Source organism: Sceloporus occidentalis, unplaced genomic scaffold (assembly GCF_023333645.1).
Source record: "Sceloporus occidentalis isolate IW3139 unplaced genomic scaffold, rSceOcc1.0.p SCAF_3, whole genome shotgun sequence".
Taxonomy (NCBI): domain Eukaryota; kingdom Metazoa; phylum Chordata; class Lepidosauria; order Squamata; family Phrynosomatidae; genus Sceloporus; species Sceloporus occidentalis.
The window spans coordinates 142,487,566-142,559,654 of NW_028316983.1; the positions used below are offsets into that span (position 1 = coordinate 142,487,566).

Here is a 72,089-nt window from a genome sequence, read left to right on the forward strand (position 1 = left end):
CCAAAGTAGCCCAGTCCAGGCTTGGACCACCTCCTTCTGCGTAATCATTGGGCGTGAAGAGCTGGTCTGGAGGGAAAGGGGAGGGAATGAAGCCTCAGCAGTTGAGACGAAGGGGTTGAATAAAAGGGGGAACTTGGAGCTGGAAGCCTTCCGTCCGTACTGCAGAAATAACCCGGTTTGGCACCGCTTTAACTGCCACGGCTCCATGCTCTGGAATTCTGGGAATGGGAGTTGGTTGTGGCACCAGAGCATGGAGCCAAGGCACTTCAAGCGGTGTCGAACCGGGGTATTTCTCCAGTGCGGATGCAGCCCTGGGAAGACGAATAATAATAATTATTGTTATTATTGCATATTATTTTGCATTAATACTAATGCATACTTTATTATTATTATTATTATTACTATTATATAGTATGCATCACAATAATATAGTATGAATTATTATTATATAATATAGTGTGTATTACACTAATATAGTGTGCATTAATATTATTATTGTATATGCATTAATATGTTGTAATATAGGATGCATTATAATAATATAGGATGCATTGTTATTATATAATATAGGATGCATTACAATAATATAATACAGTATGCATTAATATTATTGTTAATGTATACTATAGTATGCATTACAATAATACAGTATGCACTGTTATTATTGTTGTGTAATACAGTATGCATTATAATATAATATAGGATGCATTACAATAATATAGTGTGTGCTATTATAATATAGTATGCATTAATATTATTATTGTATAATATAGTATGCATTAATATAATTGTTATGTAATACAGTATGCATTATTAAATAATATAGTATGCATTATTATTATTATATAATATGGTATTCATTATAAGATAATATAGGATGCATTATTATTATTATATACTATGTTATGCATTATAATATAATATAGGATGCATTACAATAATATAGTGTGTGCTATTATTATAATATAGTATTTCATATATTAGAAAGAATTTCATATTATAATATAGTATGCATTATTATTATTATTATTATGTAATATAGTGTGCATCATTAAATAATATAGTATGCATTTCAATAATATAGTGTGCATTATTATTATTATATATATGGTATGCATTATAAGATAATATATGCATTACGATAATATAGTATGCATTATTATTATTATTATTATTATATACTTTGTTATGCATTATAATATAGTATGCATTACAGTAATATTGTATGCATTAATAGCAATAGCAAGTACATTTCTATATCGCATATCAGTGCACTTAAGCACTCCCTAAGCCCTTTACAAAGTGTAAGCTAATTGCCCCCAACTATCTGGATACTCATTTTAGGGACTTTGGAAGGATGCAAGCCTGAGTGGAGCTTGAGCCCTTCTGCTGGTATTGAACTCACAACCTTATGGTTTGTGAGTGAGTGGCTGCAGTACAGGCATTTAACCACTGCACCACCAATGACCTTTATTATTTAATATAGTATGCATTACAATAATATAGTATGCAATAATAATAATAACAGTGCATTTTTTCCCTTTCAAATGTACTACGTTTGATTTGGTATCATCCATTCTGGAAGGCAGCCCGAAGAACAAACTGCAGAAATAATCCAGTTTGAGACCCATTCACTGCCCTGGCTCAATGCCAGGGAATCCTGGGGAGCTATCGTTTTGTGAGACATTTAGCCTCCTCTGTCAGAGAGCTCTGGGAACATGGTCAACTACAATTCCCAGGATTCCCTAGCACTGGAGCCAGAGCAGTGAAAGCGGTCTCGAACTGGATTGTTTCTGCAGTATGTGTTTTGAACCACACAGAGAAAGTGACTCCTCTCCAAACCCTCTCCCATAAAATCAATGCGGCTTTAAAAAATTCACGACTGGCTCAGTATTTTCAACGGTGGATTACCAAGAGGAGTAATTTTCCTCCACTACTATTTCTTTCTTTTTACCAATTTTATGGCTGTGTGCCTTCAAGTCAAGAGTTATGGCGACCCTTTGACCAACAGCACATGCTTCATGAAAGAGTAAATAACCAGATCTTCCCTTTTTAAAGACGATTCACACGAAATTTCTCCTGTTTGGAGTCAGACAGTTTCCCCTCTCTCCAACCCCTTTCTTTTTTATATCGATTGACTCTCCAGGTCTTGGTCATCTCCCCCAAATCCAGCCCAGTTCATCATTTTAAAATACATCAATAAAAGGAGTTGATCTCACCAAATCCTCTGGAGGAGCTGCAGAAATGAATCCTATTTAACATGAGCTGCATCTGCACTGCAGCAATAATCCGGTTTGACACCACTTTCCCTGCTATGAGATTGTTGGAATTTGTGGTGGTCCCAGAGCTCCCTTACAGAGAAGGCTGCAAGTATCTCACAAACTGCCAATCCCAGAATTCCATAGCATTGAGCCTTGGCAGCTAAAGTGGTGTCAATCTGGGTTATGTTTCCAGTGTGGATGCATCCATGAGAAACTGAGTGTCTTTATAAAAGGGGGAAAGCTAGAGATGTCCTGACATGTCCTCACCATCTTTCAGCATTGTTGAAGATGGCTGAAGATTGTTGTTTGCACACAGCAAAAGATTTACAGAAATTGTGGGGTTTTATTTCTGCACAGGAACATCCAAAGGTAAAGACATTACCAGGGAAATCCCATTTATTTAAAGGCTCATTTCTTATTATCTCTAATGCAAAATAAAGTTGGGGGGTTTCTGCCTGCGTAACTGATGCTCTCTGCTCTCTGCTCCTCCCTACAGAAAAGGAACAGCTGGAAAAGGAACTGCAAGTCCCAGCATCCTTTCCCCCCTTTCCATGATTTCATTTAATCCAGAGATTGCTTGCTGTCCCCTTTCGAGGGTGACCCCAGATTTCAAAGAGGTGCTCAGGTTTCTCTCTTAAGCCAAGGTAAGAGACACAGTATGGAGTAGTAGTTTGGGGTTTGGATGAAGGCTTTCTGAAGAATACACAGATTAACATGGGGATCACTCCTCTCTACCCAGGATCACACAGTATGTATACACTTGTCCCTCCATATTCGCTAAGGTTAGTTGCATCCAAAACCTCTGTGAATATGGGAAAAAACACAAATAACAAAAACACCATGTTTTTTTTACCTGAGAGGACACCTCTCTAGGAATCTCTAGGTCCTCCAGACACTGACCATAGAACTGCGCTGGAGGGGCCACAGATGCGTCTCTCCAGGAATCTCTAGGTCTTTCAGTGTGACTTTTAGTTAAAGTTGACCATAGAGTTGCACTGGAGGACCTAGATATTCCTAGAGAGAACATATCAAATCCATGAATAATCAAATCTGCAAATATCAAAGCCGTAAATATGCAGGGATGAGTGTGTGTGTATATGTATGTATGTATGTATCTATCTAGATACACCCAACTCTTCCATGCCAGCATTCTCTGAAAATGCCAGCCACAGACGCTGGTGAAACATCAGGAATAAACTTTTCCAGAACACAGCCATATAGTCCGAAAAACCCACAAAAAAGCTCTCTGAAGACTATTATTATTATTATTATTATTATTATTATTATTATTATTAATTTCATTTTCTTACATCCCACCTTTCTCCCACCATAGGGATTCAAAAGTGGCTAACAGACCTTAGGCAAGCCACACACTCTCAGCCTCAGAGGATGGCAATGCCAAACCCTCTCTGAACAAACCTTGCCAAGAAAACCCCATGATAGGTTCTCCTTAGGGTTGCCACTTGAAGGCACACAACAACAACAACAAAGGTGGGACTGCGATTTGAAACACTCCTGGTTTTGATTCGGTCCTGCCACCTTGCACCAAATACTCCAGTTTGACAGCCCTGGAATTACCCAGGTTCCATGCTAGGAAATTTTGGGAAGGGTAGTTGATTGTGGCACCAGAGCCACAACCAACTACCATCCCCAGAATTTCCTAGCATGGAGCCAGGGCAGTTCAAAGTGCTGTCAAACTGGATCATTTGGTGCAGTGTGGATTCAGCCTTTGTGGGATGGAAGGGGGGGGGGATAATCATTTTGTGATCTTTTCCTTGAAGTTTTGCAAGCCAGCTCTCTCCTCCTCTTCTTCCACCTCTTTCTCCTCTTCCTGCTTGTCCCCTCCTCTGCCTCTTCTCCTCTTCCTCTCCTCCTCCCCTCCCCACCTCTTCCTCTTTTCCTCTTCCTCTCCTCATCTTCCTCCTCTTCCTCCCCTTTCCTCTTCTCCTCCTCCTCTTCCTCCTCCCCCTCCTCTTCTCCTCTTCCTTCTTCATCTCCTCCCCTCCCCTCCTCTTTCTCTTTTCCTCTTCTCCTCCTCCTCTTCCTCCTCATCCTCTCCTCCTCCTTCCCCTCCTCTTCCTCTTCTCCTCTTCCTCCTCTCCTCTTCCTCCTCTTCCTTTTCCTCCTCCTCCTCCTCCTCTGCATCATCAGATCACATCAGATCAAAGTAATAAGAGGAGAGAAGGGGGAGAAACGGGGCCAGTAGGAAGGCTCCAGGCGCCCTAGCGCGGGTCCTGCCCCCTTTTCGGATCTCCGTCCTCCTCCAGGCGACCAACCCACAGAGGAAGACCCACGTCTCTCCCTCCCCACCTCCTCCATCTGGGGAGGGGGAGCGTGGGGCGGGTCTGGGGGCTGTCTGGCTGTCCTTTCCCTCCAAGCCACCCATCTCTGGGCTCCTGGGTCTTGTCTCTTCCCGGCAAGGGTCTCCTTCAGACCTCCTCCGCACCTGGGCTGCTGAAGAAGGAGAGCCCCCGGTTAGCTTCGCAGGTAGGCGAGCAGCATTCGGTTTCCCTTCCTTTTCCACTCCGCTGGGGACCATTCTTCTTTCTCTTAGTGTTGATAATGATGATGAGGAGGATATTAGTAGGAGTAGTCTTCGGAGACAAGAGTGGTTTGAGATAGCTCTGGAGACTAGGGTCCGATCCCCAGGTCAGCCATTATTAAAACCACTGGGGGAGACACTCTCTCAGCCTCAGAGGAAGGCAAGGGCAACGCTCCTCTGAACAAACCTTGCCAAGAAAACCCCATGATAGCTTCACCTTAGGGTCGCCATAAGTCGGAAACGACGCAACAAAGGTCTGCAAAGGGGTTTTGCAGCACATTTGAGACTAAGGTGAATGATAACCCTTTGCACATCACCATCATCATCATCATCTTAATAGTAGTAGTAGTAGTGAGCCAGTGTGCGGTGTAGAAGTCAAAATGACTTGGAGGCACACAGCAACAGCGGCAACAACATAGTGCCCGTTAATAGCAATATTCTTCTTATTTTGCTACTAGTAGTCTAATATTTGAAAACCAGAGAGCGGTGAGGTCCAGAGGTAAGGGTTAGAAATCCATGCCAGTTTGTCACGGAAAGAAAGCTCCATATCCCCTCCGCTTCTTTATTTTACCCAAGGCAGGGTTAATGATGGTTGGCCATCTGTCAAAGGGGATGCTTTGACTGAGAGTTCCTGCATGGCAGAAGGGGGCTGGACTGGATCAGGGCCCTTGCGGTCTCTTCCAACTCTGATTTTATGATTCTATAGTGATTTTAATCAATATCCTGGCTTAGAAACCTCCCTTTCCTGTTTATATCACCGATCTCTCCACTACAATCCCCACCATCCCTTTCTTTACTCAGGAAGGAGGAACTGGAGGGGTGGTTTTTTGGGGGGGGGGTTGAATAGTAAAGGAATAGGCTGAATAGGAAAAGAGGCTGCCGGGATCTTTCCCGGAGCTCTTTAGCTCTCAAGAGCAACAGCATCAACACTAATAAGCTCAGTGAACAATACATTCGGTATCTTGGGGTCCTCCAAGTCGAGGGGGGCCCCGAAGATGGAGGGCTGCTTTGTCTGGACCAAGCCGCCGGAGCCCAGAAAGGCCGGTTTCGTTTGCCTGCCGGCTGGATTTTACCTCTAGACTGGACCCTAACCAGTGCTGTCCTTGTGCTGCGATGGGGGGCTTGCCTAGTGGTTTGAGAGTGGGGCTCTAGAAACCAGAGCCAGAATCCCAGCTCAGCCATGAAACTCAATGGGCCACCTTAGCCAAGTCACACTCTCTCATCCTCAGAGGATGGCAATGGCAAACCTCCGCTGAACAAATCTGGCCAAGAAAACCCAACGATAGGGCCGCCCTCCGTCGGAAAGGACTTGAAAGCACACAACAAAAGCAACGGAGGGAGTTCCTCCACTCTGCTCCAAAGCATCCCCAGGGCCAGCTGACAAGGAGGGAGAAACAAAGACACACAGACGGACACACTCCCCCTGTACCTCAGTCTCTCTCTCTCTCTCTCTGTGCCTCCCTTCCTATTTGTATGGGGAGAGAGCTTGTTGCACCTTTGAGACTCACTGAAAGAAAGAAATCGGTAGCATCAACTTCCCTAGACTTCAGTCTGCTTCCTCAGATGCCTTTTGAGGAAGCAGACTGAAGTCTAGGGAAGCTCATGCTGCCAACGTCTTTCTTTCAGTGAATCTCAAAGATCTCTCCCCATACTGAGCCTACAGACTAACACAGCTAGGTCTTTTTGAATCCCTATTACTTCGCATTGCTTGGAGAGAGATGAATGACTTCATGTGTTGCCTTCCAGTCGTTTCCGACTTAGGGCGACCCTAAGGACTTTTCTTGGCAAGATTTCTTGGCTGTCCTCTGAAGCTGAGAGAGTGTGACTCGCCCAAGTTCTTCCAGTGGGTTTCCATGACTTACTTTTCGATTAAGGTTGCGGTTTCCCCCATTTTGTCAGGGTCTTTGGGGGCTCCCCGCTCTTTTTCTGACCCGTGGCTGTTTTCCCCAAAGCGGCCCAATGGATTTGGGGGGGGGGGGGGGAACCGGGAAGGCGACATTCAAGAGTGACCCTTTGGTCGCCTCCTCCGTCGGAGGACTTGCCCTGGGATTTCCATTCTTTTTTCCCGTTTTAACCTCTCTCTGTGTAGGATCCATAAAAAGGTCGTTACCAGAACGTTACTGTTCTTTCCATAAGGTTTATAGAGTGAGCTGAATAATAATAATAATAATAATAATAATAGGAGGAGGAGGAGACTTGGTGCTGCTAGTGATGGGGATTTTTTTGTTTATAATACTAGCAATATTTGGAGAATGAGATTTGGTGCTGCTAGTGAAGGTGATTTTTTAAATTGTTAATAATAATAATAACACCAATAATTGGAGAAGGAGACTTGGTGCTCCTAGTGATGGCGATTTTTTATTGATGATGATAACAACAGTAATAATTGTTGGAGAAGGAGACAGTGCTACTAGTGATGGTGATGTTTATTGTTAATAAGAATAAGAATAACCATTGGAGAAAGAGAACTGATGCTGCGAATGAGGGCATTTTTTTATTGTTAATAAGAATAATAGTTGGAGAAGAGGACTTGGTACTGCGAAGGAGGGCAATTTTTATTGTTAATAATAATAGTTGGGGAAGGAAACTTGGTGGTGATTGTTATTGTTTAATAATAAAGATAATAATAATAATAATTGGAGAAGGAGACTTCCTAGTGCTGGTGGCGATGGTGATGACTGAGAAGGATTTTCTTCTTCTTTGCCGGCGAGTCGGCTTCGGCTTCTGGCGACCTTAGGAACGAAACCCGGTCCTCCAGAAACTCCTGGCCAAGTCAGACAGACCAAAAACTAAACTGCGGAGCCATGGTTTCCAAACGGAGCCCTTTCTGAGAGCAAAGCCGGGAGGGATGCTCTGCGGAGGCCAAGCCGACCTTCGTCGCATTTTCCCGACGGAGGAAAACAGGCGTCCTGCGGGCCTTGCGAGCAGGGTGTCCGGCTGTCCTCCTTTTCCAGGACGCGCCCTCCATTTCAGCCTTCTGCCCAGGCGGGATCCCAAAGTGTCCCCATTTGAAGCCTGAACCAAAGCCATGGCTTGACCTAGTTTTAGGAGTGTATGGAGCTTTGGTCGCGTCCTCCCTTTTTCTCCAGCGTCCTCCATTTTGCGGTGAAGAGGACATCTGGGCCCCTTGCTTGGAAGTCCCTCCAGAGTTGTTTTCAAACCTGGAATGGAGAGGAGGACATCCTTGGTGTGTCCTTGGAAGAGAAGGGCAATAGAACAAGATGCCCTATGTTTCCATATCTATGTATTTCCCGACAAAAAAGTGCAGCCCCAGACCGACCCCTCGCCTGGAGGAAGGAAGAGCAGAGAAGGAAGCCCCGACCAATAATGAGCTTGCTCTGCTTTTCACAGGGCCTTCCTCCTCTCCTCCTCCTCCTCCTCCGTTTCTCATTATTTTTGGCCAGCTCTTAATCCGCACGTGGGGACTTGAGTCCAGAGCCCAAGGCAAGCCCCCTTCACGCTGGAATAGGCTTTAGAGAGCTTCCCTCCCTCCTCCTCCTCCTCCTCCTCCTCCTCCTCTTAGTAATGGTTTTGTGCCAAGCTTTAGGCGCCAGGTCGGCCGAGGAAGTCGCCGTTTACAAGGGATTAGGAAACCCCCGTCCAAAGCCTCCTCGCCTCCGCCACACAGCTGCCCCACTTGGATCGCATCCGCACTGCAGAGATAGATAACCCACTTGGCTCCTTGCGGTGCAATGCTGGGATCTGTCCTTGGTTGCCGGCACCTAGAGCTTTGCTACGCACTTCTGGACTTTGTAGTAACTACTTGAAGGCATGCAAGAACAACAACAATTAGAGGTGGGAGGAGTATAATATATAGTACATATATTATATTATATATAATATATATGATACATTATATATTAGGAGACTCCTCACCCCCTCTCTCTATATATAGTAGTAGTAGTTGTTGTTGCATATACTTAGGGGGGAGGAGTATAATATATAGTACATATATATAACATATACAATATATATTAATGGATTCTTCACCCCTCCTCTCTCTCCTCTCTCTGTTGTTGTTGTTGTTGTTGTTGTGTGCCTTCAAGTTGTTATATATATTAGTAGACTCCTCCCCCCCCCCACTATATCGTTTGTGTTGTTGTTGTGTCCCTGCTCTTCATTATATTATATATACGAGAGTTCTGTTGCACTGAGTCCTGGCAGTTAAAAGTGGTGTCAGACCGGATTATCTCTGCAGTACGGATGCAGCCCTCCAGATGCCGCATCTGGGCCTTGAATTGGCCACCCTGCTCCCCAAATCTGGAAGAACTGGTGCCTTGGCTCTCTTTCTTTTCCCCACTCCATGTCTCCCTCCTTTTTCTTTCTCTCCCTCCTGAGAGATTACAGCAGCTCAAAGTGTGAGTGTTAGACTACGACTCTGAGACCAGAGTTCGAATCCCGGCTATAGAAAACCACCAAGTGACCTTGGGCAGGTCACACTCTCTCAGCCTCAAGGGAAGGCAATGGCAAACTTCCTCTAAACAAATCTTGCTGGGGGAAAAAAGCCCCATAAGTCGGAAACGATTGGAAGGCACACAACAACAACAACAACAGCCCTTGGTGAGCTTCTGGGAAAGAATGAAAGAACACTTACATGGTTGGGGCGAGCAGGCGTCCTCATTTTCTAGGACCTGCCCTCCATTTCAACTTTCTGCCCCAGGAGAAGGAATCCCCAAAGGTCCTGCATTTTGATCCTCGTGAAGAAGCACGAATGTACATTTTGTGTTAGTGTTTCTAGCCTTTAGTGTGCAATGCCCTTTTCCTTAGATTGTCCTACATTTTGCGGAGTGTGAAGTCTCTCCTCGAACTACAGATCCCCCAGGATAGCACAATGACCATTAATTTGAGATCAAATTGATAACAGTGAAGTGGGGATACCCCCCCCCCCCACCTGAAACCAGTAGGTATAGATATGGTTCCAGTCCCTGGCACAGACTGGAAGGGGAGGGAACTGCCAGTCCCCTACATCAGATAGCTTGAGTTGCTATGATTTGAGCTACTACTGGTGCTAAGGACAACAACGGTGCACAAGATCTGGACATCCTCCTCCGACTACAGCAGCATCCATAAGCTTCATACAGAGTGGTTCCTTTCTTTTTCTCTGCAAGTCCGAACCGCCAGAGGAGCGTCTCTTTTCAACCCCAAAACGAAGGCTGCATCTCCACTGCGGAAATAATGCGGTTTGGCACCACTTTAGTGCCTACGGCTCAACGTTATGGAGTCCTGGGATTTGCAGTTTGCGGCGGCGGCGGCGTTGCTCTCAGACAGAGAAGGCTCAATCTCTCACAAAGCTAAAAAACTCAGGATGTCATAGCACTGAACCATGGGAGTTCAAGGTGTATCAAACTGCATTATTTCTGTAGTGCGGATGCAGTCTCAGAATCGGGGCCTTTAAAACTCAACGAGCCGGGAGCCCTAAAATAGAAAACAAACAAACAATAACAAAACATCTTGTTCCTTTTGGCCTTTTCTTCCCATCTTCCCAGTTGTCACCAATACAAAGTCCCCACCAGTTTGGTGGGCATCAGTTTGGTGGACTAGAGAAAACAAGGTGTTCTTGACGGAGGAAAAGATCTTCACCCTTTTGTCGCACCCTTCCTCAACCGAGTTGTGTAGACAGCTGGGGATGTCCTTATTTGATGCTACAACGTCCCTGACAGGTTTGTTGTTGCTGCTGCTTTTGTTACTGTTGTTGTGGTGCCTTCCAGTCCTTTCCGACTTACGGCGGTCCTCCTCCCATGAGGTTTTCTTGGCAAGATTTCTTCAGAGGGGTTTTGCCATTGAGAGGCTGAGAGAGAGTATGTGACTTGCCCAAACTATTGAGCCTGGATTCAGTATCACTGTTGTATATTTTTAACAACATCCGAACAATTGATACCTTTATGGGGACAACCAAAAGGCGCAATTACAGGTTGCAAGCTTTCAAAATCACATTGGCTTCTACATCAGGCAAACAGGAGAAAGAAATGGAAGATGTTAGCCATAGGCCTGCATTTTCTGTTCCTGGTCTTCGTTCAGATGGTAGGGAGGGCTATCTGCAGGCCGGCCTATATTTTTAATGTCATTTTAATATAAGAATCAATAAAATAATATTTTATTTATATCCCGCCTCTCTGTCACTGACAATCCGAGGCGGACCCCAAAGCCTACCACCATCTTTATGCTGCTTTTAGAAGATTTTAACTGTTTTAAATTGTATTGTGATTTTATTTTTATATAAAAAAGAGAATTAAATCCGGACTTGGCTCTGCCCTAAATCTGGATCGGAGCTATCGCTTTTTCTTTCTTCCCTGCTCCGTTGTTCCAACTTAGGAAAGAAGCCTCCAAGTCGCACCGATTTCGCGGGGAGAGCTTTAACGTGGCTGATTTCTTCTCAGTGCTTATCTCTGGGCTACTAGCTTTTAGGGTCCCTCCTTCAGGGTGACCAGAGGTCCTCACCTCAAAGGAGGACCAGGCCCCACAACATGTAGGACCTCCAAGAGGGACGTCACCAAAGAAAAAGTTCCAAACACTCCTATAGAAATATAAATTCCTGTTTTTTAGTCCTGCTCAAAATGGAGGACTTTGGGGGAATCCTCTTAGGCAGAAGGTTGAAATGGAAGTCATGGAAAAAGATCTGAAAACAAAAACCCCAAAGGCTGCAGAGGTTTCCTTCTCCTCCTCCTGATGCTGAAAAGGGATGCTTTCCGACTTGCCAAGCGCACATGGGCCTCAGTCTCCTTTGCAATCTGGCTCCAGAGCCAGGAAGATCAGGAAGGGACACCTTCAGTGTGACAGTGTGACCTCCCCTGGGAGCATCCTTCTACCATCCTTCTACCATCCCATCTGGGCTGACGAAAGAACCTCATGGAGAAAGCCAGCCCTGGCTAGGAGCCCCAGGTGTCCTCATAACCGTAAAGGAGGACGAGGCGCCATAAAAAAGGAGGGCGCTCCAGAAAAAAAGGAGGACGTGACCTCCTGGAGTGAAGGTTGAAATGTGGGACCTGTCCTGGAAAAGGAGGACCTCTGGGCACCCCGAGTAGCCCTAGATGCTAGAGATGTGTGTGCATCTCCCTTGGGGAACAGCATCCTTGGCGGGTTGTGGCCCTCTCCTCCTGTGCTTTGAGTCAGAGATGCCTCCTGGCTCTTCTTCTCTTTCGACCTCCAAGTCCCCAGTGATTCCCTCCTCTACCACTCATAAACTGTAATCCCCATATATCACTCAGTGTCATGGCCATAGTTGTGACATAAAACAACGAGCAAAGCATACCTTCAAATTACAGTATCATAGCGCTCAGCCTGGATAGCATTTGCATGTACATAGTTTTATGTGCTTATATATATAATTCTTTTTAAAAATGAGGCCTCTCCTTTCTCTCTCCACTGAGCTCCTCACTCATCATCTCTTCTGCATTTGAAAAGGAGGCAGCCCCTTTCTGCTCAAAGACAGATGTGTTTGGGGAGCAGTGGTGTCATCCCCTGCAGAGGTTCCAAACTTTGGTCCTCCAGATGTTCAGACTTCAGCTGATTGTTGGCCAAATTGGCTAGGCCTTCTGGGAGTTGAAGTCCAAAACAGAGAATCAAAGTTTGAAGCCTTAGGGCGTCACCTGGTGCGGTCCACACCCCATTGCACCCCCTTAGTGACTCCCCCTGGGCTTATAGTGTCTTAGAGTTGGAAGAGACCACAAGAGCCATCCAGTCCAACCCCATTCTGCCATGCAGGAACTCTCAATCAAAGCACCCCCATTGACAGATGGCCATCCAGCCTCTGTTTAAAGACCTCCAAGGAAGGAGACTCCATTACACTCCGGGGGAGTTTATTCCACTGTCAAACAGCCCTCACTGTCAGGAAGTTCCTCCTAATGTTGAGGGGGAATTTCTTTTCCTGGAGCTTGCATCCATTGTTGCGGGTCCTGTTCTCTGGAGCAGCAGAAAACAAGCTTGCTCCCTCCTCAATATGACATCCCTTCAAATACTTAAACAGGGCTTCTTAGTTCTGGTTCAAAATGGAAGACCTTTGGGAATCCCCCTGGACAGAAATGTAAGGCACGTCCAGAAAAGGAGGATCCACAATGACCGACTATAACTATTACCGGGACCGTCAACACTGCCCCAATAAAACCTGTTTCATCCCGCTAATTAAAGGATCCTCTTCTTTCTGTGAAAGTGCATGTTGCTTTTCGGCCACCGCTTTCACCCTCCTCTGTTTTAAAATGTCTGTTTATTTTCAAAAGATGTATGTCGCGCCTTGGTATTAAAACACTAACAATAACTACCAAAGCGACCTGTATACATTCAAGGATTAAAACCCACTGAGCGAGAACACTGATCTCTGCTCCGGAACGAATTCGGTACAAGAGGCGGTGACCTTGATTTGCTGAAACAGCATCTCTCCATCCAATCACCCTTCTGGACAGGTGACTAAAACAAGAACAGAAAGGCCATTTCCTTCCAACCCAATCGAAACTTCTTTCTTTCTTTCTTTCTTTCTTTCTTTCTTTCTTTCTCTCTCTCTCCTTCCTTCCTTCCTTCCTTCCTTCCTTCCTTCTTTTCTTTACTTCCTCAGTTTGATGCAGTTCCATACCACTTTAATTGCCTTTGGCTCCATCCTACAGAATCCTGGGATCTGTAGTTTTGTGCTGCACCAGCCTTCCAGGACAGATAAGGCTAAAGAAGGCCTTATGAAACTACAAATCCCAGGAGGATGCAGCTACAGTGTTTAAAAGTGGCGTCCATCTGCATTACTTTCCACAGTGTAGATCCAGCGTGGCAGTGCAGTGGTTTGAGCCTTGGACTAAGACTCTGGAGACCAGAGTTCGTATCCCCACTCAGCTGTGGAAACCCACTAGGTGACCTGGGGCAAGTCACACTCTCTCAGCCTCAGAGGATGGCCATGGCAATCCGTCCTCTCAACAAATCATGCTGAGAAAAGCCCCATGATAGGGTCGCCCCATACGACTTGAAGGCACACAACAACAACCAAGGTCCAAAACACACTTCAGAAATAATCCAGTCTGAGGTCACTTTAACTGTCCTGTGCAGTACTGGGAAGACATTTAGCCTTTTCTGTCCGAGAAGGGTCTCTTCCTTGGGGAGGGACCCTCCTTAAAAATGGGCTCCAGGGGTGCTTTTAGGGCGGGAGTTGGGGGGCATGAAGTCAGGGGTGCAAAACTTTGGCTGTAAGTCCTCCTCCATTCCCACCCTCTTTCCTCCCATTCTTTCTTAACCCCCCCCCAAGTCCTCTCCTGGCCCTGGCAGGTGAAGTGGGGCGGAGGGTGGAAGAAGTTCTCCCCTTCTGCCTCCTGGGCATGATCAGGGAAACTCTCCCCTTCCTTCCCTGCGGTTCCTGGGTCTGTTGCCTCTAACTCCGGTTTCAGCCCCCGATTTCGCTCCTTACAGTAAACAGAGAGCCCTGTTGTCGGGGACTCTTCCCTGGCAGCCAACAACAGCAAGGGAACGAAACACAGGGAAAGGACTCGTTCAGGGCTAGCTGTGTTGGCCATTTAACAAATACATACAAAAATGCGTCAGTGAGACCTTTAATGGCCAACCGAAATGCACAATAAACTTGTTGCAAGCTTTCGAAGCTCCATGGGCTTCTTCGTCAGGTATCAAAGGATTGCCAGGCAAGAGCCCTTACTCCAGGAAGGGATTCAAGATGAAGGCCTTTCAAGAGGGAGGAAACGGGGGGGGGGGGGGGGAGGGGCGGTTAGTATGCAAACAAAACTACTATTGATATGCATATATATTCCTAGGTCTCAGCATGTGAAGTTGTGATATATCCCAACAGTCTTCAAGTCGTTTCTGATTTTGGCGACCCTCAGGGGTTTTCTTGGCAAGATTCAGGTCTTTAAGCAGAGGCTGGATGGCCATCTGTGGGGATGCTTTGACTGAGAGTTCCTGCATGGCAGAATGGAGTTGCACTGGATGGTCCTTGTGGTCTCTTACAACTGATTCTAAGATTTGTTCAGAGAAGTTTGTTGCCTTTCTTTTTCTCTGAGGCTGAGAGAGTGTGGTCACCCAATGGGTTTCCGTGCCCACGCGAGGACTTGAACCCTGATCTACCAGGGTCCTGGTCCAGTGCTCACATCACTAGGCTTCGGGAAAAGCTAAGGTGTGCATCTACACTGTAGAAATGATGCACCACATTAACTGCCATGGCTCCATCCTACAGAATCCTGGGATTCTTTGGCAGGAAAGGCTGAAGACCTTGTGAAACTACAAGCCCCAGGGTTCCATAGGATGGATTTGCAGCACTGAAAGTGGTACCAAAACTGCGTTGTTTCTACAGTGTAGATACCTAGGAAATTGCTTCAGAAACGAAAAGGTGCTGCGGCTCAGGCTAACTTTTACTCCTTCATATTTCCTCTTTTCCTTTCCTTGCGCAGAATATCCTTTAAAAAAATAATCTGATTTCCTTCTTTCTTTAATCGGAAAGAGTTCGGGTCCAATCCGTTTTGTAAACACTGAGCTGCCCAGATTCCGGAAATCATGTTTCCTATATTCCTTTGGAAGAGGAAAGGGAAGAGGAAAGGGAAGGGCGGCTCTGGCTGGAAGGAGTGAATGAGGCTCAAGGAAGGCTTGGCTTCGTTTCCACTCCGTTTCCAGAACAGGGCGAAGTGTTCAGTCCACTTTCCCCCATCGATCGCTGGCCTTTCAGAGGGAGTGCCAGGGAAGGGCAGAGCAATGCCTGGCACTCCAGGACAGACACTGAAAGGGGTTTCCACCGTTTGGGCCACGATCCAGCTCCACTGCGATGAATGAGACTGTCCTTCGGCCCTTCGGGGCTACTCCTGAGTAGCTTTACGCGGGATTTCCGCCTCGGACGCGTGCTCAAGGCCCGAAGGAGGCTTCTCATAGAGTTTGCTGCTTCTTCGCCTGTTGACATGAATGTTAGGGTTTTCTTGGGGGAGGTGGGTTTGCCAGTGCCTATCCCCAAAGCCTCCCATCCAAGTACTAACCAGGGCCGACCCTGCTTAGCCTCCAAGATCAGACAGGATCTGGAAGCCTGGTGAAAGGAGGAGGGCTTCTGGTAGTGAACCCCTTGGCCCCCTCTTCCCATTGTAAAGTGTGACTGTGTGTATGTGTTGTTTAAAAAAAAGTGATTTGAACTTGAGGACTGAACTGGGGGGGGGGGGCAGGAATGTGAGTTGGGTTGGGTTGGGATGTTTGGTGGGTGGGTTGAAGCTAGAGAAGGGAATCTGGGCTCCTCACCCAGTTTCTTTTCAGGGATCAGTCCAGGTCCCCCATCCTTTCTCCTCCCTGGGGCGGGAGGGGGGTGGGAGTGGGGGTGGTCCTCCCCTCCTCTTTCCCCCTCCCCTCCCCCTCTGCCAGATTTGTCACTCCATCGCGGGGGGGGGAGATGGAGGAGTTTGACAGCTCTTTGTTGTCTGAAGAAGAAGAAGAAGAAGAAGAAGAAGAAGAAGAAGAAGAAGGGGAGGGAGGGGAGGGAGGGAGGGGGAAAGAGGGGAGGGGGCCGGCTGGTGGCAGCCCCCTCCTCCTCCTCCTCCTCCCCCTCCTCAGCCCTGGGTCTGGGACTCCTCCTTCCTCCTCCTCCCCCCAAAGGGTTGTCTCTCCTCTCCCACAAATTGGGCGCCGCCTGGGCCAGCCGCACTCCCAAAGCCCGACCTAGAGGCAACCATCGGGGCCAGCAAGCGGGGGATCGCGGCTTCCAGAACAAAACCCCAAAGAGAGAGAAAGAGAGAGAGATTGGGAGGGAGAGGGAGAGCATCCCCTCCTTGATCCCACCCTCCCCGGCCCCCACCCCCCTTGGCCTCCTCGGAAGAGCCAAAGCCACCTCCTTCCCTCCTTAGTTGGGCTCTTTCCCGGGAGCCTCGTGTCCCCTTCATCGGGGTCTCTCTCTCTCTCTCTCTCTCTCTCTCCCTCAGCTCCCTCTCTCTCTCCCAGACCCCTTCCTTCCCCCTTTCCTTCCCTTCTCCCCTCCTTTCCTCCCACCTTCCTCCTCTTCCTCCGCCGGATCGGATGCTGTAGAGGCGCCGGCCCAGCCTCGGGGTCCCGTCTATGGAAATAGTGGGGTGCCGAGCCGAAGGCAACGCGTGTCCCTTCCGCCCGCCAGCCATGCTTTTCCACGGCATCTCCGGGGGCCACATCCAGGGCATCATGGAGGAGATGGAGCGGAGGTCCAAGACCGAGTCCCGCCTGGCCAAGGCCGCCGCCGGGCAGATCAACGGCCGCGAAGCGGTAAAGACGGAGCGGAGCGGGAGGCTGGCACCCGGGGATCCCAGGAAGGAAGGAAGGGCAAAATGCTCCAGCAAAATAGGATGTAAACCGCCCAAACCCAAGTCCACCTCAACCACCGACATATTTTTAATTTGCCAACGATTTAAAAATAACTTTCCTCTCCTTGAAATGCAGCCCTGGCTGACCAGTCTCCTTTAAACCTAAACAGATATTGCAGGGCGGCCCTAAAACTTATTATCGATCTATTAATCTATAGACATCAACTACACGAATCATTTCTATTAATCTATAGATATCAACTACACTGTTGGATCTCTCAGCCCGGTCGATCCGACGTCCAAGCCTATTTTACTCTAGACAAGGTTATAAATCTCTATAATCTGGACAAGTAACCAACTACTCTGTTGGGTCGGTCAGCCTTTTCGATCCGACTTCCAAGCCTTTATTAATCTATACAAGGCTCTCTATCTATATAATCTATATAAGCGACCAACTGCTCAACTGGGTCGGTCCACTCAGTCGACCTGATTTCCACGCCTGTCTTAATCTAGACAGGATAGCTATCTAGTCGATATAATTGATCAAATAGAGCAATGAAATAAGAGAACAAGGGAAGGCAGGATCTACCCCAAATCCAGGATGTTATGAAGTTACCAAAGAAGGCGCATTTTTTATTTGGGTGGCATCTTCCGATTTCTGAGCAACGCTGTTAGATTTCAGTGTTGCTTCTCTCCAGGACTTTGGATCCAAGACCCTCGTTGGCTTAATTTTAAATCTTTTAAATTGCGTCTCAATCTCAAGGAAATTGGTTTATTCGGAAGTCCGTCCAGTGGCATTTCTGGCCAGATTATTTGAGGTCTTGAAACTTTCCGGGGAGAAGGAAGAGTTTTCGGTCTGGAACCAATTCCCAAGATCCCACTTGAATGACTTTCTTCCGACTAAATCTGATTAGAATCGGACTGGAAAAGTCTTTAAAAAGAAGGGTATTAGGGGCCGCACTCCTGGGGGGAAGATTAGGAGGAAACGATTTGTAAACTGGCATCATTTTTACCACGCTGGTCTCCCTTTTCCTCCTTTCTATTTAACGGCATCCGTAAAATCTCCAAATAAAGGTTAGAGCCCCAGGATGTTTCAAACATTTCCTGACGCTTCTCTAAAGATGCCAGCCACAGATGCTGCCGAAACGTTAGCAAGAAACTCTTCTAGAACATGACCACGTTAATCCGAAAAAAAAACCACCCAAATCTATTTCCTAAAACGTCGTAAATTCGAGGAGTTTCGTTGCCAAGGAAGTTCTGAATCTTGAAGTTCTGAGATTCAAACCACTAATAGTAATAATAACGGTAATAATAATGAAATGATTGCTTTTAAAAGATTAAGCTTCTCTTAGTTCCCTGGAAGTTGGGAATCCAGGTCGGCTCTTTGTGTGAACAGAAAACTGAAAGACATTAGCTTCGCTTGGGTTCCCAACTCCAGGGTTTGAAGGCTAGGTTGGTTTCGATGAAAGGAAACCAAATAATAATAATAATAATAGTCATCATCATAATTACTGACGGATTGAGACTGAGCGGAATCGACCACACGGAAGAAACTTTCATGTTGAGGGGAAGGAAAGGAACTTTTCTTTTCCCTTTCCTGCAATAGTTTTAATAAAAGTAGTCTAATAAACATGTTCCCGGAATCTTATTATCTGGAGTTAGTCGGATGGAGAACTACAAACGGAATCGCTTCCTTTGAGATGGTTTGATTCCCCGGGAAGAGAAAGAAAGGAGCCGGAGGGGAAGAAGTTTTCCTTTGCTTTCAAATCTAGGGGGTTTCTCCCAAGGAACCCAAGCAAAGCCTCCAGAAAGGGGCTTCTCCCCCCATAGATTAAGCTCATAAACAGAGGAAGGGGCTTTTAAGGCATTTTTCTCTAAAGAGGTCCCCAAATGCAAACGAAAAAAATGTTCCCCCCTCCCTACAAAATCACAATATTTTGCCTTTTTCATCTGCGGGACGTTTTGCAAGAGTTTTGCAACCGTTTTCGGAAGAGAAATGCGGAGAAAGAAATGTCTCCAAAACAAATTTCTCTCGATTTCTCCAAAACACGAATTCAAATGTTAATAGGCCTTTGTTTAAAAACAAAAATAACGGGGGGAGAAGGAAGGAGAAGGAAGTCAGTCTCCCCGCTTTCTTTTTAAGCGGAATTTGGGATTTAAAAAAAGAAAATCAAAGCGAAAGGGAGACTTAGAAAGCCGCCTCGATTGCCATGGACACAGGCGAGATATAAAGAAAAGTTTTATTTTTACTGTTTATTATTTAGTCCTTTAAGTAACAAACCCCCCCCCCCCCCTTTCACAAGTCTTTATTTTGTTGCTTATTTTGCTCGGTCCAAATCGGGACCCAGTTTCAAGCAAAGGGGGCATTTTGGATCGGGTTGTAAAATCCTCCTAAAAATGTTAGGATCCCAGCCCGATCCTAGGATCCCTTTGCGTTGAAGTCAAAGCGCCACTTGACCCGGTTTCGTTTCGGAAAAGAAGTCGGCGAAACCTTTCAAAGGAAGCGGAGGCAGCCAAGGAGTTTTAAGATCATCTGAGGCCTGGATGGGGAAAATAAAATAAAGCAAGGAGCACAGGAGAATGACTTCGTCTCCATCATGGACAGAAACGTGTAAAATAAGATTATAATCAAACCTAGCTTTGATGGGAAAAGAGGATTTTTGTTGTTGTTTCATCTTTAGAAATCTGCATGGGATTTTCTATTCAAGGTCCCAAGCCGAGATTTGGTTTAGAAATCATGTACTTTTGAAGAATCTTTTAAAAAAATTAACACATTTCTCCCAATCCGGTTTGGTTTTCATCTAATCTATATTAGATTTTGTGGAAATCGGAGAGCCTAACCAGGAAGCGAAAAAAAGGGGGGAAACGTTCCTTAGTTTCGGATTGGATCCGGATTGACAGAGGAGTCCACCAGCCGGGGCTGCTCAGATCTAGCTGATTCCTTCCGAGTAAATTGGAATCAGAAATGATTTGCTGGCTAAATCCATTGGCCACCCACGGAACGAATTGGCTAAAAGTTACTTTAATTCCCGTTAAAGCCTGACGTTTAGAATACCGCTTTAACTGCCATGGCTCCATGCTATGGAATTCTGGGAGTTGTAGTTGGTTGGGGGGGCACCAGAGCTCCGCTCCAGAATTCCATAGCATGGAGCCATGGCAGTTAAAGCGGTGTCAAACTGGATTAGTGCTCCTTGTGGCACTGAAGACACCTTTCCTTGCTTCCTCCTCCTTTCTCTCTGCCCGGCCCTGGAGTTGCTGGAAGGGGGGTGTCCTCCCTTTTGTCCTCCTTTTTCTATTGACGGGTTTTGTTTCCCTTTGTAGAGCATGCCCCCCTTGAGCCCCGAGAAGCCGGCCTTGTGCGCTGGCTGCGGAGGGAAGATCTCGGACCGCTATTACCTGCTGGCGGTGGACAAGCAGTGGCACCTCCGCTGCCTCAAGTGCTGCGAATGTAAGCTGGCCCTGGAGTCGGAGCTCACCTGCTTCGCCAAGGACGGCAGCATCTACTGCAAGGAGGACTACTACAGGTACAGCAGCAGACCCCGGGTGGGTGGGCGGCAGAGGCAGGGGGGAACCCCCTTGGGAATCATAGCATCCTCGAATTGGAAGAGACCTCAAGGGCCATCTAGTCCAACCCACCTGCCATGCAGGAAACTCTCAGTTAAAGCATACCCGACAGATGGCCTCTGTTTAAAAGCCTCCAAAGAAGGACACCTGGCTGAATGAAACTACGTGTGAAAGGGATCTAGGAGTCCAAGTAGGCCACAAGTTGAACATGAGTCAACAGTGCCATGCGGCAGCTAAAAAGGCCAATGCGATTTTAGGCTGCATCAATAGAAGTATAGTGTCTAGATCAAGGGAAGTAATAGTGCCACTCTATTGTGCTTTGGTCAGGCCTCACCTGGAATATTGCGCCCAGTTCTGGGCACCACAAGTCAAAAAGGATGTTCAGAAAATGGAGCATGTCCAAAGGAGGGCGACTAAAATGGTGAAGGGTCCGGAAACTATGCTCCTCTTAGGGAGCTGGGGATGTTTAGCCTGGAGAAGAGAAGGTTAAGAGGTGATATGATAGCCCTGTTTAAATACTGTCAGGAGGTTCCTCCTAATGTTGAGGTGGAATCTTTTTTCCTGTAACCATTGCTCCGAGTCCTGTTCTCTGGAGCAGCAGAAGACAAGCTCTCTCAGGACATGTCCTCCACTTCTGCCCTCTGCCCAGGAGGAATGTCGAAATGTCCTCTATCTGGAGCAGAGCTGAGATGCCTGAGCTGACCTTTCTATGAATGTTTTGAGCTCTTTATCTTGAGTGTCCTACATTTTGTGGCCATGCCCTTCTTTCCTGTGAGGACACCCTGTTTTAATAATACCATTTTAAGGAAAATTGCTGGGGGGGGGGGGAGTCAAGATCAGGTGAAAATAGATGAAAAGCCAGGTCTCTCCTCTCTTTCTCCTTCAACCGGGCGGAAGGGATCAGACTTCTAGAGCCGCTTGTCGGGTTGCTTCCCCCGGCGACGGTTTATAGTCCGAACTACAATCTGCACTGGCGAAATAGTGCAATTTGACACTCCTTTGACGCCTATGCCTCCATCCTACACACTCTTGGGATTTGTAGGTTTGTGGGGCACCAGCATGGTTCAAATGTTGAACCCCGACTCTAAGGACCAGGGTTCGAGGGTCAGCTCGGCCCTGGAAACCTGACCTTGGGCAAGTCACACTCTCTCGGCCTCAGAGGAAGGCAATGGCAACCCTCCTCTGAACAACTCTTGCCGTGAGAGGGTGGCCATAAGTCGGAAACGACTCGAAGGCACCCAACAGCAACAACCCAGGAGGCAATGGCACTCTTGGGCGGAGCAGGCTTGAGGCCTCGCAAAACTACACGTCCCAGGATCCCATAGGCTGGAGGGACAGCACTTGAAGTGGTGTCAAAGTGCCTTGTATTTCTACAGTATAGAGGCACCCCTGGATTCCTCCGGCCATCCCTTGGCTCCCTTCCTTCCTTCCTTCCTTCGATCAACCTTCCATTTTTCCTTGAATCCTTCCTTCCTTGAATCCTTTTTTCCTTCTTTCCTGCCTTCAATCCGTTCTCCCTCCCTCCCTCCCTCCCTCCTCTTCCTTCCCCCCTTCCTTTAATCTTCCCTCCCTTGTATCTATCCTTCCATACTTTCTTCAATTCTTTTTCCTTCTTTTCTTCCTTCAATTCATCCTCCCTCACTTTTCTTTCTTTCTTTCTTTCTTTCCTCCCTCCCTCCCTCCCTCCCTCCCTTCTATCCATCCTTCTATACATTCTTCATTTTTTCCTTCTTCTCTTTCTTCAATCCGTCCTCCCTCCCTCCTTCCTTCAGTCCTCCGTTCCTCCCATCCTTCTATACTGTCTATTTTTTCCTTCAACCTTCCCTTCCTCTCTCCCTCCTATCCATCCTTCTATACTTTCTTCAGTCCTTTTCCCTTCCTTTCTTCCTTCAATTCGTCGTCCCTCTCTCCTCTTTACTTCCTTCCTTTAATCTTCCCTCTATCCTTCGCTTTTATCCATCCTTCTATACTTTCTTCCTTTTTTCTTCCTTCAATCCGTCCTCCCTCTCTCCTCTTTTTCTTTCTTTCTTTCTTTCTTTCTTTCTTTCTTTCTTTCCTTCCTCTTTAATCCTCCCTCCCTCCATTCTATCCATCCTTCTATACTTCCTTCAATCCTTCCTTCCTTCCTTCCTTCCTTCCTTCCTTCCTTCCTTCCTTCCCTCCCTTCCTTCTATCCATCCTTTTATACTTTCTTCAATCCTTCTTTTCTCCCTTCAATCCGCCCTCCCTCCCTCCTTCTATCCCTCTTTCTATACTTCTTTCCTTCCCTCCCTCCTTCTTTGCTTCCAAGTGGCCCTGACGGGGGACGGAGGCGCTGCTTAACCAGGGCCCTCCTCCGCTGCCCTTCCTCCGGGGCCAAGGCCAGGCTCGGCTGCGGCACCAGGCCGGCTCCCTCCCGCTGGGCAGCCCTTCTGGGAGCCCCGGGGCCCTCATCAGGGCCTCCTCGCCGGCTTTTCCGGGCCAGCCTCCCTCCCTGCCTCCCTCCCGGCCTTTCCGAGGGAAGCATTTCTTACCCCAAGTCCCTAAAAAGGCCTGCCTTCCATCCGAGGGAAAGCAGGCCAGGATCCGACGCTTGGCTCAGTGTTCAAGCCTTAAGGTTCAATCCCCATTAGGATGAGGGTTATTTTAAAAGGGACTTCATCGGAGGAAGGAGGCTTCAAGCTCAGGCTTCGTTATTCCATTTCGTCTCAATAGGATGCTTCCTTTGCAATGCTTCCTTCAACTGAGTTCCAAACCACGCGGCAGAAATAATCTACTTTGAGGCCGCTTTCAACTGCCCTGGCTCAATGCTAGGGGATTCTGGGAGCTGGACACAACAAACTCCCAGAATCCCCTAGCATAGAGCCAGGGCAGTTCAAGCGGCCTCAGAGCAGACTATTTCTGCCTTGTGGGTGCAGCCCTAGAATAGTCAACAAAAACTATACAATATTACAACATTTTCCTAGTCTAAAAGGTTACTTCTGGAAGAGAAGGGGCAGGATACCAATGTTATATGCGAAAAAAGAAAATCCTTTGGGGATCTAGAGCCCGTCGTGTCTACTCGAAAGTAAGCCGGCTAAACTCAATTGGGGTTAGAAAGAGGACAGAAAAGACTTCAGTTTCCATATATTTTTGGATCCCTGGCTGTTTCTCGGCCTTTCGCTCCCAGCAATTGGCAAACAAATAATTCATGATGATGATGATGATGATGATGATGCAGGGATGTTGACAATAGGATCTGAGGTGCTGGCTTCCTATTTCTGATCCAAGAACAGAAATCATCTGCTGGGTGTTACAACCCTCCTCCAGTTATTCTACTAAAAAGCTGTTAGTTTTAGTTGGCAATCCAGTTTGCAAGAAATTATATATATAGAAGGTGGCTTTTTTAAAGGTGACTGACTGCAACTACTTGCATGGAAATTATATATATATATATATATATATATGTATATATATATAATTTATATATATATATAATTTCCATGCAAGTAGTTGCAGTCAGTCACCTTTAAAAAAGCCACCTTCTTTCTTCTTTCTTCCACAGGGAAGGCATCTTTTTATAAACCATGCTCCCTCCTCTTCAAAGGTCCAAAACACACTGGCAAATAATCCAGTTTGAGACCGCTTTAACTGCCCTGGCTCAGTGCTAGGGAATCCTGGGAATTGTGGCACCGGAGCCCTCTGACAGAGAAGGCTAAATGTCTCACACAACTACAGTTCCCAGAATTTCCTAGCATTGAGCCAAGGCAGTTAAAACTTTCACAAACTGGATTATTTCTGCAGTGTGTTTTGGACCCGAGTCAATGCTGATGCGCATTTCAAACCCAGGTCGGGTGCCAGATAAGTTTCTTTTAAAGGAGAGGGTGGGGTGCCATCTTGATAGCAGCTGTGGAAAGAAAAGAGACCTATAGATAGAGAAGTGCTCCTATATAGAGAAGTGCCCTGAAGATTGGGAGGGAAGAGTGTCCACAGTGCAGCCCTATATTGAACAGTTTTATTGTTTGCAGTGGAGCCTCTGGCCAGGTAAGTGTGTATATATGTGTATAGGATTGCGGCCTAAAGGGATTTGTTTGGGGCATGATTCCCTTCCCCGCATCAGACCCATATTAGGACCCAAACGTGGGCTGGTTTTTCCCAGGAGACTTCTGAAGCCTGTTGGCTGAGAAGTCTCTCTGTCTTCCTTCACTTGGAGGGATGCACTGAGTTGCAGGCATTCCCTGCAGCCCCTAGATAGGAGTCTACTACTACTAGTAGTACTATTACTACTAATAAAATACGTCCCACTGAGTTTGGTGGAACATATTCCCCAACAAGGACTGGAGAAGCCTTCAAAGACTCTCCTTCCGGGCCAGATGAAAACAGCGTCTGGCTGTTTCCCTTCCCTTCGAAGTTTAACTGCCTCTTCTCCCTCCTAAATAATGGATGGATCTTGAACATTTCTCATCCCACTTTTAAAAACCTTCCTCTTATTAGAGCCTTGCTTTCCAGTTGGGGGGAAGGGGGGAAAAGACTCTCCTGGTCTGGGGATAAAAAAAGAAAGCACGGTTTTATAGATTTTATTTTTTTAGTTGCCCTTTTACAAAATGTCCTTAATTTCTCTTTGCCACAACTTTGCCCTCCAGGAATAAATCCTCCTGGCTTCAGAAAAGCTTACTCCTAGGGAAGGGTCTCAGTTTTAGGTGTTTTTCTTCAGCTCTCTTCCAAGCAGCAAAGGTCGCAAAAGCCATCGGCCTTCTTTTAGGCTGCATCCGCTCTGCAGAAATAATCCAGTTTGACACCACTTTAACTGTCATGGAGCATTTTAACTGCCATGGTCAGGGTGACCAGAGGCCCTTCTGTTCCTAGACATATCCTACATATATCTCCATCTTCTCTTCCAGGAGGAAATTCAAGATGTCGTCCATTTTGAGCATGACTCAGAAACATGACTTTACATACATACATATATATAATATCTATCTTTTATCTGTCCTCCCTTTCCCCTGAATGCCCTACATTTTGCAGTGCCTCCTCCTCTTTTGCGGTTATGAGCATCTCTGGAGCACCTGGATCCAAATGAAGGATCTTTTGGAATTCCTTATGGAGAGAAGGCTGAAATGGAGGACATGTCCTGGGAAAGGAGGACTCCTGGTCGCCCTGGGAGCTGTGGTTGGTTGTGGCACCAGAGCAAAGCCATAACCAATTCTACAGAGACATGACCGGGGTGACCAGATGTCCTCCTAACCGTAAAAGAAGAGGGGGCGGCAAAATGTAGGACGTTCAGGGTGGGATCGTGACCAAGCTAAAGCTCAAAACACCCAGATAAATAAATGTAACGGAGGACATTTTGAAATCCCTCCAGCCACGCAACCAGCTAGCGGTCTGAGTGTTGGACTGCAGAAATAATCCGGTTTGAGACCGTTTCAACTGCCCTGCCCAGGGAATTCTGGGAAGTGTCGCTTTGTGAGACGTTTGGCCTCCTCTCTCTCTAGCACCAAGCCAGGGCGGTTCAAACAGTCTCAAAACTGGATTATTTCTACAGTGTGGTTTAGTTGGACCTTACGACTCTCCTGGCTTGGCCATGGAAGCCCACCTTGGGCAAGTCACACTCTCTCAGCCTCAGGCGAGGAAGGGAGGCCATTGCAAACCATCCTCCGAACCCTCGTGGCCAAGGAAACCGTAGATCGTGAAGTCGAAGGCTTCCATGGCCAGCATCCATAGTTTTTTGTGGGTTTTTCGGGCTATGTGGCCATGCTCTAGAAGAGTTCCTTCCTGACGTGTCTCCAGCATCTGTGTCTTGCATCTTCAGAGGATGCTGGCATGGGAGAGAGTTGGGTACCATTCTCTGAAGATGCCAGCCACAGATGCTGGAGAAATGTTGGGAAGAAACTCTTCTAGAATACAGCCACGTAGCCCGAAAGACCCACAAAAAAGCTAGCAAGGGTCCCCGGGAGTTGTCTGGGTCTGAAAGCGGGTCCTTTCCTTTCTAAGGGCTCTCCCTCTTCCCTCCAGAAGGTTCTCGGTGCAGCGCTGTGCCCGGTGCCACCTGGGCATCTCGGCCTCGGAGATGGTGATGCGGGCGCGGGAGTCGGTCTACCACCTGAGCTGCTTCACCTGCACCACCTGCCACAAGACCCTCACCACCGGAGACCACTTCGGCATGAAGGACAGCCTGGTCTACTGCCGGGCCCACTTCGAGAGCCTCCTCCAGCAGGGCACCGCCGAGCCCCCCGCCTACCCAGGCCCCCCGCCGCTCAGCTACACCGAGATGGCCGCCAAGGGAGCCGGCCTGGCATTGCCTTACTTCAATGGCACTGCCAACGCCGCCTCCGGGCCTGGCACCGTCCAGAAGGGACGCCCTAGGAAGAGGAAGAGCCCGGCCCTCGGCGTCGACCTCGTCGCTTACAACGCAGGTGGGTGGCACAGGGCTCCCCATCGCTATGGCATCCTGGGATACTGAGAGCTCTGGCAGAGCAGGGCTCAAGGTCTCACCAAACTACAGATTGAATGTTGAGAGGCTGAATGCGGGAAAACCCAGGTCCTTTTTTTTGTACCGACTTCTGAGTAAATGTCTTCCTCAGCTCTGGTCTGCACTGCAGAAATAACCCAGTTTAACACCGCTTTAACTACCATGGCTCAGTGCTATGGAACCCTGGCAATTGTATTTTCGTGAGACATTTAGCCTCCTTTGTCAAAGAGCTCTGATCCTACAATTTAGTGCAAATTAGGCTCCGGTAGCATTGAGCCGTGGCAATTAAACCGCTGTCAAACTGCATTATTTCTGCAGTGCGGATCCGATCTTAAGTTTCTGCTCTATAGTTACTTCTCTGTCGAAGAAGAAGCTTTTCGCAACGAACTTGGAATAATATTATAGGTCCTCGGTTTATTATAAACGGAATACTGTATTAACAGTAGCAGAAGGAGTCTAGAAAGCGGTGCGCAAAGGCTTATTTCACTGCAAATGAGATGCAGAAATTACTCTATTCTGGAGGCTACTAAATAACTATGACCCAGCCACACATTACTCCGAGTAGGAAAATCGCAGCCCAGCCCTACAGGACTATTTGGATGTTTAGTTGTTTTGTAGGATCGGAGCCTTACAAGCCCAGAACTAAAGAGGTTTATTCGGAATAAATTCTCTTTAGTTCAGAATGGCTTACTTCCAGGAACGGGTCGCAATTTTAGGTGGCAGAATTCAAAGACATAGCCGTGTTAGTCTGTAGGATCAGTTGTAGAGAGACCTCGTAGCACCTTTGAGACGAACCGAAAGAAAGAAGTTGGCAGCAGGAGTTTTGGTAGACTTCAGTCTACTTCCTCAGATCCTGTTGCAGTTAGAGGTGGGTTTTTCTTCAACCCACCTCCGACAATCCGGGGTCAAACCGGATTATTTCTGCAGTGCGGATGCACCGCTCTTGAGCTGGATCTGTGCCGGAGGGGGGCAAGTCTACACCTGGTTTGGGGTAGAAGAAAGGCATGGAGTGGATCAAACAATGTAATCTGCTGATCTGGGCGGGGGGGGGGGGAGATTAAAAATGAAAAAGTGTCCTCCTGGGTGGGGATCAGAAAGCCTGGGCCTGGTCGGGGGCTCTTCTTCTCCTTCTTCTCCTCCGGATTGAGGGCATTTAGGAGGGAGCTTGGGGGGCAGGAGAGAGAGGCCCCTCGGAGAGAGAGAGGTTGGCCGGAATGGTTTGCTCTTAATTGGAGCTGGCATCGGAATCTCCGGCCCCGGAGCCCAGCGGGAGGGAAGGGAATGCTTCCCCCACCCAGAGAGAGAGAAAAGGAGAGAGAGAGGGGCACACACACACACACACAAAGATACACACAGGCACAGATACACAGACACACATACAGATACAAAGACACACACAGACACACAGATACACACAGATACAAAGACACACACAGACACATAGAGAGCCACAGACACAGGTACACACAGGCACACACAGAGAGAAATCACACACACACACAGAGACTTCTTTTTTGTCTTTGGACTCCATCCTCAGCTGCTCAGACCTTAGGTTGCGCCAAACGTTGCTGGAGGGCTCGCAGGCAATCTTTGGGTTGGAAAACCAACACAACCCCTCCTTTCTGGCTGTCTCTCAGGGTGACCCTCGGCGTCCTCCTTTTCCAGGACCCACCCTCCATTTCAACCTTCTGTCCAGGAGGGATTTCAGAATGACCTCCATTGGGACCAGGACTCAGAAGCAGGAGTTTACATTTCTGGGAGCGTTGCTAGCTTTGCTTTGGTTATGTCTTCCAGTTCCCCCTGAATGCCCTCCATTTTGCCATGGCTGGTCCTCCATTGCGGTGAGGACATTAGATCCCCTATTTGGGCGCCAAAGCACCCATTTGTGTTTGTTGTTGTTGTGTGCCTTCATGTCGTTTTCGAACAACTATCACGGGTTTTAATTCCTTTATTATTTTTCCCTGTTCTCTTGTACGATTTTTAACATCGTTGCCTGGTGAAGAAGAAGCCAATGAAGTTTGGGAAGGTTGCAGACCTGTATTTATCTATTTGTTTGTTTATTTTTGCATTTGTTTGTCTCAATAAAGCTGTGATCCACCGTTTTGTGGATTTCGGATGTTATTGCTCCATGGCCAAAGTAGCAAAGGAAGGGGTTTTCTTGGCAAGATTTCTTCAGAGGAGGTTCTTGCCTTCTTCTCTGGTCACCCAAAGGGTTCCTATGGCTGAGTTGGTTTCCAAAACCCTAATCCAATTCTCAAAGCTTTACTCCAGACCAGACTAGCTCTCCTAACACTCCGATCCTCAAGGAAATGGCTTGAATTTGAAGATTTGGGACCCGACAGAGGCATAGCTCCAGGCCCCTCTGCATTGGAGAAAGCCAGGTCGAATTAAAAGGTAGTTCTGAGCAAGGCATTTGGATTCCTCCCAAATGAAAAGATATAGTATTTTCACTTTGCCATTTTGGGTGTCGGATGGGGATGTGTCAGATTAAGATTGTAGTCTTCAAACGATTCTTTCCGAAACAGTTGATGTCTGGATCTTTTATCGTCTGGATCTTATTGTCAGATGAACGGATTTGGGATTGTGCATCCTCAGGGTGACCTGATGTCCTCCCCACAAAGGAGGACAAGGCACTGCAAAAATGTAGGACACAGAAGAACAAAAAATGTAGGATATGAAATAGAGCTAAAAACACGGCTATAGGTGGGAAGCCATGCTTCTGAGTCCTGCTCCAAATGGAGGACATTTTGACATTCCTCCTGGATGAAGTGGAGGGCATGTCCTGGAAAAGGAGGACGCCGGGTCTCCCTGGAAGCCTCTACAATCGCCTCCCTTGGGCATTTTAAACTTCGCAATTGCTTAGTCCCAGGCTTGGCTGGTTGCATCCTCCATCCCTTACCTTCCTTTTATTTCCTTCTCTTTCCCCTCCTTTTTTGAGTTTATTTGGTGGAGTTTCGAGTTAGAAAGTGGTTAGGAAGAGAAGATCCAGACCAACAAAACGTTTGGAGTGGTTTTCCTAAAAACCCAGCAGAGTTTTGGGGGATGGAATAATGCCAGGCAGCCAGGCGGAAAAGATGAACCTAAAATGGCTTAGGCGGAAAAAAGCCTCTCTTCCCCTGTTTTAGTCTTCTTTTTTTGGATGGAGTAAGAGTACATAGTAGGACAATTCCTCCCCAGGAGGCAAAGATAGGGAACGAAGGCACAGCAAAATGGAGGACATTCCAGAAAAAATGTTGGGACCTGATCAGATCAAAGCTAAAAAAAGAGAACACTTATAGAAATATAAAGCCATGCTACTTAGTCCTGCGCTAGATTGGAATTCCTCCTGGACAGAAACACTGAAATGGAGGACTTGTCCTGGAAAAGGAGGGCCTCTGGTCACTCTGCTAACTTGTAGCCCTCTCCAAGGAAATCTCCTCTACCTTCCTATGTAGTCCTATGGGGCTCTACTCAGTTCTGCTTTCAGTGGGTCCCCAGCAAGTGAGCATGAGACTGAGGCCAGGTTTATTTGGTGGACAATATCTCCAGTGAACTATAGTTTGAAAGAAAGAAAGAAAGAAAGAAAGAAAGAAAGAAAGAAAGAAAGACAGAGGGAGAGAGGACACTAGCAGCAACTTAGAGAACCTTTTCCCTCTGCTTCTTTGTGCATTTGAGAATCTGTTTAATACTAACAACAACAAATCTCAGAAAACTGCTCCTTCTATACTGGGATGTGGGAAGTATAGACTGAATCACATTTCTAAAATATTGGAAGGTTTGCCTGAATGTTGCTGAGTTAAGAATCCAGTCTTAGCCTGATACTTGCTTGCTTAGAAGGAAGCATTACTTAAATCCAGTTGGGATTTAGTGAGAACTGAAGGCAGCCTAAGACTGAATTCTCAGGCGCTCCTAGAAGCTCAGGGCTGTAATCTGTCCCTTTAAGTTTTGTTTGCTGTGTTCAGAGAGACTGCAGTGGAAGAGAAAGACCCAGGCCAAATGAGATCACATTCACACAATGCCACTGAAAAGCAACCTGCACCTTTTCTGTTTCTGCAGGGCAAAGGGACCAACCTCTATTGCAATTCTATTTAGAAGCAGCAGTTTTCTCAGGGTTTGTATTGTTGTTACCTCTGAACCAGCTTCTCAAATGCACAAACAAACAGGAACCAGGTTCTAAGGTGCTGTTAGTGTCCTCTCATGCAAACACTTGGCTGAAACTGATTTCAATGGGAGTAGTCCATACCTCCTCATCTTCCATTCCTGCATCTTCCCAAATGCTTTCACCACTTTCTCCTTGCTGAGGCCTGATTTCTATTTCTAATTCCAATTAGAGTGGATCCATTCGATATGTTATTGAATATTGTGTCAATACATAAAGAAACACCACTGACTCAAGGAACCCATCAGTAGGATTTAGGTTTAGGGCTGGACTCCTCTGTACGCTTATTTGTCATATATAGATTGAATGAAGTAGCACTTCTGCATCTTGGAAAGATAGGTTTGTTAGTGCAAAAATCTGCTAGCAATGTTTAGAGGACATAGAGTTCAGCTTTCCATGTGCCGATATCATTTTTGCAATGCACTGGGGGCAGGGGGTCTCGCATTTGTGACCAAAGATTAATGTGTTAGGGGAAAATCTCTCTCTCTCTCTCTCTCTCTCTCTCTCTATCTCTCTATCTATCTATCTAATATTCCAGGCAAATATATTTTGTTACCTCAGATTTTTTTGCGGAGTACATGGCTCCATTAACACTGTCTGCATTTCTTGCATCTGTAGTTTTCAAGCAAATACCTTTAAGTGGCTAGAATGTACATTTGATTTTGAAATGGCTTTCTGTTCCACTTCTTGGCTTGTATTACCAGTGCTGACAATGAGGCACATTGCAAGCCAAAGGTCATTTTTGCAGCTTAGTACTTTATATATATGTTTACATAGAAGTAGACTTGATGTAAAGTGGGGCTTATTCCCAAGTAAACAAACACATGATTTGCCTCTCTGGCCCTATGGCCTGATCCTTCCTCTGTATGTTCATTTTGAATTCAGTTTAAGTGGATTCATACCCATTGTTTGGCCTTTGTGTCAATTGGGAATGGGCCCTTTGGTGCTTAGAGTGGAGAGGCTTGTTCAGGGTTGTTTTCAAATCCCCTCCTTTCTTAATGTTCCCTTTGCATTTAGGATCAGTATATATGGGCTCTATGGCATTTAATACGAAGATCTTGTGTGATTCATTGCCTTCAGGCTACAGCCCTATGGACATTTGTGGCCAAGCTCCCATTAAACTTGGTTCTTTCTGAATAGAAAATAGAAAAAAAATGGACTGTACAGGTTCAAAATGTCAAGTTATTTATTCAGCTCCAAGGCACAACACTCTTTCATTTAGCAAAGTGGACTAAATCCTCTTATTCCAGATATTTCATGCAAAAAAGATCTGTTGGATTGCTCTACATGATGAATTAGGTGGGATTTAAGTGAAGGAAGAGAAACCAGTGCAACTCTACAGAGGAGAAAAGGGGAGGCAAAGTTGATTGGGTTGGGTTTTTGAAAAGGCCTCATTGAAGGGAATTTATGTGTCTGCTGCCCTCTACTCTCCCCATTCATTCTCCTTTTGAGTGCTGCAGCTAAAACAGGAGGCACAACATTTTTTCCACCAATAATAATAATAATAAAAAATGGCTGTTAGCCTCCAACAAAATTGTAATTCCCAACCTATTGGGTTTTCAAACAAATGTAGCAGTGACCTCTGCTGGCTTCTGGAGGGAGAAGCCCCTCTCAGAGAGTTGGTTGCACTTTGTTTTAACCTAAGAGTTGACTGTGTTGCTGTGCTAGCCTTAAATGTAAGTAAAATATGATGTATCCAAACAGGACAGCCTTCTCTCATTTGGTCCGATCATAAACAGAGATGGATTGGATTTGCCTTGCTTTTCAAGATGTGGGGCTGCTGTGTTAAGACTCTCAGCCAACTACCCCATTCCATGCTTTTAAAGGATTGCTTAGAAGAAAGGCATATAGTGGGCACATCTTTCCATCACCACTGTACCACAGTGGTGGGTAACAACAGCGTATCTAGATTTATTTATTTTTAATCAGGAGGAACTGTCCTTTCTCTTTGTTAAGGAAAGCCTTTTCTTCCTTTCTCAGAGTGCATGAAAATGCACAATCGCAAAGATCCTGCCCAAATCAGGAAATCTGGCCTGATAGTAAAAGTGGATTAATTTCTCAGGACAGGGTTGCACCTACTCTACAGAATTAATGTACTCTGACACTGTTTTAACTGCCCTGGCTCAATGCTGTGCAATTCTGGGATGCACAATTTTGTGAGACACTTTTCCTTCTCTGTGAGAGAGCTGTAGTGCCACAGTAAACCTTAAACCCCAGGGTTCCATAGGATGATGCCATGACAGTTAAACCAATGTCAAGCTATTAATTCTTCAGTGTGGCAACTTCCATAGTATGGTTTGACTGGCTTTAGCATTGCTGGTTTTTTAAAGTGTGAATTAAAAAAGGAAGACAAAAAAGGATAGCTAGAACAAGATACTGGGAGTCCATTTGTGATGGTATACTTCCTCCAGTTTTGGGGAATGAGTATATCGAGAATGGACAGAAGGTATGTTGGGATCTAGTAGTTGATCTCTCCGTTATCTGTAACTTGCCCTGATTCCTTATGCTTGGGTGGACTATAAATAAATAATTTATTATTATTATTATTATTATTATTTGCTGTGGTTCAGCAACGGCTTCTAACTCCCTATTTCAGTGAGAGGTTTATTTGTCTCTTCATAAATTAGACAAGAAATTAGGCCTTAGCAAAAGATATGTGAAAAGATGTATTAATTCACTTTATTCTATTTAAAAGGTTTATAATACTGTGGAACTGGCAATACGCTTGAGCTGGATAACAAATATTAAAACAAAACAAGGTATTTGCATGTAGGCTCAAACCAAATGTAGAACATGTCCTTGTTCTGCAAATCTTCATTTACCTTCACTGGCTGGTGGACCTCAGGGTTTTAAATAGAATAAAATGAATTAATACATCTTTTCACACATCTTTTGCTAAGGCCTAATTTCCTGTCTAATTTAGGAAGAGGCAAATAAACTTTGCATTGAAATGGGGAGTTAGAAGTCTTTGCTGATCCACAGCAAATAACCTAAAAAGAGGAAAGAGCCTGCCCACTCTGGGATATGTCACAGCATTTTGTGAGCCTCTTGTCTGGGTTTAGTGGTTTATCAGCTGGTTGCTTGGCAAATAAGGGCTCTTTCTCTTAAAGGATTCAGAATGCAGTTTTTAAATATATCAGCCAAAGGAAATGGTTCAGGTTGTGAGGACATTTTCACACATCCAAAGTTGCCAGCTGCACTGGCCTACTCTTGTGCCTTTTGCGATGGTTTGAACAGCAGGAATCGGCAATGGGAGCTTCTCGGGGCACAGAGATAAATATTATTACTGGCTAATTGCTACAGATCAAAATGCTGTTATAGAGGGACATCTGGCTGGGTGGGTCTGATTCAGAGGCTGGCAAACCTATGTGGTGCTTAAAAGGGATTGTTGCTTTGTCCATATTTCTCATGTGCACATAAAAACTGCTCTGTAGTCGGCAGATTGTGCATTTGGATTTTAAAAATGGTTTTACCATAGGTTCTGCTTTTGATTCTGTATTAATAAAATTTACGTAAATGTATGCTATAAATAAAAAGCACCAGTAAGGTGGAAGTTCAAAGGTGCCCATGTGAATAAATTGGACAACTTCATCTGTATCTACTCACAGTGAAATCGACTGAGTTCAATGGTGTTTTTCCCAGGGAGTACATAGTAAGTCCTATGCATGCCATTTGGGAGTGAAGCCAATTGTTAGAGGCACATACACCGAGGGCAATGTCTTTCTGCTTTCTGTTGTTCATCACATACTGCAGTGCAATCATCCAAACACACACACACACATGCGCACACATCAATGTGTGGTTGCTAAAGTGACTTGCAGAATGATAAAAGATAGAGGTCGAATGGCTTTTAAATTAGGCTTGCCATGTCTCCATTTTCTATAAGAAGTATTGCATCGTAAGGCCTGAGTAATGCAAAGGCACCAGATCCCATCTAATCTTGGAAGCTAAGTGGACTCAGATCTGGTTAGCACTTGTATGAGAGATTACCAATGAATACCAGGTGCTCTTGGCTGTATTTCAGAGGAAAGAACTGGCAAAACCACTTCTGCATAGAAAACCCTATGAAATTTATGAGATTGCCATACAACACACACATATGTGTGCACGTGTGTACACACACACACAACTTCCTAAAAGAGTAGTGTTTATTCACTGAAGGGACAAGAAAGAGGGAGGAGAATGAGATGGATCTAGCATCTCTGTAGGACTAACTGATGCATTTCAGTATAAGTTTTTGTGGGCTCTTGTCCAGTTATACATTACCTACTCTATATGAATGTAAGCTTGTGGTTATGAACAAGTGGTTCAATGGGCCTTGTTGTTGTTGTTGTTGTTGTTGTTGTTGTGTGTCTTTCAGTCCTTTCTGACTTATGGTGACTCTAAGGTGAACCCACCACAGGGTTTTCTAGTCTATAATTGTTCAAAGGGGGCTTGTCTTTGCTTCCACTAAGACTGAGAGACATTAACTTGCTCAAGGTCACCCAGTGGTTTTCTGGCTGAGCCAGAACTCCAGAGTCACGGTGCAATGTTCAGACCAGTACACCATGCTGGCTCTCCAATGGGCCTTGCTCTCAGGTAATTTTTTGTAGGGATTGCCACCTTAGATTACTGAGTAAATTTTCTTAATATTGCAGCCTTTGTAAATCTGTTAACATGGATGAAATAGAACAGAAAAAAAAGTAATGTGTTGATTCAGTGAGTGAAATATTACATGGGGTTCAGAACATGTGTTCATATATGAAATACAAGGACAATATAGTCTTTTACAGTTTAATTCTAAATATGTTTGCTCCTAAGAAAATTCCACTGATTTTCCTAGTGAACATAATGAATTATTGCAGTTTTGGATTATAATGTTGACTAAAGTGTTTGAACGCATTAAAAATATCTTTCTGGGATGTAATTTTAAATTTTGTTATGCCAGGGACCATTTCAGCTTCATAGTAGATGAGTTTTGTGTGAAGTGTGGCCAATTTCTTGAACAGCATCTACTGTATATTTCTTAATGAAGCTGGATGTTGTTGTTGTGTACCCTCAAGTCATTTCCAATTTATGGTGACCCTTGGGGTTTTCTTGGCAAGATTTGTTCAGAGTAGGTTTATCATTGCTTTCCCCTGAGGCTAAGAGAGTGTGACTTGCCCAAGGCTACCCAGTGGTTTCCATGTGACTGAGCTGGGAATTGAACCTGGCCTCCAGAGTCCAAGTTCAGTGTTCAAACCACTAGGTCACACTAGCTTAAGGTTTCTATCTTAAGACCACTCAGTGTTTAAGCTGCTTATTTTTGCAAACCAGACTATGGAGCAACATCCAAGAGAAGGCCAAGCTAATCTCCCCAGGTCTTTTGGTAAGTTTAATTGCAAGATGATTCTCTATCAAAGTGTGGAGAATATGGTGTAAACCCAGTTGTTAGTCTCAACAAGAATAGTCCAAGAAAGCAAAGAGAAACTGGTAGGCCAGTTCTTAATTATGTCTCCATGACTTATAGATGTTACACTAGTTCAGCCTAACCACCAGGCTTAAAATAACGGCTCATTCTTTTCGGTCAGGCTGTTTCTCTCAGATTTTGTGCTCAAGCATGCTTACACCCTGAACTTGACTGCAGTCTTCCATTGGATAGTTGTGTGGTCATTGTTGTATCTGTGATATAGCAAGGATTGTTAGGGGAGGAAGACACTAAGTGTAAACGTATTGCCTCTGGCATATGACCATATTTTGTGTACTATATGTTGTGTATTTACTTTGAGACTATTAGAGACAAGACATTGCCCAGGGCTGTAAACCTCCACAAAGTTAAGTGCCTATATACATTTCTTCAAAGTCCAAGTAATTTCCCCCCCTGATGATGTGTTACTCAGGCATTGCTTCAGAAGTCTTATCTCTAATTTTAAATGTAGTAATTTTGTAGCCTAAACCTAGGAAGATCATGTAAGTGTCAGAGCTTGGAAAAATTACTTTTATATGTGACACCATCTAGAATTCCATAGCTGGCATAATCATTTGAGAGGATTTTGGGAATTGTAGTCCAAAAATATAACTTTTCTAAACTCTGATAAGTATCAATATCATATCACTTCAATGCATGACACTCTCCAGAATAACATTGGTGGGGGGGGGGACTGTAAGTAACTGATAGGAGAGCACATACTAAGCTTGCACATAGAGAGTGCCAAGATGAACCCAAGCCATCTCCACTAGAAGTAAACCCATCTGCCAGAAACCCAGGAGAGTTGCTATTGGTGAGAGTATAGAAGAGTAGAGTATAGAATAAAGAAGCCACTTCCCAGTATTTAAGTCCACAGGATTCCAAGGCACACTTGTTCATGATGAGTGGGCTGGTGTTGTGTGCCTTTAAGTCATTTCCAACTTATGAGGACCCTAAGATGAACCTATCATGGGGTTTTCTTGGCAAGTTCCTTCTGAGGGGGTTTGCCATTGCCATTCTCTGAGGCTGAGTGTGATTTGCCCAGGGTCACCCAGTGGGTTTACATGGCTGAGCCAGGATTTGAACCCTGGTCTCCAGAGTCAAAGTCCAACGCTCAAACCACCACACCACGCCAACTCTCTGATGAGTGGGCTATCAACTGCAGTATTAACAATACAGGCTTTCAGGTAAGTAGAGGGCATCTGATTCCCTTTACAGGTCAATGCCATAGCTACTGTATGAGTGAAATCATTATTGTTAATGCTTTATAGTTGCAAAAATGAGTCTGAGAGATAATGCCATGCATATTCCAAAAGGCCTTTCAGCATATTCTAGATAGGTATCAAGTGTATTCTAGAGGGGTTCTCTGTTATTCTAATCCCAGGAAGCAGGACAAACAGAAAACTGGCAGAGCTCTTGGTAGACTGTAATACATTGTTCATGTGTAGTGTTTCATTCCACTCCTTTCACATCATGTAGGCCTGGATATGAGCATCACTGAATTGAATGTGAACTCCATCATGACCGGATACTAAGAGAAAGTATTTGTAGGCTATTCTGTTTTACAGAGTAAAAAGAGGTAATCTGTTTTGTTGCAGATTCTTTTGCCTGTACCTTTCTGGTCCTGTCATTTGCCTCTTTCATTAACACAATGAAACTGATCAGGATGGTAATTTCCAGCAGGTATGCAGGAAAGGAAAATGAACAAAAAGGCCAGGGAGGAAATGGCCAGAAGCTTACAGGCAGTACTGGGGAAGTGAAAGGCCTATGGATCACACAGTTGTGAAATGATTAGTTTGGGACCAGGATTGCAACACTGAAAAAAAAGCTACTTCTGTTTGTTAGAACATTTGCACATGACTGGTGCTGCAGGTGGAAATCTACATGCCTATCTCTTTACCTGTACAGAGTGATCTTTGGTTAAGTTACAGGGATAGCTGCTGCTACTTTGGAGAGGCCAAAACTACTTTCATTTTAACTTGAATTCCCATATATTAGTGCTGTCCTGTGGAGGGAAAATATAAATTTTTTTTTGCCCATCGAAAGCCGTTTGTGTGGGGTGTGTGTGTGTGCGCGCATGTGTGCATACCAGCAATGGAGTAAAACTACACTGGAGTAAAGCTGCAAGTTTTAAAAATGAAAGTAACATGAGTTTTCACCTTTTGCTTGTGAAGTGCTATATAATTTCAAGGCAAAATAAAGCTGAACTGCAACAAAATGTTGCTGCATGGAGAGTTTTCATTTGGGTTTCCAGCTAAACATGCTGTCTTTCAATATACTTTTCCATTCTCTCTACCACCCAGTTTTTCAGTGTTTCACACCAGTCACCATTTTCTGGCTGTTCAGCATGCTGAGTCCTCTCTTGTCCTTCTTCAAGCGTTGGAATTTCCAAGAGTCTGCTGTTTCCTTTGGAGAGTGAATAGTGCCATGTTGGCTATATAAGAGATAAGGCCATTATTAGTATATGAGATTTATAATATTTTTACATTGCCATTCAACTGTGTGCTTGTCAAAATAGTTTAAAAACAATAAGTTAACAAAATATCAGCACTTACAATATTCAACAGCTCCCCTAAAATAATGTGTAGCTCTCCTTTTGAAATGGTAGGGAGACATTTGAAAGAAGAATGGTCCAAAATGACCACCTTTGCTACATGTACCCTGGCTTTTTTTTTGGTTCAGAAGCAGCCTTCAAAAGAAAAGAAGTAAACTGGAAAATTTGCCCTAGGGAAGATTATGGTGAAATAGTGGACCCTTTCCCTAGTGAACATAAAGGGCATTTTAGGTCAAATTTGGAACTGCAGGGCATGACATGGTGATGGTGTGCCCCTCCATGGAGGGCTAAAATGTCCTCACCCCTAGAAGTTGCCCATCCCATCTACTAAAATGGCATGTGCTGCCAGGTAGTGCCTGGTATTATAAGGTAAAGGAAGGAAAAGCAAGTCAGAGGGGGAGGTTAGATGGCATCACCAATCAGGTCACAAAGTGCATGACTGAACTAGATGGAGAAATAGTACCACATTAGTTCAAACTTCAGCTGATTGATAGATACTTTTACAGAAAAAAAGTGTAAAACCACAGTGGGTTGATGTATGATGATGGGAATGATGGGTAGGGGAGAACAGCCATACGATTGTCAGAAATAGACCCATGAGTGTATTAATACATGAGAACAGGGCCAGTTTGTGAAACCTTCAGTTCTCCCTGTTTGTAAAATATCTCACAAGTTGTGAGATGCACTAAAATGCACTAAAAGTGATGCATCAATTAACAACAGAGCAGAGGGCTGTATCTTGATCCTGTATTCTCATATATATTTAAACCACCCAATCCACTGTCCTCATGAGGCTCCAGTAAAGCATCTATGAACTAAAAAAGTAGTTCTTCAAACTTTGTAGAGGGCCATTAGCTTTCTCTTTATCTCTTTTTCTCCTAAAAGGCTCACTTTCTCACCAACATGTAGAAAAATATATCAAACCTCTTTATTCCACCCAGTTGCTTCAAAGTCTTGGACATGATTTGCTCCTTTCATTTATCTTTTAAACCAGGGATGGAGAAAAGGTAGCCTGCATGCCACATTCCTCAACTTTCCATTTAAACTTTTCCATACACTCCTGAAGAGGCAAGCAATCTGAGATCTGTATTTTACATTTTTTTTAAAGAAAAAGCCTTGCCTCTTACTGGAATGAAAACTGAGAAACTTCAGTTGTTCTGCATTCTCTTGAATTATTTTTATATTACAGTCTGAGGGACCACTTGCAATGCACAAGGGACCAGATTTAGAGAACCACTGAGCTAGCATTTGTTGAGTTGCCCATCAAAATGCAGTGTTGAGAAAACAGCATTTAAAAGTTGAAGTCTTTTTCTTTCTGGAAAGAGAAGAGTAAATGCAGATGTGAGATGCTTTGCTTCTTTTTTTAAAATATATAAACTGTAAACTCTCTGTCTCCATGGACTGATGTAATGTGCAGAGCATAATGTATGCTTTTCCATCATTTTCTCATGGGTGGGGAATGGCTAAGCTTTGTGAATAAATACAGCCAACTGTTGGGAAGTATTCCAAGGTGTCTCTCTGTGTGGAAATCTGATAATTCACACACACTCACATATGTTTAAAATATGGACTAATTAAATTATTTTAGAACCAATAATTTTAATTACATTTAATATGCATTGTTTGCTTTGAAACGTAGGCAGGCCCGCTGAAATCCTTCTCCTTGGTCCCATATGACTGAGTGGGCTTTATTAAAGAGGTTCTAAAAAACAATTTAATTTTTCATGGTTAACAGTTACAACAAACTTATGTTTCCTTCAGTCCTAAACGTATCGATGGTATCAAGTCTTGTGGATCTCTGCTGGGATTCTTTCCACATAATAGGATCAGGGTGTTAGAAGATGTGTTATTTCTCTAGGTAACTGGCTCATTTTTAGCTTCGCAACTACAGCTGCAGCATCAGTATTGGCTTAAAACCCCATGAGGCAATGGTTTTGCAATATACTGTTTTTCCCAGAGACCTAATCCTCTCAAGGCTCCTCTTTCAAGTTCCATGATGCTGCGGCTGGCTTTGTATACAATGTCAGTCTACAGCAATCTAGCGATTCTGAACTTTAGTGGGTAAAACTGGTTCACACACTGCCATAGCACATAAGGTCTGCAGTTACTGAGCCACAGGCACAATCCTTTGGCTTTTGCTTGCTCCATGCCATATGTGGGGCTTAATGTTTGAGATGAGGTGGACATAACACCCACTGATTTCTATAGCTCTTTGTGGATTTTTTGGGCTATGTGGCCATGTTCTATAAGAGTTTATTCCTCATGTTTCGCTAGCATCTGTGGCTGGCATCTTTAGAGAAGATTTTGTTCACTGTGTCTATTCCTTTTTCCAGCAGGGATTAGCTAGAAAGGTGGAGTCTACCTGCACATGAGCACGGATTCTGTCTTGTGTTAACATGTTAAGCTTTACAGTGCCATTTCCTGATGGCCTAATATAATGGTTCCCAAGCTTTTCGATACCCCACACCCCTAGGAAATGTTTGAAGAAAGTTTGCACCCCCTACAAAAGGTATATCACATTTGAAGATGAAGTCTAATTTCTAATTTTAAACCACAAATTGAACCACTTACAATACTGTGGGTATAAAATAAAAATGCAAATTTAAATTGAGCAATTAGATTCTAATTTATTCAGAAAAATATGAGTGAGGTCTTATCACTCAAGGGCACAAGCTACAGTTTGTTGCACCTCCTGAAATTCCATCTCGTACCCCCTGGGAGTGTGGGCACTCCAAGATGGGAACCCTTGGCCTAGTAGTAGGAAAACAGCACTTTCACCTATGGAAGTCAGACAAGGGTAGGTGTATTCAAGATGGTATGGCAGAAAGTCACTCTCATTGAAAACCCAGTGAACCTCAGCACAGACAGTACTGTATTGAAGAACAGCAGAAGGCAGGTACTTATCTTTGGTGGAGGCAGCGTTGGCTAAAGCAATTTGGTAGCCTGACACAAAAATCAAGATGGTGCTGCTCCCCATTCCATGTACCTAGCTGGGCGGACTGGATTTCTTCAGCTTTGATGTTGAGAGAGTATCTTCCCTCACCACTGAAGCCAGAAGCCAAGTTTAGGAGACACATGTGGCATGGAGCTCTTTCTTCCAACACATTCCTGTATGAGACAAATCTGCTTAATGATAGGACCAGTCCTGAATGGTGGCTGGGCATGATGCAAAGTTTCACAGCCCTCACTATTTATAAATTATACTGGCATGAAGCACTGAGTCTCTTCAGGGCCATTAGAGCCCAGAAAGGTGGTCACTTTGGGAAGCAGACCAAGGCTGTCATGACAGGGGCAGTGAATTGCTGGTTCTTTAATTCTTGCATTTTTACCGTCAGGGATGGGGAGAGGAGCTGGTGGGATTTTCTGTCTTAGATGTTAAAGTAACTTGGCTGCCTTTGAATTCTATACACCTTGACTTGTGTGTGTGCATTTGTGGGGAAACAGGGAGGAAATGAGCATTACAGTCTGACAAGCAAGGCTTTTAGTTGCCAGAAGCAAAGAAGTCATATCTGCAGTTCTCTGACAGGATGGAGTTTACATGCAAATTGCTAAACAAAAGCTGTTGATAATGACTAAGTGCGCAGTCTTACCCCTCCTGTAGCTCACCACTGATTCTGTCCTCTTGATGTCTCAGGGAGCTACTGCACTGCACAGTTAATGCAGTTAGATCCTACTTTAACTGGCATGGCTCCATCCTGAGATCTGTAGAGTTTGCAGACAGAAAGAGGCTAAATATCTCACAAAACTACAAATCCCAGAATTCCATAGCATTGAGCACCATGGCAATGAAAGCGGTGTCAAACTGGAAGTTATGAAGGAGGAGGACAGATGCAGTGGAGGCAAGAGCTGGGGCCTTTTCTCCCTTGTTTGATTGCAAGATTGAGTTTGTGAGCCCCCTTCCCTCTCTTTCTGAGATGAAGGGAAGGAGAGTCTGCCACTGCTAAAGGGAGAAGCAGGACAGAGGTCTGCTTGCTGAGACTGAGAAGCTTATTGCACACATTATTTTCCCTGTTATGGGAATGGGAATGGATCTCTCAGGGCTGCGCGCAACCGGGGGGAAAATGGATTTTATCGCACAGGAAATTGTCCTCAAAGTGGCCCTGTTCCGTTCTGTGACACCAAGCTGTCTCCCCATTCAGTGCTGAGGAGCATTAAATGTTTGGGTCAGAAGTTTTCCGACCGAGCAAAATGGCACCCCTCAGCACTGAATGGGGATGGCTTGGTGCCGCAGAATGGAATGGGGCTATTTTGAGGACAATTTGCTGTGTGATAATATCCATTTTTTCTGGTTGTGCGCGGCCCTGGGAGTCCCCTTCCTGTTCCCATAACGGGGAAAATAATGTGTGTGATAAGGTCCTGAGTTAACCTTAGGACCCTACAGTGTGGAGTTTCCTTTGCTTTAAGTGAAATTTCAGGGCCAGGTGAACAGATGTTGCGAGCATTGTGCCAGTGTTAATCATTATTCATAAGTGTAAGTGGGCTGTTACCTCATGTAACTAAATAAGTGAGGTTGTACCTCATGTAACTAAATAAGTGAGGTTGTACCTCATGTAACTAAATTATGTTCAGATATTGGTTTGGCATTCGTCTTGTGAGGAAATCCATTTCGGATGGCTGTCAAAGTGGCAAGCTTGTAAGCCAGGTACGGGTTACCTCTGCCTGTCCAGGGCTGCCCCTACTAAGGTTGCCAGGGTGAAAACTAGAGAGGACTGCTTTACTTTTAATGGTTGTGCAGAAGAGGGAATTTCAGCAGGTGTTGCTTGTCACACAATCAGGCAACTAGCAACGCCTAAAGAAATTCCCTCTTCTCCACAACCTTTCCGGCCTTCACTCTGGCAACTCTGGCGCTTACCGTAAAGTGAGGCAGCTGCCTCAAGAAGTAGATTTAAAGTATCATGAAATGATGGTCAACTGTAGTGTTTACTTTGTTCATACTGTATTTCTCCTCTCGGGAATGGGGGAAAAGCAACATGTTGGGGGGATTCTGGGAGTTTTCCAGCCCCTGGGAGAGAAGCTTATTTTCCGCCTCACATACCAATAAGTCATGCCTGTCTTTGGGCGCTGTGTCTCTTCACCTGGGTGGGCAAAGGGTGTAATTTTATTCTGTACGCCAGGGAGCAAAATATTTTAGTCTGTCTCTGACGCATTTTTAGCACGGCTGTAAACCACCCCCTCCTAATGGCAGCGCATAGCAAAGGTGGCTCTTGGGAGGCCCTTGCATCCTGTGTGGCTTGGGCTGCAGTTGGCTGATTTCAGTAAGTGGAATTTCAAAATAATAAAAATAAAATAAAATAAAAAACGATGAGCAAGATTTTAAAGGCTTCCTTGGGAACACACAGCAAAGCTCTCCCTTACCCCCAGGGAAGAAGCTTGTTTTAAAAATAACACCAAAGGAGTGAAACCTGGCAGGCTTGTTGTTGGAATAGCACATCCCTTAGCAGATGCGGTATCAGGGAATAGAAATGTTTCAGACAGGAAACAGTCATTCTGCACTCCAGTTTAAACATCAGACACCCAGTTGTTGAGCTTTCCATGGAGGGCTAATGGTAAATAAAGTGGTAAAATTTCTGTCTTTGGACCCAGCATTAGATAGGTGGAGTGTGCATGTCCCAGGCAGGCAGAGTGACACAGCAGATGTTGAGGGACTGGATTGGAAGCAGCAGTGGGTTGTTGAATGCCCCAAGCTTGCTTGTTAGCATCAGAAAATACTGTGCCACCAATGCTGAAGTAAGATTCATTTGCCAATCTAGTTGTGCATGGAATGGATGGGAAGGTACCATCTTGTCCTCAGTCAGCAAAAGGTCTAGTGTCATGCTTTTGAATGGTTCCTCTTGTGAAAGGCTCCCTGCATATAAGAAAGCAAAACTCAAGGGAGAGAACTATATTAAAAATATCTCTACTATGTACAGTACAACATATTCAGAAAGAGCTGTTTTAAAAAGCAACAACATGGAGCATTCAAAAATGCAGTCTCTCCACCTGCTATATAAGATGATACAATTAATTTTGCACCATGTATAAATAGGCTCTCAAAGTTGTGCCAACAGATATACTTTTAAAGGGGATACTAATGGTGTGAGAGCCAGAGTGGTATAGTGGTTTGAAATCAGGGTCCGATTCCTCTTTCGGTCATGGAAACCCATTGGGTAACCTTGGGAGAGTCATACACTCTCAGTCCCAGAAAACCATGTTAGGTTCACCTTAGGGTTGGCATAAGTGGGATACAATTTGAAGACACAGAACAACAGCAACAAAATAATGCATGCTATTCACCATAGCATTATACATGTTCTCTCTAAGGGGAGACAAATATGTTAGTCTTTGTATTGTCTGGTTTGGGGGGGGGGGAGTCCATGTTATTTATCTGAAATTATCATGTAGCATCTTTTGCCAACATTTCACTTGTTCTTATGCTTTTTCAAATAGGTTGTAATGAGAATGAGGCAGACCATCTGGACAGAGACCAGCAGCCTTATCCCCCATCTCAGAAGACCAAGCGCATGCGCACTTCATTTAAACACCACCAGCTCCGTACCATGAAGTCCTATTTTGCCATTAACCACAACCCAGATGCTAAGGACCTCAAGCAGCTTGCCCAGAAGACAGGCTTAACTAAGAGAGTTCTGCAGGTAAGCAGCTTCAATTTCAAATCCCCTAACCCCTCCTTCCCACTAAAAAGAGCATATTTCTTAATGTAAGAACTTCAGTCTCCCTTGTGGTAGCTCAATATAGTATTGTCCTTCACAGATATCCAGAGGGCCAAGGGGTAACCATTTATATACTCAGGTTGTATGATCCAAATGCACCAAGGCAATGTTCATGTTTAGCATGATGCTCTTCCTCCATTGGTTACAGCTCCCAAGTCTGAAGGAGCATCCAGTGTAGAGAGATGCTCTGATAAAGACAGGAGAACTATAAGCTTCCTAATTAAAATAGTTAATGATTCTGCTTCTGGGTGATTTAAGGCAAATAATATTTGGGCACCTAGTTAAATACAATATTTTGTCTACTCTAGCTATGTGTAGGATGAGTTTAGATCAAGGTAATTTTTCATTTCTGAAGTTCCCCATTTTTGACAGCCAAAGATTACTATGGTGGTGTGTATTAAACTGAAGTAACCGGTATTATCCATGATCAGCAACTGTAGATGATATATCTGTGGCTGTCTTGTACAAGTTTAGAATGTAAGGGTGGGATAGGATGTCCTGGAAGGGAAAAAACCCATTGTGCACATGCACAAAGCTAATGTGGGGGAGAATGATCTACACTGGTCTTCTTGCTGGCGTGTTACGGTGTTTTTCCAATGCACAGAGGGTTTTTTGACTTCCATGCAAGCATTTGGACATTTGATTCCTCCATCTTAACTCTGAATTAGTTCATTTCAGCAACAGATATATCATACAGTACTGCTGATTCTGTATGCAAAACCCAGTTCTGATGTGTCATTTTTCACATGCAGTACCATATTCCTTTGAATCATTCTCTGGAGTGTGGGATTTGGATCATTCTCTGAGTTTGGATCATTCTCTGGAATGTGATAAATCTCAGATGTGACAGTGAATAACACAGTTGAAATAAATGGAGACCTGCTGCACTGCAGAAATAAAGCAGTTTCACACCACTTTAACTGTCATGGCTCCATCCTTTGGAATCTTGGGATTTGTAGTTTGGTGAGGTATACAGCCTGGTCCGTCAGACAGCTCTGATGCCTCACCAAACTACAAATCTAGGATCCTGTAAGATAGAGTCATGGTAGTTAGAATGGTGTCAAACTGCTTTATTTCTTCAATGTGGGCATACCTATGGTCACCATGCAAACAAGGAAATGTACAAGTGATTTCTTTGTGAATTTGCCTATTTTTAAAAAAGAGAATGAATACACATCCTGGCCTCAGAGATCACAGTGGATAAAACCTTAAATTATCTATAGTTTCTCATATGCTAACTCCCTAGTGTTTAACAAAACTGAGTACAAGAGGTTTGAATGAATGTGTAAAGGTAGACAGTGACCTCACCAAAGCAGTGCTGAAACAGAAGGCACACAGACTATATTTAAAAAGTGGTATGTTGGCAGTGAAGTTTTTCTGAATGCTTGCCCACTATCATTAAACTACTCCTGCAGAATGGAGTTATAGGAGAGTGTTGGGTTTGTTTGCCTGAGGGTGTATTATAACAGGGTAGGATTTCAGGAGTGGGGAATAGGAAGGACCTGGTCCTCTTAGCTACTGCTTTTAGGAGGCATCTAGAGATCATTATTTGATAAAATTAAGGATTGAGTGGTGGGACTTACTGGGTTTCATTAAACCCCTTTAGCTCCCCACAACTGTTAACTGAGCATTACATTCTCAGTTCATAGAAGGCAGTGAAGTGGCACCATAGATTTAGATAGTGGCCTCTGTTGGTTGTGCCCTAGGACCTTCTGCAACATGCAGGGACTGGACAGCAAGTTTGTGAGTGTCCCTTGACAAACAGGTTCATGTTGAAAAAGTCTCCTGGTGCTAGAAATCCAAAATCCATTGGTTTTGATGATTTGCTAAACAAGAAAAGAAAAAGAACCCCAAGCCCAAACATACACCATATACTTTTAAAAGTTATTAAAATAGAAAGAAAAAGAAAAAAAAAGACATAAAATCAGTCAATAACAAAGACAAACATTGGTAAAGAAATCAATTGGGATTGGTTTGCAGGTTTGGTTCCAAAACGCAAGAGCCAAATTCAGAAGGAACCTTTTGCGGCAGGAGAATGGGGGTGTTGATAAAGCTGATGGCACGTCGCTCCCGGCACCGCCCTCAGCAGACAGCGGCGCTCTCACTCCACCCGGCACTGCGACCACTTTAACAGACCTGACCAATCCCACTATCACTGTAGTGTCATCAGTGACCTCTAACTTGGACAGCCACGATTCCGGGAGCCCCTCACAAACTACCTTAACAAATCTTTTCTAACAATTGACTTTTTAAAAAAATATTCTTCTTTTCTTCTCCCTCTTCTTCCTCTTCTTCTTTTTTCATTATATTATTATTATTATTATTATTATTATTATTATTAATATTATTTGCAAGACTTTTTTTTTTAAAAGAAACAAACCCACAAAATCTTTGGGAAAAACTAGCTTGGTGTGTAGCATCTGCAACCACTTGGCAAATGAGTTTGCAGTAACAGAATTCTACTATAAAGCTACAACTGTCTTCAGAATTTTTAAATATGACTGCCTAACTATAGGGAAAGTTTTATTCTATTAAGTGCCTCTTAAAATTGTATATTCCTTATTTCCAGATATTTTTTTTGTGGAGTATGTGGGTGGGATTGGTTACCATGGAAGGCAGAGAATTGTGTTTTCAAAGAAAGCCACAGATTGTTATCCTCAAATCATTGGCACATTAAACTCAAGGCACATGTTCTTTTATGAAAGTCACACTGAGCACAGCTGGACAAAGTGTTTTGGTATCTGAGGCAGGAAAACAAATATTGTCACACTGACAGTGATACATAAACGTTCATATCTCAAAATGTCCTACTCTAGGCATCCCTCTGCTAAATTATAGGGCTAACCCTGTCATTAAGTTCAGTGGAGACACTTCTGTGTAAATTAGATTAGAGGCACAGACTTAGCAATGACCCCTAAATCATTTATAGAAGTGCAGTCAGGTGCTGCTGTGGTGAAAATCGTGACACCAGGTGTATATTTGCTTGTGAGTCAGGATTACGTGTGTGACTGCTGAACATGCATCAGTGTTTTCCTTCCTTCTTTATTCAATAATGGCTCCCTGCTTTTGTGAGTCATTTACAGCTCACAGAACCTACTTTGCATCCCACTGCCAATGATCTGGTAGTGGATAAGGTTAGCATATCACAGCAACATCAAGCTACAGGACTGATGTGTCATTCACAGAAAGCGATGCCATCCTAAAGAGAAAAATAGCCACCACAAATCTAGATATTATATAAAGTAGAGGATATCTAGATGACAGTTGACAAGGAATTATCTAGACAAGCAGTTTGGCTTAGTGAGAGATCCCTCACTCCATCTCCTTACTATTTGGAAGAAATATGAGGCCTAAAGTTCTGCTAAAGGAATGGATTGTAATTATCCTCAACCACAGGAGTACTAACAATTTTGGAGGCGGGCATGACATGTGTATAGGTCATATATAGGTGCTTTGGGGTGAGGAAACAGATGGGCTATGCATTGACATCATGATGTCAAATGTCCCATTTCTTTGGTCTAGGTTTATGCAGTCAGATTCAGAATCAGGGTTTGGGGATTTTTTAAAAAAATATTCAGATACTATGGACAATTTCACTGCTTAAAATATTATATAAGAAGGATTTTAGCCTCAGTTTTTTTCACTCCATTGTTAAAACACTTTAGTTTTGTTCCTTATTTTCTCTGTGTACAAAAGATTGTAAAATTTCGGTTCATACAAAGCAGTATTTGTTTGTAATAGTGGTTGCACAATTATTGTTAGGCACAAATAAATAAATGAAGGACCTGTGACCTGAATGGGGTTGTGATTCCAAAGGAATTTGCATATCAGTTCTTTGCCTATTAGCCATCTTCTGTGCAGAGCCTGTTAGATTTCAGTAAATACATGCTTGATGGAGTCTAGGGCTGATACCCTGAGGATCAGATTCCAATTTCTCTGGAGCATTATTTGCTCTTGCTGGCCCTACAAATTTGAAACAAGAGCCAAGAGAAAGCTTGCTCACAAATGTCCTTGGAAGCAAAACAATTTGTTTTCAGTGTGTGTGTGTGTGTGTGAGAGAGAGAGAGAGAGAGGGGGGGGGATGTCTGGTGCTTCAAGTACATCTCTCTGTGCCCATCCATAATTGTAAAACAATTAATGTCAGACGGTGCTTTACCATATAGTCTGACTGCTTTGGAAGATGTCAGGCCCTGTACAGACCAGCCTCAAAGGCCAGCCTGGGGGCAGTCAGGGTGTTGTGTTCAGATGACCCATACCCTGACTCCTCCTCAGGGCACCATAATGCCACATGCCACCCCACACAGCACGCGGCATCATGATGCTCCTCTGGTGCTGCGTCCATATGATGCAGTGCCAAAGGAATGCTATATAGCCATGCCACCACGGCTATGGCACCCTTTTGGGGGTGCAAAAAGGAGCTGCTTTTTGTGGCTCCTTTTTGTGACCTCGAAAGGCTGGATCAGGACCATGGCGTGAGGTTGCCGCAGCCCTGATCCAGCTAGGAAAGGGGTGGCATCCCGCCGCCCCTTCGGGACGGTATGTCAAGCCCTGTCAGTCTGCATCCTTTTTGGTGTGGGTGGCTTATGGTCTGAGAAAAGGGGGCATTTTACTGCCAAATGAGGAAGGTTCCCCACTCAACCACTGGCCACCAGTGCCTTCTGGGCCTATAAACTAAAATTGTCAGAATGAAAGCTGGAGATGTTTCACGTGCCTTTAATTGTGCAGAAGAGGTAATCCAGCAGATGTTCTTTGGTTGCATGGCAAGCAATACCTGCTGAAATCCCTTCTTCTACACAGCCATTAAAGATACAAGAGCCCTCTAGCAACCCTACATATACTATTGTCTGGAATACGGAGCCGTGTTAGAGAATAAGGAAGTTGGCCATCTCTGCTTTCAAACACCCGCAGTTGCTAGGGACATGCTCTTCAGAATAATCCCTTTCAAAGGAGTAGGTCTTACATTGGAGCAAACAAATATAGGACCCACTTTTTATTATTTTTTCCAATGAAAGACATAACAAATAACGAGCAAAATCTAGGTAAATGCCCTGTTTTGAGGAAAGACTAAATGTGTACCTAATTCTCTCCCCTGAAAAAAGAAAAGAAAAGAGGTCTCTTCTTTAAAGTGTGTAACTCTGGCTGAATCCCACCTATTACCTTTAGAGCCAGGGTGCCAGTGAGTAGGACTAGCATCATATGCACAATTTGAGGATAATATTGCTTGGCACCAGGCCTCAGTACTCCTAACATGGCCACCGTCCTCAACATACTGGCTCTGAATTAATTCCATTGAAATGAATGAGGTTACTCTGGGTCAAGTAGCTTGGAGATTTCAGCTAAATAATTGAAGGTCAAAACCTTTCTGTTTTGGGGTTATTGTTTCCCCCCCCATTAAAAGCACAATCCATCATGTGTGAAATGCTTTCAAGTCTCAGTGGGACTGGCTGGAGCATGTCCAGGGTGGAAAAAAGAATCTTTTGTAAAGTCACAAACACAATTCTGGCTATAAAAATCTTGTGTGCATTCTGAAGACAACTTTTGATATTTTAAATAATTTTCAGGGAAAAAATGGAAATAAGAAAAATATAATTTTTAAGACATTTAAACGCTTTTACTCATTGCTGTCTTGAGCATACTTCAGATTTCCTCCCCTGAGAATGGTGTCAGCCATTTTAATTTATTAATAATAAAGTAAAAGGCACAACTCAGCTAATGTAAACTTTGACTATGCCTGCAGCTGTGTGCTTACCTGCTAGTCAGACCACTTTTAACTTTCAGTAGGGCTTGCTTCCAAGTAAACATGCACCAGAATGTGTTCCATTAAAATAAATGGGACTGCCATAGTTGTGATTAAGTATTATTTTATTGGTCTCGGTGGGATGACGAACATGACAACCTTTGCTGAACAGTTCCCTTTACCACTCCTAATTTCATATATTTATAATAAGTACTTGCAAATGTACAGATCCATTGGCTACAGTCAACATATATAGGTAAGATACTGAGGTCCATTTAAATCAAATGATTTAAAGCTATAATCAGTAGTCCCCCCCTTATCTGTGGGTGATACATTACAAGACCCCTAGCAGATGTCTGAAGGTACAGAACTCTGCACCTCTTACGTTTTTGAACTGTGGGTAACTGTGGCTAAAGGGGGACTACTGGACTCTTTTTACTTGGAAGTAAGCCTCACTGAAGTCAGTGGGACTCAATTTGGAATAGACAGCTAAAAGAATGTGCTGTAAGTATAGTTAACTGTTCGTGTTTGACTGTGGCATCTTACTAGATTTTTTTCCTTTTAAAATACACTTGTACGAAAAGTGAAAATGCATTTTAAAATACCCCATGACACTAGGAGTTTAAATCCAAAAAACCTCTGAAGCCACCAAACTCAAAAGCCTCGTGGGTGCATTGCTGATTTGAAATACCTTTCCTAGTTTACATTTACAAGTGTTTGATTTGATTTGATTTTTTTAATTTAAGCTAAAAGTCTGAATGGTCTGGGCAGTGGTGAATGTTCATTTGTATCCTTTATTCCAGAAAAAAACACTAGATATGGGACACTTTCTGAAACAATAAAAATCCATCAACATCTTGGTTTGGGTGGATTGTTAAAAAATAACTTTTGCACAAGTATTTTGCCCCTCACTTCCCTTCGACCACATTTTTCTTTTTTGTTTAATTTTTGTTTAGTTATTTTTGATCTTTAAAAGTGACCATTTGAATTGATTTTTTTTCCTGGTGTCTCCTAATGTGTGGATACATGCTGACAGTTCACTGCCCACATTAAAGTGCATTATTGTAACTTTTGCTCAGGGTTTTTAGAAAATTAGCACAGAAAAGTAGCTTATTTTTAAAAAAAAAAACAATGGAAGAGATGTTAACACTGTAACAGAGGAAAATGTGTCTTTGTCGTTATATATTTAGCAAGTGTGGTCATCATCTTCTAAAATGCTTAAGGCTGCTGACCTAAAGCACGTTTAGAGGAAAGTAAGTTCAATTGACATAAGTGGAATTTACTTCTAAGTTGCTATATTTTGGATTGAAGTACCAACCTTGGACTTTTTCCTGTTTCTATAACCTTATGGGCATTTACCACTAACCAGACCAAACAACCTTGGAAAGGCTGAGATCTTTATTAATACATTTTTACAGGTACAAAAATATTGATACTTATAAAATTTTGTTCTTTGACAGAACAACTATATGGTACTATAGATCTACTTTATTAAGTAGACTAATTATAACTCAGTTCTACAATGTGCCTTATGCTATAACTTTGGAGTAAGCTTGTGGGAAAAAAAATCAGGATATATATGTGTTGTTTGTTAAATTAACTGTTTTAAGCCCTTTTGACACCTCACTAGTTTTGTACTGTTTTACCTCTTATTTCTGAAACTCTTTTTATGGTGTATCCTGGTAGAGGGGACAAACATGTCATAGAAAGCAGTTGTGCACTCTTTCGGATATAGTTGATAAATTCAATAATCTTATATATTGAGCTTCGTGTTTATAGTACAGTTAAGTGGTCTAGCAAACTTGTCCATGTTTCTTTGTTTTATTGAGAAATGCATTGTATAGAAACTATTTCCCCTAAATATTTATGGACCAAACAATTGTGATATATCCTATTAAATTTGTGTGAATAAACCATTTTGAATTGAAGGAGTTTTATTTATTATTATTAAAAAAGAAAAGCATTGGGGTCTTACCTTGTGCAGTGTGTTGCGTTGGTTTTACTGCATGTGTGAGTGTGATGGTGGACATGTTAATGATAGTCTTATCACAATTATAAAAAGGAACTTACTTTTAGTTTTGCTTCATATTACATTTAAATGGTGCAATCTAAGATTTCTAGTTTTAAAAGAAGAAAAGTAATGCCCCACTGATTTGATATTACAACCCTACCTTTGGTTGTAATGCTAAACACTATGGTTCTGATCCAGTGAACATTAGTTGCGCTTAAGTCTCATTTAAAGTAATTGCACAAGTTAGTTGTGACTGACTTACGTCCCACTGAAAGTAAGTGCAACTAACTTTAGATGGACTGGAGCCAATTACACAGAAGTTTATGTTTCACTGAAAATCAGTGGGACCTACTTCCACACTATGGGGCACAAATCCAAATTGTTAGACAAAACTTAAGGTATTAATGACTCAGTCCCATTTCATTGCATTTAGTGGAACTGGTCACAACTAACCCACGCTGGATTGTGCCTTTTTGTGTTTATAGTCAGGGTGACAGGACTCTTTTAAAAGCAACCTCCCCTCCCGACCCAAGATAATTTAGAAGCGGAAGTAATTGCATGAAAAATATAACAATTAATAATGGTGAAATGCATCATAATTTAGTTGTTAGGAATATTGAACACAATCTAAAAGTATAGACCCCTAAAAGCCAGGTTGCTCTGTAGTTTAATAAATTGTCACTATGATTTCTTTCAGGGAGAACAAATCTTGGGGCATTACAGCCAAACATCCCGACGTTTGAAAATTCCCTAAAGTATTAAAAGAAGGGGAAAAGTTTGATCGGAAATCCACTGCAGTGAAGACAAAGACAATATTAGGTTATGATAAACCATACATTTAAAATTTATTGAGCCAAAAATAATTTTTAAAAAATAGACTCAATGTCATTTCCTGAATGTTAACACAACATATGTTATTTGACGGTGTCGCACTAAAAACCTGAAGGCTATGTATGACATCAGAGCAACCTGGCAGTACTACCCAGTCCAAATTGAGAAGATTCTTCTTTTTATTTTATTTAAACCCACATTTGTCAAGCAAAAATACCTGTAAAATAAGATCCAAAAATTGAATTCATTCATCCTGCTTGCCAATGTGTATTAGTCATATATGTTCAAATGCATTTTTGTAAATTCAGAGAAGAACATTCTCATACATTCAAGGTAGTAGGGATCAAGTTTAGTATTATTTGTTTCTGACTTTAAAAAAAAATTAAAGCAATCTGCATGCACTTTTTCATCTGTCACCTAGAGTGTACTTTTTCTGTATGATGCATTTCGCTTTGATGTTTCTTGTACAGTAGTTTCATTAATAAACATTTTACTTGATGCAAATCTAGTTAATACAGACATAACTGTTGAAATTAATTTAATGTTTTTCAAAACAAAAATGATGCAACAAATGCATTCCCCTCCCACCCATGTTTTGTAGAGCAAATGAAAAGAGGCCATTGCACAATGTAAAATGACTTTTGGGGCATTTTTCCTGCTTTGTATTTCCTTTTTGTCTCCTCCCTTGCCCTTGTACAATTGATACAGATAGTGAGTCACTATCAAGGATTAAGGCATGATCCAGCCAATTTCAGTTTACATTTTTCTCACTGAAACGAAGGAGTAATTTGGTTGGATTGTACCCTGATGGCTTAAAAATTAAAATACAGAGTGCGCTTCTTAACTAATGTTTTAGGATGCCAGTGGGTACTGGTTTTTTGCACTCCTGCTAAAATATTTGATCCATTATTTTAGGAAGGCTTAAGCACTAAAGTATGTAATACCATTAATAATATTAGCTTAATGATCCCTAATAGGTTTACATGTTCACTATGCAATGAGTAAAAAAAAAAATCACTTCAGGTTTTTGTTTGTGTTTAGAGAAACCTAATTTGTTAAAGACCCAATCTGTGCACCATCCACAGCTGAATTTCAGCTACCAAAGTTAATTCGATTCATTCTTCAGAAATGAAGGCCCTGTAGTTGTTAAAAGGCAATTTTTCTTGTGGAAGACTTTGAAGAACTATCGTCCTCTGAAGCTGTACATCCAAAGCATATGTTAATTTGTTTAACAGGCTTGCCAAAAAAAAAAAAAAAAAAGAAAAGGAAAGGAAAAACCCATTTTCATTTGAAATTAAATTTTATTATATACAAATGAACCCTATGTAAACAATGTAACTTTTATGAATATGAACTGACATTAAAATATTTCACTTATGTGTGTATGCTGAGCATTTTGAATGTCTTCTTAAACTCCTTCAGTTTTCTGAACAGTGGGAGGAAAATCAGAATGAAAACCATTCCTTTCTTAACAACATCGCACCAAATTAACACATAGATGACTTCAGTAATGGTCTGGACACCAGAAAGGAGACTGTTGCTGTTTGCAATAAAAGTTCTCCATTGCTGGTAGTCATTATGGGCAAAATGTTTAGAGAATGTTTTTACAATGTGTTATAAAAGTCCTGTTGAAAAAGTGACTACAGTGAGCCTAATCTATATCATTTGGATGAAATACCTGGCTGCATGTTGCCTGCTTGTTTGGCTCTGTTTTTATGGCTGAAAATCTCTGGATGTTATTCCTGAGGGAATACACACTCTTAGATTGTAAGCTCTTTGTGGCAGGAACTTCTTTTTTTGCCTACTTTACTCTTAAAATACAATGTATATTACCAGCACAATATAGGATGGTGGACTAAAGTCATCCAAAGGTTCTTGGACTTCAACTTCCACAATTTGTTCACCATGATGGGATTTGGGATATTATACAGTGGGCCCTTGATATCCACTGGGACTTGATTCCAGGACCCTCTATGGATACCAAAATCCATAGATGCTCAAGTCCCATTATGTACAATGGCTTAGTAAAGTGGTATCCTTTATTTAACATGGCAAAATCAAGGTTTTCTTTTTGAAATTTATATTTTGGGGGCTAATATTTTCAATCCATGGATGGTTGAATTCATGGATAAAAAAGTCCGTGGATATGGAGGGCCAAATCTATCTTCAGGTCCTAGTCCTGATTGAAACAATAAAGAATCCAGCACCAATAATACAATATGCAGCCTCTACATAATGGAGTGGAGGGGGAGACTCTTACTTGTATACTGTATTTTAAAAAATAATCCACTGAGAACTGCAGTTCATGGCAGAGAGGGAAATCCAATCATTTCCTTTAATTTAAAGAAAACTTGGAGGAATATTGCTAGAAAGACTACGGGAAGGATTGGTTATTGATTACTTTGGCTTAGTCTTTCTTTTTCAATAACAATGCTTCCATGGTTTCCTCTAAATCAGTTATTTCTCTCTCTGAATGCTAGAGTTTCTAAGATGCTTTTTCTCAGCACTTTTTTTTTTAAAATAGAAAACCCTACCAGAATTTTATTTTTTTACCCATTGCTACCAATTTTTGGGAACAGCATGAGGAATTTAAAAAGCAAATCTTGCCTGTGTACTCTGAGTTCATGATAGGCAGCACTGAGGCCCAGTGGGCCAACTCCAAGATCAGTGAGGCTCAGAGTGAAGTAAAGGCTCTTAGACTCCATCTTTTCTCAGTGTGATTTTTTGGACTTATGTGGTGATGGTATTGACCTGGGCTACATTCAGGCATCCATTTTTTACAAGCCCAGGATGATGCTATGAAAAAGGCAATGTGGGAAGTTAAAATGACAGCTAGATACAACCACATCATATTCCTTTGAATGCCAGGCTAGATTTTTTTTTTATGGGGAGAGGCTGTGCAAGTGTCAACAGGAGCTCTCATTTGAGGTATTGGGATACAATAGGCATCTAAAGATGTCAATTGCTGGCACCTGCCATGGACTTGGCATTTTCATTTGTGAATGAAGCATGTACTCCAGACTATAGGATACTGTCCACTGCACGGGCCAGATAAATCACAATTGCATGGTACATTAGCACATTCAGTTGGGGATCATCACATGATGCTGTCACTGTTCTGTCATTCTCCCACAAGAGACTGTTTTAAAAGCATTTATTTTTATCAACACACACACACACACACACACACACACACACACACACACACACTCTGTTAATGATCTCTTTTTCCACTTCTGTTGTGCCATGCTTCCCTGTGCAAACATCCAATTGCACTTTTAAGCCAATTTGAGGCAGACAGTGGGCATGCTTTGGGTAGAGAAATGTAGTGATTGGGGAGAAGGTAAAGGAGTGGATACTTCAATGTGATTTCCTTTCAGTTGGCAAGGTAACTGCAAAGAAACTTTAAAACATTTTTTCTCTATAGAAAAAAATCCATTGCTAAATGAGCAATCCCCTTCCCCACTGGGACTTGTCAGAGAGGCCAAAACTTTGCTTGCTACCCCATCTGTCACCTTTTCCGGATCCATTGCAGAGTCTGTCTGTTGCTACAATGCTATGGTGTCATGGTGTGGTAATGCCCTGATTTTCTCTCTTTTTCTCATTTTCTCTTTCATTCACTCTCTCTTACACACACATATACGCTCTCACAGACATGTACCTGGAAATGTAAGTGGAAAAGGCAAAAATAATCCCATTTTGGGAGAAAGGCAGGATATAAATCCCTTAAATAAATAAAATAAATAAAATTTATTTAGTTAACCTTCTGCCACTTCAGACATACTAATCACTACCACATGAAAGCCAGGGATAGATCAGACAGATACCTCAGTAACTGCTGCCTTGCCTTTGCAAGCTAGTCTGAGAAGTCTGACCTATCTGAATCAAGGAACCCCTATATCAAGAGGAAAACAAAGCATTTTTAAAGGTAAGACTGTTAACATTTATATTTGGGATGGGGGTGGGGGAACTCCAGGTATGTATGTGTGCATGCGCATGCCAAACAATGAAAAGAGGTGAGGAGGATGTCTTGAAGGAGGAGTGGGTAGACAATCCCAAATGCTTATGGGGAATAAGGCTTTGGCACAAATGAACACTGTAATCCTGGAATGGTTCTGAATGTGCAGAAGAAAAGAAAGCAATTCTGACTGTAGCAGGAGAAGGGGACCCATGAGAGAAGGGCCAAAGTGATTCTGTTGCACTTCTGAGCATTCCTCAGCCAACTGGTGAATGTGTTGCTTTCTTTGAATATGGAAGGTCTGAAAACCCTGACTCTGAAAAACAGAGATAAATCCACAATGTTCAGGGGAAGATGGACCCCAAACAATTTTCCTCGTCATCCTATTTGTGTCTTTCTTGACTTGTTAACACCATCATATGACTCACATTCTCCACCCTTTATTGACTGTCTGTTTGGCAGTTATAAACTGATATGTTAAAACAGCAAGACCATGGGAAGAATGTATGGGTAGTAGGGGTAACAACACTATTGCTGAAAGAGAAGGTGGTGGTGGTTGCTGCTGCTCCCAGTGCTTGCCACAGGAAAACACTGGAAAGGATGGGGGCCCAGTGTTGCAGATGACCTGGGTCATGATGTTTTCAACCTGCAGATGCATCAAGCACCCTTAGTCCCTTTCCCAATCAGCCTGTTAGAACCCACAAGACTTTGAAGAAGTGACAGTCATTTTAGATGAGTTCTTTTGTATGTTAAACAAGTGTAGTAAATAAATGTTTACATTTTATAGTCCTATTTTAATTATTTTCATTGGAAGACAAGCTCCCTGAACTAACAATAAAAGGGCAATGGAAATAGAAGCCGAAAAACACTTGCCATTAGTATCTGATTTCAAAATGCAAATCCAATGATCTAAATTTATTTTATTTTATTAATTAAAACACTTCTATCCTGCTCTTTATCACAGGATCTCAGGACAGCATGCAATATACAGTAAATGGTTTAACAAACAATTGTCAGTTCCAACTTTAGTCCATCTAATGTAAATCCTGCTGATTCATAGGTTTTCTCTGGCTGGGATGAACAATTTAATTTAGCCTGATATTCACTCTGATTCATATTAATCTCACCAAGGATATCTTATGTTTTAGTCATGTGACTTCCTAATTTTTAGGCCTTTGTGCCAAAACAAAACTCTAGCTGATGTCTTTCCTACACTGTCCAAATCATCACTGAAATAACGTGAGATGAATCACTGTTATGCTGGCTTCCTACACAAGCTCATCACCTCTGCCAGAAACTGGGGATTGTTAGCATGAAGCCATGTCATAAGAATGCAAAAAGAAGCCTGCTGGATCACATACATTATCTGTCTAGTCTAGTGTCCTGTTTTAACACAGCACAGAATGAGATGCTTTCACCAAGTTTGCCATCAGAAAATGGCAGCCTTCACTCCTGCCCCCACCTCCCCGGACCTTATAGCTACTATTCAGCTAGATGTCCACATCAGCAATCATATCCAATAGTTTCTGCCAGACAAATCCTCCATAGGTCAGTCATGTGATTTTGAAATTTGGAAGCTGTCAGAGTGAAAGAGGAAGGACACGTACCCTGCAATGATTCCTATGTGACAAAGGTAATGTAAAAAAGAGTCTTCAAAATTTATTTCTTCCTCTTCCTCTTCCCTCTCATTTCTTCTGCTACTGATTACTTTCACTGCATCATCAACAAAGGCAGCATGCAAAGGGATCTAGTGGCACCTTTGAGACTAACTGTGCTAAAGAAGTTGTAGCCTAAGCTTTTGTAGTCTATGAAACTTCTTTCACACAGATTATCACACAAGCCTCCATTCTCACCACAGCTGTGTTAATGAAAGGAAGCACATGCATACAGGTTTGGGAGCAAATCTTATTGCATGTCGTCTATTGCAAGACTGAAGCTGTAGTGGCCATTGGTGGTCCAGGGCTATCTTTCCCAGATTGCTCCTTAACCCTGCTTCCCAACCTCATTGCTCTACTCAGCATGCTTTTCATTTTTCATTTTTCAAATCTCTCTTTTTAACACAATTTAGGCATTATGGCAATGCAATTTAGGTGGTGTGGGGCGGGAGAGAGAAAAGAAAGTTTGGGGATAGTGAAAAGATTGGTGAAGAGGGAGACTAAGATCACAATGCCTGGACTGCTGCTGAAAACTTATCGCACACAGAGCTAATGCCATAACAGCAATATTGGGGTCCTGAAGGGGCACCTACTAATCGTATTCATTGGGGAAGTTAGTTTAGCTAATGGGGAGCAGTGAGAAGGCTTTTGGTAATGGAAAATGGGGACCTGACAGTTCTAATGGTTCCAAACCCAGAGATCTCTAGAGGCAGTTTCGAAATTAGCATAGTTTTATTAGAACAAGGGAGTATGCACATGCAAACACACACATACACATGCATACAAGAACTAACGAAGCAAAAAGTGGTAAGTAATGTAGGGTTGCTAAGAGGTGATATTCTACTGATCCTGAAATGCAGCTCTTATTTTGGGACAGCTGTATTGGAAGTGGCTCTATAGCTGCCAGCGGAATGTGGGATGGCCAGCTACTGAGGTGCCCAGCTGAAATCCAACAGAGTGTCTTTCCGGTTCCAAACTAGACCAATGTGCTGGCACCAAGGCACCTATATTTATATCCAGAAATGTTTCCTAAGGGCAGGATGTTAAGAGTTGATGGGCTTAAATGACTTTCCCAGAGGGGAAGAATAGGATGTAGTATGTAGTAATGACTGGACAATCAGCATGAATGTTCCCAGACAAAAAAGAGGTTCATTCTCAGAAAGAAACTCCCTTTGCCTGAGATATGCAAGCAATCTCCCAGTCCAGCTCACTATCATCTTTCCATAGTCTAGGGATTATGTAGATTTCGATCTTAAGAGATCCTTTCATGGCTGAGTGCCTTGGGCTTCTATCCATCCTGAGTTATCCAGATCAACATGATATAGCTGGTTGACTGTGCTGGGAAGACCCTTTTTGGGCTACCTGCCTAAAACATCCCTTTTTGGAATTAATTTGATATCAGAGTCACAGAGAGGTGATGGATGGATGGTTTTGGGGCTACATTATCATGGTTCCATCCCACAGAATCATGAGATTTGTTGATTTGTGAGGCACCAGCACTCTCTCTGAAATACAAATCTTGTAAAAATATAAATCCAAGGATTCCATAGGATAGTGATACTGTAGAGTGGTGTACAACTATGTTATTTCTACAGTGTAGACACAGCCTAAATGTGGGAAGTGGACTGCAGCTATCCTGAGAGTGGTCACTTGGGAATGGCTAAACCCTCCGCCGCAAAGAGGACACTAATCTGCATATGCTAATTTCTATATAAATGGAAATTCAGAAATCAGTGCTGTAATTCAAATAATCTCACCACAGTAGGGAAGCCTGTGACTAGTGATCTGTATACTTGTTCAGTCTGTTCTCCTCATGCTGACTGCTCAAAGGCAATAGATAACTTCAAGAACCCTGGTCTTTCTTCTTAAGGATTTTTATCATTGAATAAGTGGTTGGGCACATATGGTCTGACATTTGTTGTTGGACTATAACTCCCATGGCTCCCAGACAACATGGTGGTGTCATTCAATTTATCTGGGCTCCTTTCACACCACATTATCATAGCACTATGAATCTACTATATAACTTCTATGGTTCCAGCCCACCAAATACTGCGGTTAGTAGTTTGGTGAAGCTCTCTGGCTGAGAGTTCTAAATGTTGTTGTTGTTAATTGCTGTCAAGTTGACTTTGACTTATGATGATCCCAAAAATGAGAGACTTCCAAGTCGCCCTGTTACCAAGAGCCCTACTCAGGGCTTGCCAATTTAGGGCTGTGCGGATTCCAAATACCCCGCCCAGGATTGTATAGAATATTGCTATGGCAGTTATAGTGGATTCATAATTCTATAACTGTGTAGTGTGAAAGGTCCTCTGGAGGATCAATTTGATTGCAAACTTGGACAGCACTTCAGATAGAAACACCTTTGAAATAAAGGACTGTCTTCTGGAAAGTAGGACCACAGCTGCCCTAGCTATTCTGTACTAACCAGGTAAGCTGTAAAGCTAAATTAATTGGTCTTTTAATAACACACTCTTTGGATGTCCTTGGAAAGCAGACTTTTGTACACTATACAAATATTGTGCACAGCAGGCAGAGAAGAGGAGGCTCCAACATACAGAACAGAAGAGGAAAACTCACAAAAGGATCCTTGGAATGAAAATACAAGACAAATACATTGGTGTATTTATCATCTGTGAAGTACTGAAAGGTTTGTATTTATGGAAAAGGTAAGATCTGAAATACTATGAAGGCTTTGTGGAATATGACACATGATGAAACAGTGAAGTGCAGAATGGCAGTTTCCAAAAAGAAAAAGAGATCAACAACAATTTATCAAGGCACCAACATTTTAAGCAATGCCTTAAAACAATCTTCTCCAACCTGATGCCGTCCATGTTCTGGACTACAACTCCCATTAACACCAGCCAGAATGGCAAATTGTCTGCGTTAATGTGAATTGTAGTTGAAAATATATAGAAGGCACAGAGAATGGGATAAGACTGACCAAAAGCACATCTGAAGTGAGCAGATAGGAATACCGAACTGCACCCTGCACATAAGCACAAAGTCAATAAACAGTCAATAATCTTTCTCCATGACATGATTACAATAGTGTGTGTGTGTCTGTGTGTGTGTGTGTGTGTGTGTGTGTGTGGGTTTACATAGGGTAGTATTTGTTGGCTCTGACGTCTCTGGGCCATTTCTGCTGGCCCTGCCATTCATTGCATTGGAGGAGAGTCTGGTGTACCTGACCAGCATTTAGAATGAAAGGCCTGTAGGCCAATGTGGGACTAGGGAAGTTTTTTTGAAGGAGAGAATGAATAATTTTAGTAATTTTCTTTCCACTGCAAAAAATCAAGAAGCATGCTATTTTCAAAGCCTATTTGCAATTCAGGCTTTATTGTGTGAAAAATTCAAAAATGGTTCTTTTGTGCAGAAAACAACATTTCCTGGGCCAGAAACAGCCTATTCAGAAAAAGCTGTATTCTGTGCAGAAAACAAAATAACTTCTTCTGTGCAGAAAATGTTCTGCATACAAATAATTTCTGTGCGAAAAAGGCTATTTACAGTGCTTTATACACAAACAAACAGTGTGAATTTTGTGCACGTGAAACCCTTTCACCAGGGTTTCTTGACACGTGAAAAACATGTTTTCCAACCATATTTGATTTTTTCCAAATATCTTTGCCATCCCTAGATGGGACCAATAGGCATGTGATTCTGATCCTATGAGTAGAGAGTTCACTGGGTAATCGTGGGCCAGAAAACATCTGGTGAGAGCTGATACAAACATACTCAGTCTTTAGGAGTGGTTCTGGATTATGTTTTTTCATGGCCTCACCCTCCCTTGCTCACTCAATTTTTACAATTCTACTCCCCCCCCCCCCCCAGCTTCTCCCATCTTTTATTCTTAGCTTGGAAAATCTACTAAGGAGAAGAAGATGGAATAATTGCATAGTGCCTTCCATCTGTTAGTATGAGGAGCCCTCTAGCTGGAAATACCATGGAACATTGCTACTCAAAGTGGTGATCTTGGACCACTGTTGGTCCATGAGCTGTTGGTTGTTGGCACACAGTGAGTTTTCACCCCATCCCAAGCAACCTAACCCAGAGACCCTACTTCAATAGTACTGTCTGAATATTGAACATCTACCTTCGTCTCTGGGCTCATGATAAGAAGATGCTTTGGCGCACTCAAAAGGATAAACTGCGGGTAAGATGGTGTCCCTCAGAGAACCTCTGAATTGGCATATTTCACAAACACTAAAACTGACTTCAGTCTTCTTTCTTTCCCAAGAGCAGAGCAGACATATGTCTTCTGTTTCCTGGTACAGCTTCTGTGCCAGAGAGCTTATTCAGCTATGGAGCGCTGATGAGCAATTATAGGCTTTTTATTTGACACAGCCTTTTCCAAACACATAACCTTATATACATATTTCCCATGCTTACCTTCAGATTCTCTGAACATGCTCATTCTAATTGAAGTCATTCAAACCAAACCAAAACCTCCCCACACAGTGTAACAGAAGCTGTAATTTTATTGTTAGACATTTCCTTTTTTTGCTTTACAATGCAGTATTGCTAAAAAGCTTAGATGTTTGCAACAAAACACTTGCATTTGTATAGAGTTTCTTTTTACATTTTTTGACAACAAAATAGGAAGCGTTCACACTGAGAATGTTTGTCTGCTGCTCTTTTTTCAGGTTTCATGTGCCACACCTATTGCAGTCATCACAGCTCTCAGTTAGTGTGCTGAGGGAGGCTTCATTAGCATAGATAATACTTCCATTCAACTGTTTAAAAAGTAGCCTTTTGAGACAGGACTTTGATGCGTATGTTCTGGATCCCACTCTGAAGTGAGCCACCCTCAAATGTAACTGGGCTGGCTTATCACATTTCTAAAGTAAAGAAAGGAATACCTATTACCAGCTAAAGGACTTATGGGCCACCTGGGGCCCACTCATACTACAAAATTGCAGTTAGCCCTCCATATCCATGGATTCGAGCATCCAAGGCATGAAAATATTTTAAAATATTCCAAAAAGCAAACCTTGATTTTGCCATTTTGTATAAGGGACACAATTTTACTATGCCATTGTATTTAATAGGACTTGAGCATCCATGGATTTTGGTATCCACAGGGGCCCTGGGAACCAAACCCCAGTGGATACCAAGGGCCCACTGAATAGCACTATGTTTCCACTTTCATTAACATACATTCATTCTATGGAATCCTAAGGGTTTTAGTTTGATGAGATACTGGAGCATTCTCGTTGATAATTTTAAATACCCCTCCCTAAATTGTCAGGATTTCGTAGGATGGAACCATGGCAGTTAAACTGGATTAATAGTGCTATAATCTGTAATGTGAATGGTCTCCAGGAGTGCCCTGAAAACGCTTCCCTGTCATCGATCTGATCAGCCATCAGCTAGGTGACAGAAACAGGTAAGTGGGGTAAGAAAGTTAAACCCTGCCCTATGCAGTGATGCTGATCAATTTCCTTGCTTTCTGTAGCTTCATGGAAAGAGCAGTTTTCAGTGGGATAACCTGGGTAAATGGTTTAAGCTTGGCACTCCTATTGTACACTACTGTTTGCCCCATGAAAGAATAAATGAGTGGGTGATGTGAACGAATGCATATATATGTGAAATTATTATTATTATTATTATTATTATTATTATTATTATTATTATTATTTCTCAATATAATTCTATATTGCCTCCCAGCCCACAAGGGCTCCCGAAGTGATGACTATACTGTACATCTCTCCAGGCCCTACCCAGTACCTCCCCACTCACTATCAGTCCTGGATCACCAATGAGACCAGTGAAGTTTTTTTGTGGAGGGCAGTGTGCCCTGAAAGAGATGCCCACCCTTGATCTAGGGGAATGGGTCCACATGAGACCATCATGTCTGGAGTTTTAAATTGCAACAGTGAAAAGAAATAGAGCAAAAAATGTATTCAGAACCAGACACATTTATCAGATTTTTCTCCATTTGGTTATTTATCGGCCATTGTATGCCTTTCTACACTTTTAGAAGCACTTTGGAGGGTGGGGTTTTGAGAAGAGGACCTCTGGAGGATCTCCCTCTCACTCAAAACCTTAAAATCCTATTGAGTGGATGCTTGAAAGAGGAACTTGGGTGATGGGATCAGTCCCCCTCTCCCTTGTTTCTGTTCAATAACTGGGTAGAGGTGTTAACATTTTACAAATAGCTCTGTTGTCACACTACCAGCTGCTTTCTGTGCACATTTTTGGATTAGGATGAATCACAGAATTGGGTGATGAGGTGGCATCACCTGTTGAATTATGCAGGCACATGATCACTGCCAGGGGTGATCCCTGCAGAGCTGATCCATGCCTGAACCACTTGCATGAAACACACCAACACTTGCTTTGTGCCAATTAACCCATGGTCTCTGAAGCTGGATTTGAAAATCTACTGAGCCTTGTTTGGAAAGGCACTTCTAATTCATTAAACATGTGTACACTGGTTTCGCAGCAATATCTGTCATCACTATTCTATGGTATTCAGACCAGAGGTCATACCAGAGTGTTGAAGCCCACACGAAGGGCTTTTTTGATGCATTCTGTTAGTACTTATCTGCTCATTTTAATGTCAATTTATTTATATATGAAAAGCATATCTAGATTGCCCTTCATCCTTCCAGAAACCAGGGTGGTGTACAAATACGCACATTGAAAACAAAAATATATATAATTAAAACACTAAAAAAATCACCAAAACAAAGAAAAGAAGCTAAAAATAATAAAAAAGACCAAACAAGCACATTAAAAGGCTTCAACAAGGAAAAAGCTTTTGGGCTGGGCTGGTGGTGAAACAAGTGCAGGGTTGACTCTATTCACACCTCCATGGGAAAGGCATCAAATAATTGGGGTGCTACAACAGATCTTTCTTCAGTGTTCCCCAAAGATATTTAAAGGATACATCTAAAAAAGTAAAGTATTAATGGGACTAACAGGTGTTTATAAAATCATGCACATCTTACATTCCACAGAGTCAGACTTAGCTGTCATTTTCCGTTGAAGAGTAGCCAGTGGCCAGACCAGGCAATATGTGCTTCTTTACAGGCTTACGATGGATTTCCCAGAAGAGTGTGAGGCAGAGACGAAAATGAATGAATGCCCCCTGCTTCCTTCAAGTCCAATGGCAACAGTGGTGAAGAATAGTCCTCACTAACATTGTCATCACCTGGTGTGGTATCTCATGGTATCATCTCCACCAACCTCCTCCCATACTATACCAAATAGAATCCTTAGTAATGTTTTTTGCACTAATGTTATTCATCAGTCACAATCCCCATATCTCTCTCAATGTAATGGCAATAGTTGTGATATAGACAACTAGCAATGTGAAAATTATACTTTTAAATTACAATATCATATGTGCAGCCTAAATGCATGTACACATGCATAGTTGCATGTGGTTAAAGAGAAAATTTGGTTAAATGTGAGGTTTTAAATTTTTTTAAAAAGAATATTTTTATTTTTTAAACCTGGGGCCTCTCCTTTTTCCTCCCACTGATCCTTGCCCCATTTTCACACCACCTATTTAGTGTTTTAAAGGGATGCAGGTGAATACTGCAGCTTGCTTCTGCCAAAAGGCATATATTTGGGGATCAGTGGTGTCATCTGGTGTTGTCTGCACTCCCCACAATCCCTAGTGATGACCCTGGGAATAGCCCTTTCTGTCAAACATAGGAAAGATTGAACAGTACTTCCAGTGGCTTTGATGATGTTGCTAGAAAGGAAACAGGACCCGTGAAGAGAAGAGAAAAGGGCCAGTCCTGGACATTGCTTCTGGCAGCACATGCTTGGTGGTGTGATGTGGGGACTGGTTTGGCAGCCGTCTTGGCACTTCTTCTCCACTGAAGGGCAGAACTGTGAGGTCCAAATAGACAGCTTTGAAATGCATAAGCTTTTCTGCCGCCCGCAGGTGAGGTAAAGGATGCTATCTAATCACCAGAATTGAAGCCTGATTCATCTGTAGGTCTGGTCATCTCCTGTAGATAGAATGGAAAGGGTATTAATGGTATATTCCATATTTTGTTGTTGTTGTTGTATGCCTTAAAGTCATTACCAAATTATGGAGACTCATAAGTGAAACTATCATGGTGGGTTTTTTTTACAGGTTTCTTCAGAGGAGCTTTGCCACTGCCATCCTCTAAGGCTGAGAGAGTGTGACTTGCCCTAGGTCACCCCAGTGGGTTTACATAGCTGAATCAGGATTCAATCCCTGGTTGCCAGAATCATTGTCCAATGCTCAAACCACTATCCCATGCAATATTCCATATTTATCCACCTTTAATTCTGTCTTAAAAGTTACCTAGGCTTCCCACTCTCTCTAGAATAATTTACTTCCCCATCAAAAGGCTTTGATGTGTTTTTGTTGCTTATAGCATTCTTTGCTATGCTAACGTTTTCTTTGTTGGCTGCTCAAAGCATGTTTTTTTTTTCTTTCAAAGACGAATGACATGTTGTTTTCTAAATGTCAAGCCAGCCATAAGATAGCTGAGCCACAGAATATGTTAGAAACGTTTCAAGGAAGACAATCCTGTTCAGGCGCTCATCATCATCACGGATAGAAGTAAGAGGATGGAGGTCCAACTTTCTCCTTTACAATTTTTTATTTAAAGGAATTGACACCTATGAGAGAAAGTACACTATGGAGTTGAAAGGAGCTATATGGGGATACTCATGAGTCAACTACGTAGAGGGTGGTATGAATCAGAAATTATATCAGCAGACCTATTTCTGAGCTACATAAGACCACTATAATTTCCAACTTTTGCTTGTTTGTTTGTTTGAGATCATTTCCCATATGCCCAATCTGTAAAATAAGGAAATACAAAGATCACATTGATCTTACCAAGCACTAACCCCCATTTGAAGATGGTATTTCTGCATGGCAAGATTTACTTATTGAAATTTCCTCTTCTACTCAGTTATTAAAGCTACAAGAACCCTGTCCATTTCCTCTTATTGCCACCTCAACTGTACATAAGGAATACCTGTCAGTAAGTTTTGTTTCCAAGACATTTAAAGAGATGCATTGAAGGAATGGTATCATTCTGAATGGAGCTTTTGCTGTGAGGACGCTGCTATTATACCTCTGTTTCTCCTAGCAAAATGTTAACTTTGAACAAGATGTGTGCATCTCTGAATATCTGTGAATACACACCTGGGAATGTTGCCATGGGTGTTTGAGGATGGATGCCTGTTGTTTATCCTTTGCTTCAGCAAACACACTTGCAACACAAATGTCTTTATTTAGAATAGTTCTATTCTGCCTATTTTAACCTGGTGACAAGTCTCCAAAGATGGCTTTCATTGTAAGAGAGGCATTTCTCTTACAATGTGTTCTGTAAAATATGAGAGATTTTAAAAATAAAGCAGTGGTCACTGGGATTAAAAATACTTTGAAAAAAGGCCTTTAAAAACCATGTGTTAAGAGTACATAGTTATGTGATTATGTCACAGTGAGGGACAAGGGGGATAATAACATATTTTACTGCTTCCATTGCAGTTCCACAACAAAAAAGAGCTTATTTGGAGCATCCTCAAGTTGCCATCTATAACAATAGCAAGTACATTTCTATACCACTTATCAGTGAAATAGCACTCCCTAAGCAGTTTACAATGCGTAAGCCAATTGCCCCCAACAAGCTGGGTATTCATTTTATTGAACTATGAAAGGATGGAAGACTGAGTGGACCTATAGAAGGACGATCCTCCTCTAGGATCAAACTTACAACCTTGTGGCTGCAATTCCAGCATTTATTCATTGAACTTCCAGGGCTCCTTCTAGAGCTGTTCAGAATGGTTATGGGGTTGTTAACCCTCACCCATGTGAACTGAGGCCTACCTACCTCCTTTGGTACCTGTTATTGTGGCAGGGCTATTCAAGATGCCCAGTGCTGCATTTAATCTGGTTGCTTAGGACCACATTAAGTTGATGCAGCCTGAGGATCTGAACAAAATGCTTGCCACAAGTGTATCCAGCCACCTGGTCTATCAATCTTTGTCCCTCATAGTTGTTTAAAGCTAGCCAAAGAGAGCTGGCCAAGTGGATCAGGTTGTAGCAAATGCCTGTTTGCATGAGGGAGTAGTACCTGCTGCCCTTAAAGAGGCAGTGGTGTGGCTGCTTTTGAATAAGTCCACTTTGGCATTTGTGGTCCTTGGCAATGACCAGCCAGTAGCTGGGTCTTCCATAGGGCTGCTCCAATTGTTGCTTTCTCAAGGTTCTGCAGTGATGATTCCTGGTGCTTGAATGCTTGGCATGGTTATGGCTGGCAAGGTTTATGCCTTCTTATCTCTATTTGATCTAGTCTCAGGTTAGGAGGTTAGAGACACACATAAGATTTTCTTTATCTTACAAATCTTTCTGAAAAGTTTTAAATTTTGGGTGATGGGAAGACTATTATCCAAAATTACAGATCCGCTCCTTCATTGTCTTAGTTATGAATGATTATAGAATCATAGAATAATAGAATCATAGAATTGGAAGAGACCACAAGGGTCATCCAGTCTAACCCCATGCCATGCAGGAAATCACAATCAAAGCATCCGCGACAGATGGCCATCCAGCCTCTGCTTAAAGACCTCCAAGGAAGGACATTCCACCACGCTCCAAGGAAGGAGTGTGTTCCACTGTCGAACAGCCCTTACTGTCAGGAAGTTCCTCCTAATGTTGAGGTGGAATTTCTTTTCCTGAAGTTTGTATACATTGCTCCGTGTCCTGTTCCCTCGAGCAGCAGAAAACAAGCTTGCTCCCTCCTCAATATGACATCCCTTCAAATACTTAAACAGGGCTATCATATTAAGCACTGAAGTTTTGACAGGAAAAAAACCTCACATTGGTTTTTAAAAGGTGAGCTAGAAATTTGTCATTAGCCATCAAAACTTGTTTATATTCTCGCTGTGTGCCTTCAAGTCATTTCCAACCTATGGTGACCCTAAGACAAACTTATCATGAGGTTTTCTTGGCAGGTTTCTTTAGAGGAGGTTGCCATTGCCAACCCCTGAGAGTGAGAGAGTGCACCTTGCCCAAGCTCACCCTGTGGGTTTCAGTGGCTGAGTTGGCATTTGAACCCTAGTCTCCAGACTCATAGTCCAAAGCTCAAACCACTATGCAATGCTGACTCTCTGATTCTGTTACAACTACACTATGAAAAACAGGTGATACCCAGAGCCTGGAAAACTTACCTTTTTGGATGACAGTTTCCAGAATCTTCCATTGCCTATGATTGAGGAATTCTAAGAGTTGTAATTCAAAACCTAACTTTTCCAAACTCTGGCTCTGACCTATCATTGCTGCCAAGATGTGAGCTGGTGTACTTATGTGAGAAGTAAGGGCATCACCAAAATTTTGAATTTTATTTTTTAAAATAATTACATTTTTTAAAAGAAAAATGAAATTTCAATTTTTTAAATACTTTATTTAAAAAATCTTACCGAAAATTTCACTCTAACCACTATGAAACTGCATATGTAAATACATTGAGCTGTTCATATGATATTTGTTTATGTCAGAACTATTACCATTGCATTCAGTGATATATGGGAATTATGATTTATGAGCAACATTAGAACAAAATCCATTAGTAAGGATTCTGTATGGGGTGGTATGGGAAGAGGTAAACAGGGGGAGTGACACCATCAGTTACCTCACCGGGTGACGGCAAGCATAGTGACTCCACTGGTGAAAAGATGGGCATTAAAGCCTCAATAAAATTTCCCACATCAAGGGTGAAACCAGAATAGATTTGGCTCATGAACAAAGCTGGTGGAATTTAGGAATGGGTTTAAAAGCAAAAACATGACATCCTTGTCATGTGGTCTGTAATGTTTATTTACTTTTATACTAGTTACAGGCCAGAATACAGTTTTACTACTCAGACTGGTTATAATAATGGATATTGTAATGGCAACTGGTAAATCCAATGGGCAATAATTTGTCATTGAGACATAAATGGAGGTTTTGGTAAAGCTGAATATTTAAGATCAAGAGTGATCTATCTGTGTTAGTATGCAGGGTAGTAGGGCCGGTGTGGTGCAGTGGTTTGAGTCTTGGGCTAGAATTATGGAGAACAGG

At 43.0% G+C, this 72,089-nt stretch overlaps 1 protein-coding gene across 5 annotated transcripts; it reads left to right on the forward strand.

The window, feature by feature from the left end:
* The first annotated feature begins 2,579 nt into the window (after positions 1–2,579).
* LHX9 (LIM homeobox 9) lies at positions 2,580–55,768 on the forward strand. Of its 5 annotated transcripts, XM_089516495.1 has the most exons (7): positions 2,580–2,630; positions 2,758–2,905; positions 16,671–16,983; positions 20,343–20,545; positions 26,556–26,956; positions 45,556–45,758; positions 47,817–48,161. In XM_089516495.1, exons 3-7 carry the CDS (start codon positions 16,804–16,806, stop codon positions 48,072–48,074), a joined length of 1,245 nt encoding a protein of 414 aa, XP_089372621.1. In that variant the 5' UTR covers positions 2,580–2,630; positions 2,758–2,905; positions 16,671–16,803; the 3' UTR covers positions 48,075–48,161. The 5 variants fall into 5 exon arrangements, with proteins under 5 accessions (XP_089372621.1, XP_089372619.1, XP_089372620.1 ...); XM_089516493.1 differs by lacking the exons at positions 2,580–2,630; positions 2,758–2,905 and adding an exon at positions 4,666–4,748; XM_089516494.1 differs by lacking the exons at positions 2,580–2,630; positions 2,758–2,905 and adding an exon at positions 15,401–15,814.
* The last annotated feature ends 16,321 nt before the right edge of the window (positions 55,769–72,089 follow it).

Coding starts and splice junctions, on each gene's coding strand:
- LHX9 (XM_089516495.1), top strand. CDS start 16,804: ATGGAAATAGTGGGGTGCCGAGCCGAAGGCAACGCGTGTCCCTTCCGC. Junction 20,546..26,555: donor TGCAAGGAGGACTACTACAG/GTACAGCAGCAG, acceptor TCTTCCCTCCAG/AAGGTTCTCGGTGCAGCGCT. Junction 45,759..47,816: donor TAACTAAGAGAGTTCTGCAG/GTAAGCAGCTTC, acceptor ATTGGTTTGCAG/GTTTGGTTCCAAAACGCAAG.